The sequence below is a fragment of the Bombyx mori genome, chromosome 13, assembly GCF_030269925.1.
Source record: "Bombyx mori chromosome 13, ASM3026992v2".
Taxonomy (NCBI): Eukaryota; Metazoa; Arthropoda; class Insecta; order Lepidoptera; family Bombycidae; genus Bombyx; species Bombyx mori.
Window position 1 is genome coordinate 12,886,551 of NC_085119.1, and position 72,089 is coordinate 12,958,639.

General features: G+C 39.0%; 1 protein-coding gene, 1 long non-coding RNA gene and 1 other non-coding gene across 3 annotated transcripts; 1 reads left to right on the forward strand and 2 right to left on the reverse strand.

Annotated features, from left to right (window-relative positions):
- Positions 1–28,166: 28,166 nt before the first annotated feature.
- LOC101741490 (tetraspanin-2A) lies at positions 28,167–50,471 on the forward strand. The gene is made up of 5 exons (XM_004927725.4): positions 28,167–28,696; positions 45,672–45,869; positions 47,345–47,521; positions 49,531–49,716; positions 50,246–50,471. The coding sequence occupies exons 1-5, from the start codon at positions 28,604–28,606 to the stop codon at positions 50,321–50,323; spliced, it is 732 nt and encodes a 243-aa protein (XP_004927782.1). The 5' UTR covers positions 28,167–28,603; the 3' UTR covers positions 50,324–50,471.
- On the reverse strand, positions 37,159–40,237 carry LOC134200006 (uncharacterized). The gene is made up of 3 exons (XR_009974742.1): positions 40,010–40,237; positions 38,713–38,850; positions 37,159–37,483 (listed from the first exon to the last, which is right to left on the reverse strand). It is a non-coding gene; the product is annotated as an uncharacterized LOC134200006 (long non-coding RNA).
- A 9,753-nt stretch (positions 50,472–60,224) lies between the features above and the next one.
- On the reverse strand, positions 60,225–60,345 carry Mir3241 (microRNA mir-3241). Its single transcript, NR_107526.1, has one exon. It is a non-coding gene; the product is annotated as a microRNA mir-3241 (primary transcript).
- Positions 60,346–72,089: the final 11,744 nt, after the last annotated feature.

A 72,089-nucleotide genomic window follows, 5' to 3' on the forward strand; every position in this document is an offset into this window, starting at 1 on the left:
TGCGATCCTTATTGCACAGCCTGGAGAAACTCACAATTCTCGGACCGATGGAGGGGAAGCGCGCTAGAGGAAGAGCGCCAGCTAGATGGGTTGACCAACTCAAGGAGGTGACTGGAGGCCAGATATGGGGAGCGGTACATATGGCGCAGAACCGGACCGAGTGGAGAAGATTGATATACAGTCACGATCCTCAGCATTGAGGGAACGACCAGAAAGAACCGTATATATATTCATATTCAAGTAGTGAAAAGCAGTTATTTCAATATTACAAACAGACACATCAATTTTATTTATATGTATAGATGAACAGGCAGCCAACACAATGACCCAAGTTTAAGCGGCATAAACATTCATACGAATTCAAATTTACGAATCGCATTCGTATAGTGTCCTAGTTTCGAACCGATACTTTGACTTAGATTTGTTTGTTTGCATTCAGTTGTCCAACTATACGCAAATCTAGAGTAAAATAAAAACTGATTATCCAGTCTCGCAACAACTGGTGACTTTCGAAAATAAACAAAAGACAATAGCCGTCGAACAATCCTTGGCTAAGGGCCGTTTTGCTCTTTTGTGATTGTTTCTCTCCGATTTCCTGTTTATCTGGAAACTGTGGCGCGCAACGAAATATGATCAGACGGGGCGTGCCCGCTCCAACCCCGTTTATTTGTCTTGTTAGTGAAAGTCTATTGGAAATACAGGCGCCTTCTCCTGGAGACATATTGTGTTAATCTCATACTTAAATATAATTTATTTTTATTTGTTGTATCACTGTGTTTGTCATACAGCAAATACACTGAAGTAACGTGTCTATCTTAAGCCGCGTACAGGCATGCGTCGCGAATGGTTCGTCCCGAATGATACATGCTCAAGCTGAGCACGCAAACCACCACGCACGGTGTTCGTCAGCAGAAAAATGGCTCCGATAAGGCGATACGTACAGATTGCAGCAGCGGCCTATATAGTGATTCGTATGACGCGAATGCTCACTGTGAGCACACACGTCCACACAGCCCGAGGCATGCGAGACAAACTATTCGCGACGCATGCCTCGCGATGCCTGTACGCGGCTTTAGGGCAACAGAAGATCAAGACTGTCTACAATCTGCCTTCGCGGCGCAGTCAATCAATTCGTTCATATTGCTCGGAAAACACCGGATAGCTTAGGGAGACTATTGGTGACAGGGCAGATCAAGGGAAAGAGACCGCGCGGACACAGCTCGCCAAGTTGATCCGATCAAATCCGTACCACACTAGAAACCCCATTCCACGAAGCCCTTCACGCGGCCAATGATCCGGATCGCTGGAAAGACATAATAGAAATAATATTCCGTTTAAACATGATGGTCACGACCCTTAGCGGTGAGGAAACGACGCGAGGAGGAGGATCATTGCATATCATTTAAAATAACAAGCCTAGTTATGATTATGAAATTAGAAAAAAGGCAAAAAAATACATTCGCAAGGAAAAAATTAACAGAATCAATTACAAATTAATCACTCAACAACATTCCCAAATACGATGCACTTCAATCACAATCCGTAACACAGTAAACCTCAACATTTACATTCGTCCCTCATTCAAATTAATCGAAACCATCAACTAGACTATTGAAAGCAAGCCGCGCTGACTACGTCACTCCGATCGCGATAAATCGATCTTTCGATTTCAATACATACAGCTATCGATAATTATTCGATGTTATTTAATTAAACCCGTTGAATAAAGAAACCATTCATTGAATTCAGGTATTGGAAAGGGAAACTAAAAGTACTCTTACAATTTAACAGTTGTGAATGGGTTCAAGGAACTTTGGGAACGTGGTCAGCACATCTCGCTATCAATCTCGTGACACGGGGACTTCATAGTCGAGAATATAGCATACCACCCCCATCTCTATATTCGAATACTTTGTAATTTAAGTTTCGTAATTTATAATAGCAAACAGTCTGTTATTTGATAGAATAATCAGTTTTGCAACCTTTGACTACTAATTTGATGTATAAAAAAAGGGTCATCACTGCAACCCTAAAAAAGAAAGACTAGATTCAATAAATGGTAACACACAATTCGAAATTCATATCAATACATATTACTGGTGGTAGGACCTCATGTGAGTCCACACGGGTAGGTACCACCACCCCGCCTATTTCTGCCGTGAAGCAGTAATGCGTTTCGGCTTGAAGGGTGGGGCAGCCGTTGTAACTATACTGAGACCTATGAACTTATATCTCAAGGTGGGTGGCGCATTTACGTTGTAAATGTCTATGGGCTCCAGTAACCACTTAACACCAGGTGGGCTGTGAGCTCGTCCACCCATCTAAGCAATAAAAAAAATCTATCAAACTGTTTATATTGAAAAAAAGAGGAATGACAAATAATTCCGTTCAATATTTGATGTCAAGCCAATTTGATCCGGACTACAGCAATACAGTGAAAAAACATCACATCGCATAAGCTGTGGAATTTATTCCCGGTATAAACATAGAGAAGCGAAACAAAGAGCTCTCTTCCCTAACAAAATGTTCAACGTATCAGGGACATCTTCATGGAAACATTGCATTCGCTTCTAACTTATTTGTTGCTTCGCTGTATAGATTTTATCTGTACTAACATCTACTTTGAAACTCGAAATATAGCCAATTTCATTACTGTCTCATTTCAAAATGTATCAGATACACGTATGTAGGTACATATCTTCAGTGTCTTTGATGTTAGTCATGCAGTTGCAAAAAAAAATTAGATCGAGGCACGCATCTGGAATAATAATCATTTTCGCAACATTCTATGATTTAGGTTATTTGACATGACGCTACGTACTGAAAATACTTATAATACATTTTGCATCTCATTATTACTAACTTCAAGAGCAATAATTGGTAGATTATAATGGAGTGGTTTTTACGAAGTATTTATTATCTGTGGTATATAAGTATGTATAATCTGTGGTTATGAAATTACTGTATCAGTATTTTTGTTCAGTTCTCGAGAAACTTAAATATAATCAAAACTACCTTTACAGTTTAATCTCGACGAACAAACACTATTATAGTCGTGACCACGAGAATTGTAGTAAGTATTTGAAACGTTGAAAATAATATAATAACAATAAAAAATCTAGATAAACCGTAAAACTAGTTTAATTTACTGTCACAACTTAGAATACAATTCAGTTTAATTATCTGTCAGCAGTATCTGTTTTCATCTTCGTAGTATCAGATGTTATAGGTATATTATGTAATCTGTATACATATGTAATCTGTTACATGGCATTTGAACAATCTGTGCATTTCTGTATCAAAGCTAAGCTCACAGAATATCCCTATTATTCCGATACGGTGCTCTCATTAAGCTTAATTATCCACATCTAAGACATCCAGAGATGTTATCCATTTAGAGACATAGCGCCCACGTCTACGGCGTCCGCTCCAATTCTCTTAATGTAACACTTTTGGGAAGACAATGGCAAATGCTGGATGTCAACTTGTTTTTTTTTTACTGTCGGTTAATTGTCTTTGGGTAATTGCTTTTCGCTATTATTTGATGTAAAACAAACTTATGTAAATTCTTTGAACAGTTCTATATAGTAATACTAGCGACCCGCCCTCGCTTCGCTTCGGAAACTGTAATTTATTATTGATTTCTCAACTATTTAATGGATGTTATTATACATATAAACCTTCCTCTTCAATCACTCTATATATTAATAAAAACCGCATCAAAATTCGTTGCGTAGTTTTAAAGACTTAAGCATACATAGGGATATAGGAGAAAGCAACTTTGTTTTATACTCTGTAGTGATTCTTAAGCACAAAAACAAACTTAGCAGAGCTGAAATAATGCTATTTAAAAAAATTATTTTGTCCTCAAACCTAACCTAAAAACCTGTTACCACAAATCCACCCGCAACGGATACAGAATCGGAAATAATTCCGAAAACACGATTCGGAGATTCTGTCCGACACTCGGCTAAAGTCAACGCTGCCTGTGGATTTGCGTTTGGGAATGGATTGAAGTCGAAGCCGTTGGTAGGTGAAGTCGTTGACTAGAAACTGAAATCCGGGCCAATGCCCGTGGATCTGTTGGCTTTTCAAGGTACGCGCTAGGGGAGTCAGCGTGATAAACAACGTTCCGATTATTCAGTGTTCCAGATATGTCCTCTTCCTGTTGGCATGACAGCGAAATGAAGTCTGGCTCGTATTTTCAGCTGCGAAAGTCGAGATTTGAGGTTTATTATGTTTTTTTTTCCGTGTTTGTATTTCGGTATAACCGTTTTTTTAGTGTTTTCTTTCGAGTTGTAGACATAATTAAAATTACTTTTACAGTTTGATGTCCTGCATAATAATCTATTTTACTAAAATTCTGACGTTTTGAATACTTTACAGTTTTCGTGGTCACAAACGACACGGCTTTAATTACAATTCACCTTAAACATTTTAAAAGTAATATCATTTATCGCTATTATACGCTTTTACATAATCTTAATATATTTAAAACACGTGTCACGTTGTTTGTCCGCGATGGACTCCTAAACTACTTAACCGGTTTTAAATTAAATTTGCACACCGTGTGCAGTTTGATCCAACTTGAAAGACAGGATGGTTTTTATTTCGATTAATGGTCGCAATATTTATTAATTAACAATAAAATGGTTTCTTAAGTTGATTTTTGTTATTCATTGTAATTTTCAAGTCTAAAACAGATCGCGCCTCAAACCAATTTTTACAGCCAGTTGCAATACTGTCTGACATTAATATCTCATAGATGGTGCTGTATTAAAAATACCAACGTTTCACATAAGCTACAACTTAATGGCATAAACACTACGTGTTGCTGAGGCTAAAGTATAAGTGAAATTAATTTCATAGTAAACGCAGTAAATACAGTGAGATCCAATTGTTCTTACTTTGTAAATTTTTGGTATTAGAATAGCCGGCCGCGTGTTATTTAGAAATAAAAACCTTAGCCACAGCAACGTGTGGCCGGGTCTGCTAGTAAACATAGGTATAAGAATTAGATTTTTTAAATATTGAATTCCGCCCAAGAACTCGAATTCCGAGCATACCTGTGAATGGCATTACTCCTCCAATTAATATTTTATAGTAATAACTTTGACATTGTTATGGTGGGGTTATAATTAATTAAAATCGTAATCTAACTCGGCGAATAGCTCCGGAACTGTTCCTATTACGCCGAGCGAGTTACAATCAAATTCAATTCTATTTGTGCCGAAGTGAATTGAGTTATTAACTTGCACTGTTTCATTACACGTTAACTACAAGCTTAATGGTTTCTTAGAGTTATATAAGATTTTCGTCATACAAATTAATAAATCTAACAGTAATATGATTAAGAATGGATGGAGAAAATAAATTTCGTATTAATAAAAGGCAATGTAAGAAGCTTTTATTTTTATTTTGGTAGCTTACGTGGCTTCATTACTCGTAGTAATAAGCCAAGGCGTCATATAAATTATATTTGAATAAGTTTTGTAATTTTACGACAGTTATGACCATGCACATTAAAATACATCTCAATTAGGTATTTATCAAAAAATAAATCGGTTAAGAAAGAAAAAAATCAAAAATAAAGAAACTGAGCAATTCCTTAAAATTATTTACGTAAATGAAGAAATATACAGATAATGCAATGGACCGAAGAGATGGTGAATAAATAAACGACTCGCAAAATAAAGCACTATAAACTATTCAAAACGATTTCAACTACAAACGTGTCTGTTACGGTCTACGAGACTGTTACTTCACTGTTTCATTGGATAATAGACTCTATATCTTCAACATTTTAAGGTTAGGGTCCCGTGGGTTCGTTCTGCAATCCGCAATCAGGTGAGCGACAAGGGTCTAGGCCCGCATCTCAGCAATTCCGTACTTGTTGTTGACTGATTTCGTTGAACGTAGCCAAAACACGGCAAATTTTACTTACACGTATTATTTTCTTTGGTCCTTCATTTATTATATTTTTTGAGTAACAGTTGTACTATGATAGCGAGATGCTTGCTTGATTTTTCATCTACCCGAGATAGATGATCGCATTTATTCTTAACTTAAAAAATACTTCGCTGTTATGTCACCAATGTTGTCATGGTAAGATAGGAATGACTGCCCACTGAGTTTCTCGCCGGATCTTCTCAGTGGGTCGCGTTTCCGGTCCGGTGGTAGATTCTGCGAAGCACTGCTCTTGCTAGGGTCAGTGTTAGCAACTCTCCGGTTGAGCCCCGCGAGCTCACCTACAAACGTTAGGGCGAAGCTGAAATAGCCTCTCAAGGCTATCAGCATAGAAAGAAAAAAAAAAAAAGGAATGACAGCCTTCAATTAGAATAATACTCGTACATACACAGTTGTATAGTTGGGTTCAACTGTGAATAATTTAGCGTTTTTATTTGGTAGAGTACAGTTTTTCTGTTTGGTGCGCAGCCAGACATTCAAAGAATTACAAACACAAACAATAATCCCATATAATGGACAGTTTTATTAATTAAAGTGGTATCCTCCATGTCATTCAGAACGAACACAATAATCATTAAATTTAGGCAACAAAAACACAGGGAAACGTTTTGTAATACGAGTATTTACGAGTCATCGTATCTAACTAGTCTGGTCATAAATACTGTTACATAAAAACTTTTCTTTTTTTTTCAACTTTTTAATTATTTTAAATTTGGAACATGTTTATGGATATTTATGGATATTTTAAAAAAATCTTTTGATTTTGCGCCATTTCATATATTTTTTCATGTTCATTATAAAATTACAATATGGAATGGAATTTTCAAGAAAATATGATTGCAGTGATCGCCTAGCACAAAGTGGGTATGGAACCGTCGGTCATATTCCAGACACTTCAAAAGCTTGATATCAGCCAGATATAACAACAGATACAACAGAACAGATACGACAACACCTCGTCTGTCGAAGACCAGAAGAAATCGGGGCGGCCGCGTGCCTTTAGAACTGCGAAGGCTGTTAATACTATTAAAACCAGAATTCGTCGAAACCCCATTAGCATGCAAATAAACTTATCGCGAGAAATGAAGATTCCCGCTAGGACTCTATCGCGTAATATAATACAAGACGTGAAGCTCGGTGCTTATCGTCAATATACAGGACATGCCCTAAATCAATCTTTACAATTAAAGAGATTGGATCGATCAACACGCCTTGTGTCGCGATACGCAAGTGAAAGGCACAGAAATAACCACAGAATGTTAAAGTGTACGCTCACAGTTCTAAAGAAGCTGCTCAAGTGGTTGGAAAGGTACAACGTGATCATCATCCTTCGTAAGGGATGGTTTGATGGGGCGTGTCTTATCAAGGAGTCACAAAACTACATTTTTGTGAAAAAGGAGTGAAAACTTCAGCCAAAGTGTATCAAGATAGAGTCTTAGATCATGTCGTGAAACCTCTCAGCACATTTATAAATATACTGTGGACTTTCCAGCAGAACTCTGCCACTGGTCACAAGGCACGAGCTATCTAAGCCTGACTTCAAATTATCGTTCCGGACTGTATAAGAGCTGAAGACTGGCCCTCATGTAACCCAGACCTCAACCCTTTAGACTTTAAATTATGGTCAGATTTAAAAGACATGGCCAAAGACTGACTATAATAAATATGTAGGTATACATTTTAATAATATTACATAACTTAATATAAAAGAATACATTTTTATTTGTAACAGAACTTATGACTCGACTACGTGAAGCAAACATTTTTTACCCCTTTTTTTACGAAAATTGCGCGGACGGAGGAGTATGAAATTATAGTTTATATAGAGAAAGCTGCAGTAATACTAATATTGTTTTAAATTGTGCATAAAAATACTTTAAAAAACAACATTACACACACTATTGTATTTGACACACACACGCATATATTCCTCCCTTGTTTATTGTTAAAGTCTGTGGTCAAATTGAATTTTTTTTTCTTTTTTTTTTTTCCTACCTAAGCTGAGAGCCTTGAGAGGCTATATCAGCGTAACCCTAACTTTTGTAGGTGAGCTCACGGGGCTCAAACCTGATGACGTTGCTAACACGAACCCTAGCAAGAGCCGTGCTTCGCAGAATCTACCACCGGATCGGAAACGCGACCCACTGAGAAGATCCGGCGAGAAACTCAGTGGGCTGTGTCTGAGAGTTAATTTACTCGTCGAGCCCTTCGTCGCAAGCGACAGGTTCGACGAGAACGGTGACTGGTGCTTGAAGTACCTAAAAGCACCGTTAGTGGATCGGGAGGATCCGAGATGACGTGTTTTGGGCGACGTCGACTGCTTTCCATTCTGTCCGCAGGATCGGGGATGACAAATTGAGAATAGATTAATATTGTTTGTCTTATATCTAGTGTAGCCTATAGTTTAATCTAGTATAATCTATAGTGTAGCCTTGGCGATATTTGCTATTATAGAGGTCTATGATAGTCTTTGACAATAGACCCTTAATTAATTTACGCGTAGGTATTTAAATTGGGTGCCTCTCATTCACTTATTGCACACTTCAATTCGGACCTGATTGATTAGTGCAATAGACGGGACAGTTAAAAAAACTTAATTTTATTAGCAAACACGACACGATCCTATAACTACGGATTCATTTTTTTGAGGTAAGAGGGTTACTGCGGTCAACACTACAACCTGACGGCGCAGCTCATCTGAAGGACGCGGGGCCGACGGATTCTTCCAGGCGAATCGAATGTTCTGGCAATCGAATGTTCTTTTTTTATTGCCGTTGTAGGCAGACGAGCATACGGCCCATCTGATGGTGAGTGGTTACCGTCGCCCATGGACTTCAGCAATGCCAGGGGCAAAGCCAAGCCGCTGCAGCCCGTCAGGCGGCCCAGACGGTGTTACTGGTGTCCCGGAATACCCCGATTCTGATATGAACCATAATTTCTTTAAACCTGGCTAAGTTGAGTACTGAAGCTTCTAATAACTTATTTACGAGAATAGTCACTAAAGATTACATTAATCTCAAAATATGTCCGAGTATGTCTCATGATACGGGTCATTTCGCCATGAGCAAATATCCTTTACGAAAGCAGCTCCTACGAACGAAGAGACCGATAGTTGATACAGTAAAACCGTCGTCGCCACATTATTTGTTTTCTCATTGTTATTGTCGAGAGTTACTTTCGTATGCTGCTAGTCAAGATCCGCCGAAGGGCGTATTGATAAACGAGCGCTTAGGCCTCACGACACGCATACAAATATATTGCCGGGAATATTTCATGTTTAACGTCGCTCGCTCGATCTGCGCTTCGCGTGAGCTGAGCTGATTTTCGAATATTTTTTTCACGGCTTGTAAAGATTCCTGTCGTGTTGGGTCTATTCTCAAACATTTTTTTTAATTTATCAATGTTAATATTACGTTTTTTTTTTCCCTACCGTTTCCTCCCATGGGGGTGGGGGTGAAATCGACGGGGAACTTCTGGAAAGCTAACACTCATGCGTTGCTGCTTACTTGACTCTGGGACGCGATACGATTGAGTGAGGATATATTATAACCAGATTATTTATCGTGACGCATAAAGTCAAATTATTCTCGATGTCAACTTGTGTTTTATTTGATTGTGAAAATTACAGTGCAGTGTCGAGGAATGTGTGTTGTATTTAATGGGAGGGTTTCTTATGGGATGGAAGGATATTTGATGGCTAGGAGACCTTTTGAGCTTTACCAAGACGAGTGATAGTCACGGGCTCAGCTAGAAAGGAGTTGGGATTACTAACATCTGTCCGAAGCCTCCGCAGGAGATTTGACTGCTCAAGTGTCTGACCGCTGATAAGATCAGACTCAGGAAAATCCATTCTTGAATTGTAATTTAAGAATAAGAGGTTTTCGTGTTAGTAGCATTAAAGCGTTTTCTTGATTGAGGCCTACTGCCGCAATATCCGGTATAACAGTGCTCACATCCAACAGTCTCCTACGACTTTGGGGAGAAATGACAAAGGTAAAAAAAGCTTCCACGAGTGTTTTTACATATACAGCGACGGGTCAAAGGTTGTGGTTCGGAACTGGTCTATTTGCAAACATATTTCAAAAATGTCTTTTGCGCGATTCATGTTCGGTCGATCGGCCGTCAAAATGCCTAGATATACCAAAACTTTAATTCAAGCACTTGTAATATAGAATTTACTAATAACTATAACATGCAGTAACTTTCGGTCAATTTAGGGCTTTATTTACAAAATATGTATTTCCGTTGTGCATCAAGCTGTAATTCAAAGTTGTAATTTGCGTTCAAAAAGATTTATATCGGCGGTATCACGTAAACATATTGAATGTTTATGTTTACCCCCCGAATGCTCGAGTACCAGGTTTATTCGTGTTTTAAAATTATGAATAAATAGGTCGTGAATGTAGTTTTAATTACTTTTATGTAGTTTAATTTACGGTAGGCAGCAGCTTGGCTTTGCCCCTGGCTTTGTTGAAGTCCATGAGCGACGGTAACCACTCACCATCAGATGGGCCGCATGCTCGTCTGCCTACAAGGGCAATAAAAAAAGAATGTAATACAATATTTAAAATATAAATAAGATTAAACAATAGTTTTGATTGAATTATGAAATCTAGAATCTCCACTATATAGATTGTCGGCCCGTGTTCCATAGTTATGTATTTTCGCAATACACATTACTCATTCTCAAGGCCTAGAAAATACTAATACAACTATTGACGAAACAATATCTTTTTTTTCAATATATGGCGATGAAAAATTTGCATGCATCAATATTTGACGATATTTGGCGATACATTGACACACACGCGTTAGTTGACGAAGTGGACTCTATAGGCTACGGTAATAAGAATCATAAACACGCTTATATTTCTCAAAAGCACCGACGGTGTTTGATTCGCAGAAAATTTCATTATAAACGTCACAACTTACGAATTCAAAAGAAAATTTCAAACTATTTAAAACTTTTGTACAAGCTCACTATCCCGGCAGTGGTGTCAGTAAAATTATTTTTAAATGCAGCAGGCACTGAAATTTTAAGCATTAAGCTACCTGTAGCTTAATGCATAAAAAACATAATAATATAATACTAGTAATACCAGGGTATTATCTCATATTATTATTATGTTTGAATTGAAAAAAAAAGGACACCCATATTTTTTTAAACTTAGACAACATAGACATTTCATTTTCAGAATTTCATTGAAAATTTTTCCGAGACACGTAATAAAAGAAACAGACATAGAAAAAAATATTAGAAATATAATTTGTTTACATTATTAATATACATTTAAAAATTTGTTACGATCATTTTTCTAGCATATTTCTAATGAAAGGATCACAGCCAAATCGTACAGTTATACGGGACACTAAAAATATCCAAACAGATGAAGCATACGCTCTTCTTGATGTAAAGTAATTAGCTCGAGGTAGACAAAGGTTCACGAGTAGGTACCCCTGGACTGTTAATATCCAATATCATTGCAAACCACAGCTCATCATCAGGTGGCTTGTTATTTGGAATCAAGTCAGAAAAAAAATCTTACAATCCAAGTCCATTTGCATTTAGCTTTTTAAAATTTCAAAGTAAACCCCATTTTACTACATCATTCCTGTAAAGCAATTAAGAAGACATTATTTTGTAGAGTTCTGGACACATTCACAAGACATTTGAGTCGACTATTATCAAAGCCGGCAATCTGACTTTTGGACAATGATTGGTAAATCAGAAAAACGAATTATTGACTTTGTATTCCATCGGCAGTCACAAAACTCTTCGGAACGACATCTTAGATAAATAACAGGTTAACTATTAACCTTTATTTAAGGAAGTTTTTGAACCGTATTCTTTGAAGGAGACGATTATATTCATCAATCTGTATTGACATATCAATAATTTTTTTTTGTCCAAATGCACAGATTGCCACCTTTGATAATAGACGACTCATTTCGCTCATTATATATCTGTAGTGGCGTTCAGCACGCAACAAGATACGCTCTATAAACTTGCACCACTAAAATCGCGAGAAATGATTTCGGCGATGGCTCGACTCCTTTGAGAGTTATGGTGGCTCGATAATGTTATTCGATTTAGAGCGCTGTAAAATATTTTACGAGACGGGTACGTCACTACGTATCTTCCTTCAAGTACAGGGTTAGTGTATTGCAGATTACTAACAAATTCAGAATCCGAAATTTAAACTTTATTCCATTTTTATTTTACTATAAAACTATTCATACGCACCCAGAGTTCTGTTTTTAATTAAACTAGGGGTCCCCCTACAATTAATTGAAATTATAAGTTTGTACACTGTCATGGTTTTATCGTAAAAAACTATTAAACTTCTATAATCACAGATTTCGCCAAGATTTCTACACTTTAGAAAAATATTAATAAAGACAAGTGGTGTTGAAGACGTCTCCTCAGAATTCCATGGACCGCACACCGTACCAACATTTCGATCCTGAAAGAGCTCAACGTCAGGGAGAGACTATCGTCAACAGTCCAATTGCGAATCCTCAAGTTCTTCGGGCACATCACTCGTAATGAGGACTCCATTGAGCGGTTGATGGTGCAAGAGAAAGTCGAGGGCAAAAGATCTCGCGGACGAACTCCAACACGATGGACCGACCTCATAGAATCTGTGACTCACTCCAACATACTTGTTTGCTCTCGAAACATCAGCAACAAACTTAAGTAACTTGAACGTAAAATACAAGATTGATGTAAATTCTAGACAACATGTCTCCACAAATCGAGTCGATGATTAATCATGTCAAACAGGTCTTGTTGTTTGATCCGTCTTTTGTTAATGCTAAATGCTCGCGTTGTCGAAACAAGTGGGTATGTTCCACTTTGACACGGCTTTGTACCAGTTGTATGTACGTCACAGACGAGAAATTCGGTCCAAGTTTCAACCCAATAACGAGGGTCCCACCCTTTAAATAACGTATAACTGCTTCGTCCAGACCTTGAACGGAAAACTGATACTAATTCCCCGTAAACCAGCAGTATTAGTATTATTGACATTATATTTTCGACTTCATCGTGATATCTATACTCTTCGGTCCCACTTGAGGTCATTGAGTTAGTCAACTCATTCAACCAAGGACTTAAAAGATAATCCGCAACACAATTTCCGTAACAACTACCTGGGCTTACATCCTCCCATGGACGTTACAACCGTTCCAACTAATATTGTCACGAAGCAATCATATGCTTCGATACTAAAGGATGGCAGTTATTAGGATAGTTTAAAGAAAAAGAGACTTGCTCAGGGCTAACTTCGCTATTTAATTACCTTTTAGTGTCTATAAAGGTAGATAGAAGAAGAGAGAGAGAGAGAGGTAGAGAGAGAGTAAGTATTCTTTATTGTACACCAAAAATAAATAAACAATGCGATACATTAAATACAAAAAAAGTACAATTGGCGGTCTTATCGCTAAGAGCGATCTCTTCCAGACAATCATCAGGTGGACATGAATCATTTGGAAACGAATTACGCGCGGTGTACCAATCCAGTGAAATAATATATACACACCTATAATATATTATATATATTTATAAATATACATACAAATACACAATGTAATGTAATAATAATTATTAAAAAAAATTGCTTCCTAACACATAAATAAGAATAAGCAATTTACATATAAAACATACTTAAAATACCTAGATAAATGAAACTGAAATATGGGAGCTGTTTGCATATAGACAACATAGCAATAATTGGTCTGTCAATAGCTACAGTTCGTGAATGATGTCGGGCCTTTTGAACACTCATGAATCATTCATTTTTTATTGTACCGAAAATAATCAATCGTGGGCGTAGTCTAGTCGTGGATCCTGGTTACACAAAAAAAAATCGGTAATGGCAGTGCGAATAACTAATACGGCTGTGAGGGGCAATATCACTGTGAATACAGCTTTATTTACGACTAGCGACCCGCCCTCGCTTCGCTTCGGAAACATTAAAACACACATGAAACCAAAAAAAATAAATAAAAAAATTATTAAAAAAAGTAGCCTATGTTCATCAGGGACAATGTCGGCTTCTAATGGAAAAAGAATTTTTCAAATCGGTCCAGTAGTTTCGGAGCCTATTCGAAACAAACAAACAAACAAACAAATCTTTCCTCTTTATAATATTAGTATAGATAAGCAGCGGCTTGGTGATGCTCCTGGCAGTGATGATATCCATAAACGAAGATGACTACTCCTCATCAGATGGAACATAATAATATGTTCATCTGCCTATAATTGGATTATTTTGTTTTTGTTTAATGCCTCTAATAAGTATTGATATACACACACCTCCACACCTCCGTCACAAAGTTTGGAATTCTCAAGTCCTGAAGTATTCTGTCCGAAATAATTTGAAGTAATATTTAGTAATAAGAAATAAACACAATGAATAACCTAAAATTTTGTTAGAACTAAACAAAATCAGCATAATATAAACATGTTCCTTTTTCCACAGCTACCGTTTCAATCAAACGTATAATACATTTGAAATCAGCAAAACGAATGAAAACACTATTTACGAACAATGGCGCGAATTTACTCCTTTTGGCGTCAATACTCGCAATCCCGCTCGAAAACAAGGGTTATTCAAAATTATATCTGCGTGTTTAACGTTGATAATATAGGCAATCAGGAGTTTCGGTGTCTCTACGAATCGTGCAGCTTTTGGCAAAGAGCTACAGAGCGCGTGATCGGAATCGTCGAACGATATGATAACGCCTGTCGAATCAAATTTGAATATGAATGGAATATTAATGAAAAACCTACTCCCGGCTTTAGAATGAAGTAGTTCGTGATTTGTTTTGGTGACGCGAAACGTCTCCCGGATAATAGATAACGCGAGAGCCCGACAACAGATCGTATTGCCGAGCGCAAAAGAATGTATCCTGAAAATTGCTTTTGCTATTGTGTAAAATATGTTTGATAATGTCGAAATATGAAATGTTATACTATATTTTTTCAACTAAAACAAGTTTATGTAACAGTAAATCAATAGATAGCCTCACATTTATTGTCAAATTAAATCTATGTCGATCATGAAATTTTATTGATGAAATTCATATACACTAACTAAAATTCTAATGATAGACCCAAAATTCATAATAAATGCATATGCGTTTTTCATTATAATGACATTGAAATGTATTCGTAAATTAGTCAATCAATCATCTTTAATTGATCAATTCAAAAATCAATACCAAGAATTTAAATTGGGGATTTATTAAAAATTATAAATTTAATATTCAGAAAACACAATAGATTTTTTTATGGGACAATTGTCGTGTATACTTTAACCTCTCTTGCCGTTTATTGTGAAAACCTAGAATCGATAGTTATACGCATTAAAATTCATAGACAAATAGATATTAAAAATACAGACAAAGAACCAATTACGGTATTCACCACACGAATGTTCATCCGATGTGGGAATTGAAGACGCGGATCTTCAGTCCTGCAGCTATAGGAGACTAGCGGCCCGCTCCGGTTCTGCTCGAGTCTTTAACAAAAATTTCAACGATATTTGACATTGTTTTTTTTTTAAATTTTTTTTTTTTTTTTATTCCTTAGATGTGTGGACGAGCTCACAGCCCACCTGGTGTTAAGTGGTTACTGGAACCCATGGACATCTACACCGTAAATGCGCCACCCACCTTGAGATATAAGTTCTAAGATCTCAGCATAGTTACAACGGCTGCCCCACCCTTCAAACCGAAACGCATTACTGCTTCACGGCAGAAATAGGCAGGGCGGTGGTACCTACCCGCGCGGACTCACAAAAGGTCCTACCACCAGTACACTACACTTATTGCGGAATAACTATAATAGTTAGACATATGTTGTCGCGACACTTTTTATAAATAATAATGTGTTCTACAAAGTCGTAGTACATTGTATTATTCTATCATCAATAGTTTTCGCAGGGCACGCGATTTAAAGAATATTTTAGGTGATTTTTTTACACCTTGGGTTTCATTGTTAGAGTTTTAGTAAGGATCCCTAATTAAAAAAAAAAGAAAGAGCTTAAGTCACTCGGGATTAGTATAGCTTCCAAACAGTGAAAGAATTTTTCAAATCGGTTCAGTAGTTTCGGAGCCTATTCAATACAAACAAACAAACAAATCTTTCCTCTTTATAATATTAGTATACATTCTGATAGTTACTGCGCCATGGAGTCAACAAAGCCAGTACAGTATCCTACAAATTTTAACTGCCAACCAGAATATTTTAACTACAAAAATTATTGAGGACCGTAAAAATTTTGTTATATAAACAGTACAGTACAAAAATTGTAAACAGATCCTTAAGTGTGTATAGCTTTCATTCGAGCTTTTTGCAAGCTTCCACGACCTCTATTAAACGACTGTACAAGCTCTCAAAAACTACTTATTAAATTTTTTGCCTCTCCTATTTATCTTTTAGAGCGCCTTCTTATCTTGCTGCCTGTTTTAGAGCTACAAAATAAGTGGCAACGAAAAAAAAAACGGTACAAAATAAAATACTTTGTAATTAACCACAGTCAGCGCTGAGTTTCAGGAGCAAAATAAATTTTCAAAAGTAAATGAGCGGACATTGAGCAATTGCTGTACTTTATGCTAAGTTCCGTTTTAATTACTACTGAGCACTTAGTTCCTTACTGTTACTAAGAAGAGTGTAAGATTTCTTTAACTTTCGAAATATTCAACTTTCTCATTTCTCATTCGCTTACAAACTTGCATTTGCTAAGTACACAAGTTCAAAAAATCCTTTCTTTTCTACTACCATAACTTTGTGGTAGCTACTTTTTACTTGCGTCTAAAATAGTTAAGTCACTTTTGTAAGACGTGAACCGGTTTTTATTACCTTCTACTACAGATCAGAATGTAAATCGAATAGCATGTTTTGTTCGATTAACATCGATGCAGTCATTCAATACCTCAGCACTAATTAATTATTGCGTAATAATAATCTCTCCGGTTTTCGGTACTTAAAGTCACTCAGTGAGCTAGAAGAAGGTCATGCTTGGAGATTCTCTGAAGGGTCGAATCCGGAACGAGGTGATCCAACAGAGAACCAAAGCATAGCACAGCGGCTGGCCATAATAATCAGAGAAACGATAACGGTTGGGATAAACGTGTTATGAGTGGAGACAACGAATTGGCAAACGTAGTGCAGGAGGCCTTCAGGTTCAGTGGAGTGTCAATCTGTAGAGGGCTGCTGATAAGAACTGGATAAGGGAAACCGAGCATCGTGTTCAATGGCTTAGTGCCTTGCAATTCGAGAGGCCTATATCCAACACTGAACTTCTATCGGCTGATGATATAACATTCAGACATATTTAAACTGTAAAATATTGGAAGCATCGGAACTAAAGTAATAAGAAAATTATATATGTACGTGTATATAGGTATATATGTTTATATTATTTATGTGTGTAATTGTGTATGTATATAATCTGATATATTATGTATTACTGTTTTTTTTATTTTTTTTATTGTGTATTGTATCAATAAGTAAATTGATTAGATTGTACTCTTCTACCCACTTATGTAAAACTCCCCCTCTTTAAGAACGGTTAGCTGGTAGCTATAACTCAATTGTTGAGTTAAGCTCGCCATTTTATAACTTTTCGCAATTATTGTATTGTATTAACTGTGAGCACAATAAAGAATAAAACAAAAAAAAACGCAAGGTTCAGTTCAAATTATGACCTTTTTAATCGTTAAATTAGTGTGGATTTTCTAGAGCATGCACGAAATTCATGAGGCTGTATGTGCTTAGGGCTGAACCGTAAACCGTATTATTTCACTGAAAGCAACCACTCAGGGTACTAAGCGTTCTGATAACAAAAATAAATTATTGATGAAAACAAAGAAATATGTACCCAAAGTAACATGAATGATCGGACAGAATTCCGAATATACCGAAGACAGCACATACTGCCTTCCAAACCGGGAATTTGTTTCGTTTCCTAATGTAAAATGTATGGGGTTCGATCCGAACCACTACGGAAAACAGACAAGGGTTGTTGGGATCTTGGGACTTCCTTTAGCACCTCTCGTGTTCCTTGTAGAAAATTATTAACAAGAACCGAAGATAATTTGATGGTAAAATCTGACACGTTTCGATAAAAATCCTAACATTACTGCATTAGAAGATGTATTTATCTAAGGACGTAGTATGTACGATTTTTTTTTAAAAACATTCACGCCACGTTAACTGGTCCCGTGATAAATTCGTAAAGAACTTGCGTTACAGGTACCAGATAACGGATATAAATGTAAGATTTTTATTATACACATACATATATTTAATATACATCCATAACCCTGGAAAAGACATTTATATTTATCATACAAATATCTTCCCTTGGCGGGATTCGAACCCGCGACCCCCTTGTGTAGTGACCATGTCACTTACCACTACACCAGACGGCCGAAATTGTGCGATTTTTGTTAATATAGGCTTTTTTCATTAATATTTCCCAATTCTTCTGTGAAGCAAAACTCGCATGTGTATTGAAAAAGCTGAATAAAATGGCATATTCTCGAATTGAGGTTTAAAGGAAACCGCGGCTTACAATTTCGTTAAATTACCATTTAAAATATATATTGAATAATCCTATAGAACGAACAATTGCTGACACTCGCAATCCCCTCAAACGTGATAAAGAATATCAATTCTGTATTTCACGACCTTAAAAATTTTCATATTCAGCAGAAAAGTCTCAGTAAAGAACGAAATTCAATAAAATTTTAAGGCCTCTAAAACTCTAGGTAAGCGTGCACGGTTATTACTAGTTGTTACTGCGACAGTCGGTCAGAACGATCATAATACGTCCGATATTGACTATGGGTGCGCCAAAAATTTCCAATAAAACCTAAGTTTGATGTGACCACGGCAACAATATCACACAGCCGGTCGATTTGCGGCCAATTCTGATGCAATATACAAGTCAGATTTGGTCAATGCCCCGAGCTATGCTAGCATCCGATAAAGACAACAGACTTAGAAGTATTGCATGGCTTCGCGTGTTTTTTTTTTATTACCTTTGTAGACAGACGAGCATACGACACCAAATGATTAATTCTAGCCGACTGAGTTTCTCGCCGGATCTTCTGTGTGGGTCGCGTTTTCGATCAGGTGGTAGATTCTGCAAAGCACTGCTCTTGCTAGGGCCAGTGTTAACAACACTCCGGTTTGAACCCCGTTAGCTCACCTACACGTTAGGGTGAAGCTGAAAGTTTTGAAGTCGTCGTGGCCTTAAGGATAAGACGTCCGGTGCATTCGCATGTAGCGATGCACCGGTGTTCGAATCCCGCAGGCAGGTACCAATTTTACTAATGAAATACATACTCAACAAATGTTCACGATTGACCTTCATGGTGAAGGAATAACATCGTGTAATAAAAACCAAACCCGCAAAATTATAATTTGCGTAATCACTGGTGGTAGGATCTCTTGGGAGTAGGTAGGTAGGTAGGTAGGTACCACCACCCCGCCTATTTCCGCCGTGAAGCAGTAATGCGTTTCGGTTCGAAGGCTGGGGTAGCCTATGTGTTGTGTATGTGGGGTAACTATGTGTTGTCCATACTCTTGCGCTCATCTACCGTGGGTTTTCAGAGAGTTTTTGCTGCGCACCATACGCCTTTGGAAGGAGCTCCTCAATACGATGTTCCCCAAACACTTTTTCACGACTATTTATTGAGAATCCTCACCTGAAAAGAACGGATTGACAATGTCTGTTTATGAAATCTTGGCTATGTAATACTTGGTTATGTAAAACTAAGCCATGAAACTACATTTATAATATATAAAGTGTTGAAATTCCATTTGGAGCAAAAAAATGCTAAAACTGAACCCACACTCACAGCATGCCAAGAAAACGTAAAATGTCTTTTTACAAAAAACCCCCTTGAAATGCTACAAGGAAATTACGTTATTTTGGTATTCTGAAACATTAAGGAAGAACGAGAAATCGCTGTGTTAATGAAATAGGTTAAAGGAAAGCGGTGGGCTGGCAACGCGTACATCTGCGGTCAACCACGCGTGAAGGGTTCAACCCGCCCGACGAAAACACGATAGTACTACCACGGAATAATTAAAAGAAACGAAAATAGAATGTTCTATTACTTTTTTTCCTACCTAAGCCGATAGCCTTGAGAGGCTATGTCAGCGTAACCGGGCGAGTAGGTGAGCTCACGGGGCTCAAACTCGGAGTGTTACTGGCCCTAGCAAGAGCAGTACTTCGCAGAATCTACCACCAGATCGGAAACGCGACCTACTGAGAAGATCCGGCGAAAAACTCAGTGGGCTGTGTCTATAGGTTAATTTACTCGTCGAGGCCTTCGTCGCAAGTGACGGGTTCGGCGAGGACGGTGACCGGTGCTTGAGGTACCTAAAAGCACCGTTAATAAATCGGGAGTTTCATTACAATAGATATACAGCACTAGAGAATCGGTTGGCTCTCGGTACAATCAGCAGCAGAATTACATTTATACCTTAAGTTCTATAAATAATCCTGTTACCGCATGTATCCGAGCTTATAGAAAAATAAAGTATATGATGACGGTGGTATAGTAGTGACCCTGATTTAGGAACGGCATATTATTATCTAACTAAGCATATTGTATACCTACTTCATTACCTAAATGACGTTAAGCTTATTCGTTTTTCGTAATGCCCGCTTAGCACTTTCGGTTATGCTATCGGAAATGCACTTTTGGAACCTACGGTACAAATTATATTCAAGATTATATCGCTTCTATGAGAAACGGGCTACTTCATAGCAAGCAACCATCATAAATTAAATGAAAGGATAGGTGCAGTACTGTCAATCGTGGCCGTCACCAGTTGGCTACACTGACTTTGCTTACGCAGCAGCCAATCACTGTTTGCACCCTAAATACTTCCTCACGAATCCCTTCTCATTCACTCTGGGTGCTGTTTGACGATACTAATACTAAAAATAGAAGCAACCATATCATAAGTACTCATCCAATCAGTCGAACCACGTGAAACTTAGCCTAAAGAGCAGCTTTTAGCAACCCTTCTCCTAATTCAGTCCCTCACCTCCGTACTGATTAAGTTGTCAGTACTAAGTTAAGACTGCGGAACGGTAACCGGTAAATAGATTCCATTAAAATGGAATCGGATTCAAATTGAATTTGCTTTTGAAGATACGTTTCCATTTTCAAGAAACACTCGAGATGTAGCAGCTGACAAGGTTGACCGAGACTCTGAACAGTACACAGTCCTATTAGATTAATTTAAGCCGTAGAACTTTTGCTAAAACATTTACAAAACTGTTTCAAGCTCTTAGCCGCAAATTTGCTGCAAATTCTAGGGAGTGGACAATGACATAAACAGTTTAATAGACCACATCCCTGAAGCGACCGCCTCCAAATATTTGGTCTGAGCCGAGTTTATTACATTTGCTTTTGCCTCCACCTGCGAAATTTAACTGTCCCAGAACGTTTGGTACAAGTGAACTTGTAAATGAATTATCTTGATGTACCTAGTCTATTAAGAAGCACGAAACTTTCACAATTTATTACCAGTTTAAAGAATTAAAGACTATTTTTTACCTATACAATTAAGTAGACAGTATCATTGAAGTAACAATTTCAGAGGGCTGATGTAGTCAAGTGGGACGTCTATCTATTTAGAGCTCTTAATTGACTGCTCTTGGCATTGCTTATGTGTATGAGTAATGATATGAACTTATCCACAGGCAGACTATAGACTATATGCAAAAAAGTAATTCAATTTTCGCAAAGCTAGCTGCCTCACAAGTTAAGCAATATCGAATATATTTCAAGGAGAACTCGTAAACTCACCTGAAAACTCAAATTTAACTGCATTTTGTGATAGGAAATCAATTTGCTCGTCTGGTAATACCTAGTCGGTTCGAATTGCGACGACGACAAGAAACGGAGTGAGCTCGAGAGGGGCCTCAATATTTTTGTCGAGGTCGGAGCGACAACCCTCGCTTTGCACCAAGACGGTGCACGGTAATCAGGAAAATTATTTACTCATGTCTACGGAACGTTGAAGTGCAGGGATGGCAAATGCTTTTTAATAAAAAAATTTTTTTTTTCTTTTAAACTTTTTTTGCATCTCAAGTAGACTTCTTTGAGTTGCCCTCTGATAGGGGCTGGGTGGGTACCACCACCCTTTCTATTTCTGCCATGAAACAGCAATGCGTTTCGGTTTGAAGATTGGGACAGACGTTGTACTGTAAACCTCAGACTTAGAACTCATGTCTGAAGGTGAGTAGCGGCATTTACCTATTGATGTCAACGGGCTTCGATATCCACTTAACACAAGGTAGGCCGTGAAGTCGTCCACTCATCCTTAGATCCCACCCACCCATCGTTTACGATAAAAAAGATCTTCTCTTGTTAATTATGGTCCAGTAAGATAAGTATCTTAATAAACAAAACAATACGAGTTCGTATCTGTTCCTTTCACTAAACAAATTTAACAGTACATAATAGCTCAATTAAACACTTTTTTACTTTGTCAGATCAAATTAGCTATTCAACAATTCAACATATCAATTCATTTACCTATTTTCTCTAAATTTGATATCAATGCACATTAGCCCTACGACCGGTTAAAAAAAAGCCACAACTGCTCGTATGAGATTAATTAATTCAAATCAATCAAACTGTTCTGACTGATATCGCTGATGTTCAAATATTTCAGACAGTACCAATTTTTCTATGGAAACACTTTGCACGTGTCAACAACTTCTATGATTAAGAATAACATCGTGTAATAACAATCAATTTACAGAAAGTTTATACGTGGCTACTAGTTACTGAGCAAATTGTAGGCCTGTAGGCCTACACGGATGGCTGTACCTATCCGTGCAGGCTACAGCCCTCCTCTCTGTTTATCTGCTATGAAGCAGTCATGGGGTTCCAAGGAAATGACGTTATACAATACAATTGAGATTTGGACCTCATATTACAAGGCGGGTATTGGAATTCACACTGTGATATCTATTTACTCCGGCATCTAATTACCTCCAGATGGGTCATGACGTGCATCTAAGTAATAACAAAATATATTATTATATTTATATTAATGATATTCTCTTTCCAGTGCCATACGATTATTATTATGGTCAAAATAAGAATAGAAAAAACATTGTAAAACAAATTATTTTCTAATGCCAATCATTTAAACGATTATTATTATGGTCAAAACAAGAATAGAAAAAACATTAGTACAACAAAATTTCGCTAACCTTAAAATATTACATTGTCACGTTGATAATAATTAATCATGCATTTTCAAAAACGAATCGACAGTAGTCTACTTCAAAACTAAAATAAGCCGGATAAAAAAAGACTGGCAATAAAACTCAAGAAATAGATACATATAATACTAATAATAAAAATAATAGCTGGGAACAAATCCCGCTCTGTCATCCTGCGTCAATTTAGGATTCCCTGTGTTATGGGTACCAAATACTGATAAACATACTTATGTATATTTAAATATATACATATATAGATAATATACACCAGACAAAGAGCAAACAAACCTATTCATCACACAATGTTTGCCTGATGTGGGAATCGAACGCACGACCCTCGTCGCAACAGTCAGGGCCGCTAATTACTGCACTACCAAGTCAGTTATATCAAGACTTAAACTTTTTTTTTTATTTAAATTAAATTGCAATTTTTTACTGGTGGTAGGACCTCTTCTAAGTCCGCGCGGGTAGGTACCACCACCCTGCCTATTTCTGCCGTGAATCAGTAATGCGTTTCGGTTTGAAGGGTGGGGCAGCCGAACTATACTTGAGACCTTAGAACTAATATCTCAAGGCGGGTGGCGCATTTACGTTGTGGATGTCTATGGGTTCTAGTAACCACTTAACACCAGATGAGCTGTGAGCTCTCCACGGCTGCATACACGGCTGAACGAGGCTGTTTTTAAGTGGTCACCACGTGAATACCGTCATCCAGAGCTTTAATGTTTATATTTCAATCGAGCAGTAATTACGCAAATATTCAATATAAATGCATAGCTTTTACAATGGATAGTGCAATATCAGCTGAAGCATTATTACAAACTTGACTTCCACAAATTGCTTCTATACTATATAACGGGTCGTTTATTAGTCCGTTGTGTGCCTTTCATTACCTCTAGATGTTTCGAGTTCAGTTTTCATTATATCCGGAAAATTGCTTCATTAACTTGGCTCCTAGAATTCGTTCCGAATTAAGTTTCTCCTCTATTTATATCGCAGGATGTTATAGTCGTTTTTACTACTGCCATTTAAACAGGATTTTAATTTAGTTTAATAATGGAGATCGTTTAATCTTTTCTTTTATATGTACAAATTTATTTACATTCGTGTCTTTATAATATTCCATATAAAAAATTCGAATTTATTAGTTGCTTGAAATATCTCTTAAATTTCCTTTTAGAGTCTCCAAATTAATGGCGAAGACTTCAAAAAAAATCTTTTGAAAATAATCGAATGTAGTATATTATAAATAAATAAAAAAACTGCGCCTTTATCTTTTAAGGTCTAAGGAATTGAATTAACAACTTCTATATATTTATCAACATATGTTTTTAACTTAACTCCGCAATCTTGAGAATTAAAGTCGAAGATACATAAACTATAAGAATACTTTGCGACAGAAATATGTAATACTGTACTATCTACTCGTATTCACAATATGTGCTACCACCAAAGCACAAGAGAAGATAAATAATAAGAATTAGTGGGAGGATTATGTAAAAAAATAAGAAAACTACTAAATGCTGATCGGTTTTGAGGCCAAAATTTTTTTTTTTTTATTAGTTGTCTGGACGAGCTCACAGACCACCACCTAGTGTTGCTGGAGCCCATAGACATCTGCAACGTAAATGCACCACCCACCTTGAGATATAAGTTCTAAGGTCTCAGTATAGTTACAACTACTGGCTACTGGCTGCCCCACCCTTCAAGCCAAAACGCATTACTGCTTCACGGCAGAAATAGGCAGAGTGGTGGTACCTACCCGCGCGGACTCACAAGAGGTACTACCACCAGTATAAATTATTTAATAGTCGTACAAGCTATTTTCGTATAAAAACCGAATCTTTACACAATACTTCTGGAAACATTAATCGTTAGTGCCACCTACTTTAACTCGATATCATGCACGAAACAATTTCAAAGCTCATCAGCTTAACTTTGAACAAATTATTAGGGACCCACTAAAAGCCCATAGACATAGCCCACTGAGTTTCTCGCCGGATCTTCTCGGTGGGTCGCAATTCCGATCCGGTGTTAGATTCTGCAAAGCACTGCTCTTGCTTGTTTATATTAGCAAATTATCTCAGGTTGAGCCTATGAGCTCACATACCCGTCTGGGCATATCTGGAATAGCCCCTGGAAAAGATAGGGGAGAAAAAACTTCTAAACGTAAAACTTTACATGTGTATAATCTATCAAAAGATACCCTAAAAAAAAGTAAAAATACATTTCGTTTTATCTTGGCTTATCGAGGCAGCCCTAGCAGAATTTCGCCATTAGAATGAAGAGGCTAGGGGAACGTCGCTCGGAGGACGCTTTGTAAATAGTCACCGCAGTGCCTTCTTGCAGATTAATTTCAAGTGAGAGTGCATCGCGGCTGTTGAGACCGATCCGGTAGTTGTGTTGCGTTTAAGTTATATTTTGTGTAGTGCAACTGAACTCGCGGGGGTCGCTCGGAGGGAGCGAATGCATTTGTCGTGTTCAAATGATTACGTTCAAGGGGTGTCGTTTCGTTTTCCATCGAGTGCTATTTACTAATTTCATGCTATCAGCGTAATTGAGAACTTCGTTTTAAAATTCTGATTTAAATTAGTAATTCCATAATCTTCATTTAAATAAAAGTTTCAAACCCAAATTCGATATATGTTTTTAAATTCTCATTACCGTACGCTTCATTGATTGATAAAAATAACATTAGATTACAAATGTAGTCTGAAGAGTTTGTCTAATTGTGCATTTGTATACGCTCATCTTCTAATTTCCTAAGCAAATCAAAGTGAAGCAGGCACATGAATTTCCCACCTTCGTTAAGACATTAACTCAAATCCCATTGTGGTAGCGCCTGAGCTTACTAACACGACAGCGTTGTGGCAAAAATAAGCGTTAACAACTATTCCTCTTGAATAATAATAATACGCGTAACCTTTTTATGGTCTTTCTACGCAAATGAGCGTACCTAATGATGAGTGATTATAGCAATAGTAGGGGTCCAATCAAGCCGCTGCCTACCACTGAGTATTATCCTAGTAAACCTATCTTGAAGAAGGACACGTCATTCTTCTTCTTCGTCGCTTTCTTCATTGCTGAAGGTCGTGTCCCTGAAACTTGACCGTTGCCTGTCTCGTGAGCTGTTTCCATCTCGTCCGGTCCTCAGCTGCTCGAATGGCGGTTGCGGACACGTCATAGCCCCCGAGAAAACCGTGGCCATTAGACACCGAGCTCACTACTCGTAAAAACAAATCAATTTATAGCGTAATTTCATCGTCGATGTTTTTTAAAACTTCGTTCAGAATAGAATAAATTCATAGTCAGTTACAGTTTGAAAAATCGAATGTTCGTTCGCTTCGCATCGAAACGTCCCGAAAATTATTTCCTATTAAAGATTTCGGGGCCCGCAAAAGCATTTTCCGAACACTTAAATTTATACGATTGCAAGCGAAAGATTTAGTGGGAAAGGGACGTGCGTGGCGGTTTTCTAAAACGCCGTACGTCTTCTTTATTTACGTTTACAGCTTACACCGGCCGGAACCGGTTCCGTATATAGTTTGAATCCGTTTATCGGATTTCGAACACGTTCCGGTGGAATCCCATATCGGCGGCCTTGATATATAAGCTTGTCCGGGCACCCTTATAAAATTACTGCCACGGAAAAGAATCGCAATGATTCCGAAACGAATGAGGATACAAGGAAGATATTCAAATTGAGAGCGTGCGGCCGGGTGGCTATACGAAGAGCCTTGTTAGTTATGTGCAAGAGATATGGAATCGATTGTTTATCATTGTAATTTGGGATATAATATATTGGTTAGAACGTGTATTGGAATTATTAAAGTTATTCTTAAAAATAAAATAATTGCAAAAAGTCCGATATCCACAGCATCAATATTTCAAATTGAAAATTTTACTAAATACACGTGAAGTGACAAGAAAGGCCTTAATGCGCAAATTCGTGAGGAATCTTTTTTTTTATTAAAATATTCGAGTTGATGCTGAAATACATTAAGAGCCGTTGTAAATACAAAGTAAGTCCGTCTAAAGTGACTTGACTTATAATCGATTAGTAGTCGACGGTGTAACGATAGAGATATTTTGTTTACCATACTTAATCCCTGGTAGCCCATAGGGTTTTTCCAGCTAATCTCGGTCTAGTAAGTGAGCTCACGGTCTCAACCTAAGAGAATTTGATAATACTGGCCCCAGCAAGAGTAGTGCTTCGCTGAATCTATCACCGGGTCGGAATCACGATCCACTGAGAAGATCCGAGGAGAAACTCAGTGGATGGTATTCTATGGTGGAGATGCTTGTTGTACATTGCTGTCAAAGATAGACGATTAACCTTTTTTTTTAAATAAACTACGTAATTAGATAGACTACGCAATAGACTACGCAATTTGAACGCATTGTTGGTGCAGGGGTTAGTGAATACTGAACTGCAGAATACAGCGTGGTTTGAGATGGATTCCGACTAGATATTAGTCTAAATCTATGTGTGTCCCGTGTTCGGTATTTACAAGCCGCTTTTTTTAATCATTTATTGCTTAGATGGGTGAACGAGCTCACGGCCCATCCGGAATCAAGTTGTTAGTGCAACGCATAGACATCTACAACGTAAATGCGCCACCCACCTTGAGATATAAGTTCCAAGGTCTCAAGTATAGTTACAACGGCTGCCCCGTCCTTCAAACCCAAACGCATTACTGCTTCACGGCAGAAATAGACAGAGTGGTGGTACCCGCCCGCGCGGAATCACAAGAGGTCCTACCACCAGTAAAAGTACTACCAGTAATCACCCAAATTATAATTTTGCTGGTTTGATTTTTATTACACGATGTAACTCCAGCACCGTGGAAGTCAATCGTGAACATTTGTTAGGTACGTGTTTCATTACAAAAAATTAGTACCTGCCTGCGGGACTCGAACACCGTTACAATCGCATCGCTAGATGTGATGTACCGGACGTCTTATTCATTAAGCTACGACGACTTCAGATCTTGCTTAAAAGTCCTTATCAGTAGTGTGGTGACTTTGTGTGCTCGCTCATCACATAACCGATATCCAAATTTATAGCAAACCGCAAACATTTATTTGTTTGTATTCATCTCGAGCACATGCTTATTGTTAAGCTAATACTCAAAGTCAAAGTTTCGACAAGTATGTATTAAAAAAAATCATTAAGGTCCGCAATTAGCACACGCCAGACTAGGTGTGGCAATTCACTTAGTATCTTTTCATACGTTTTTATCTAAGCAAACACTGATAACCTAGCTAGGTGTATTGTTTATCTCCCCGATAACCAGTTGCGATTCGATCGAGACCGTGAATGGACAGGGCTCGTTACGAAATATTGTTTTGTGATTGTTAAAATGGCTGGCGGACAAGGACCCGTGGTCGGGAAACTGGAATCCCAGATTTATTGTATAAAATACACGCTGTTTTGCTTCAACGTCGTTCTCTGGGTGAGTACTAATAGATTACATTACTACTAGATTACAGATGTAGTTTTTAAAATTGTTCAACCCTGAACATGTTTAGATGATAACGTACCACTTGGGAGAATAGTTTAAAATGATGTCCCAATTTTGTATAAGTGGTTAATTTGTATTTCAGTTTCGTTTTTCATTGATTTAAATTCACTTAAGTTATAGAAATATAAATTTATAGTGTTCTTAAAAAACTTATTACAGTGAGATATGTTCTAGAAAGTTTCTCTTCTCTCACTTAATATTTGGCTCGGGGATAGGAGAATGTCGTGCTTTGCATCGCACATACATATTCAAATACAAAAAAGACTAGTTACTTTGTTAATAATAACAAAAGGGAACATTTTCATTCTCACGTTTACAGTACACAGCTTGTACCCGTTTGCCCGAATGTCGTCCATTGTAAGTTTTACAAATTGTAAGTGGACTTTTCAGTTTGATTCCCTGAACATGTTTACTTCGAATAAAGTTGGATTGAGACCGACGCTATAATGCGTACTGTGGTGTAAATTCTACATTGAATGAGCGCTGCACGTGCTTCCGTTCGAAACTAGTTCCTAAGCTGATTACAATTGTAGTTTCAATACAAGTAGCTAAAGAAATTTCGAGAAAAATAGAGTAGACACGAAAGCTCTTCAATTGATGTTCCAGTTTGTTTTTTTGTTATTACAAATATAAGGAAAACGAAAAGGATGTGAACAATGAGACACAAAAGTAACGAAATATATAGTAATATATAATATTGTCTATATATTATATAGTTAAAATAGTGAAAGATCCAGTTCGTTTATTAGATATTTTAAGGGTGTAGACAGATAACGAACTCCCGATCCACCTAGTGGTATTAAGTCGTTCCGGAACCTTATAAGCAGCTCAGCGAGAATGATGCCACCCATCTGCTCGATTTCCATTAATTTTGGACGAACTCAAAACATTACTGATAAAAAAAGACTACAGTTCATTCTGCGTTTAAGAATAAATTTTAATCAAAATATATTATTATCTTATAATACCGAACTAATTAGGTTAACTGTACAATAATGGACCGAACATTCACTTCTAATATAAAAAAAAATACTTAGCTCCATTTCATCTCATTACTAAGTAGACATTAAAGAATTAAACAAAAATTTGTTCAATGAAATTTCGTCAAATCAATATGAATTTGATATAACACATGAATTAGCCTAAAAAGGGCCTAGCGTAAATAACGCGTTATCAGCTTACACTAACTGATAAGACTGTCCTGTTTTCCAAGTACGCGTACAGTCATACATTGAATCATGCATCAAAATAATTTCTTCATTCTTTAAGAGATACTTCCGTTAGCTATTCCGTTCCTGAACATTCAAAATTAACAAAAGGATTATACTAGGAAATTATAATGCATAAATAAAATAAAAATGGATCAAAAAATGGGAATAAGTATGTATGTACATGCTCTAAGTATACTTTTGTATGGCAGTAACAACAAAATCCACTCGACGTGTCTGTACAATCTCAAATAAGCGTGCTCCGATTAATAACATCACTTATCACCACAATTCATGTTCTAGATTCGTCGCATACGTTTTTGTAGTTACAAGAACAAGTTCGGTATAAGGAATGTATATTATGATGAATTTTTGATAAGTAAAAATCTCAGCAGACAAACTTTTCTGGGATGTACCTTGTTAAGCAACTTATGGTGTTACATATTCTTTTAACATACCCCCGTACCTAAAAAATATTAAGAATTCTTCGTCATATTACTTTTATCACACACGCGGCATAGATACAACAGACACGGTGTAATATGTTGAACATGTTGACTTTTATTCATGACTATTTGATGTAAATTCTCCAAGATAATGACAGCTTACAAATTACATTGACCCACCATCGTATCCATCACTAGAGTACTTTCGTCGTTTCTATTTTTATGAAGAAGCATTGCAACGCGTTCCGGGACCAACAGTTCCAATGTAGGAAGGATACATTTTGTAGTAACTAAAGGTGACAGAGACAATACTAGATGCGCCGTGAGCACGTCTTCCGAATAAACTATGTCTTTTAAATAGATATTTTTTTGTGTCAATTCATACATACAACAGTTTCCGATGCCCTTTTTCATATGAAATCGTCTGTTTCTTTCTTCAGTTCTTTATTTCTGATTCTTACTTGCGTGACACTTGACTCAAACTTTTCCTACATAATTGTAGCGCAACGTTGTAATGGACGAATGGGGTCAAGGTAATTGTGATAAAACAAGAAACGAGATATGATGTTTAATTTTAACAAAATTTAAATTTGACAAATTTATTTTACTTTTATTATAATTTTTTTTTATTGCTTAGATGGGTGGACGCTCACAGCCCACCTGGTGTTAAGTGGTTACTGGAGCCCATAGACATCTACGACGTAATGCGCCACCCACCTTGAGATGTAAGTTCTAAGGTCTCAAGTATAGTTACAACGGCTGCCCCACCCTTCAGACCGAAACGCAATACTACTTCACGGCAGAAATAGGCAGGGTGGTGGTAGCTACCCGCGCGGACTCACAAGAGATCCTACCACCCTTTTTGGTAATTTACTACGTGTTAGTATACTGAAAATACATTATGTTTTTTAGTTAATCATCTCGCGCTGGTAATTAAAATGATAATTTTGCATTTCTGTCATTCTTTGTTTTTATCTTGTTGCCTTTTATCGATTTAATAGCATGTTTGAATTTTGAATCATGAGTAATTCTCAATCTAATAATAAAAATTAAAATCGAAAACCTGTTTTAGTAATGATCCCTACAGGGGAGGAAAATGTGTTTCTGGAATCGCTATCCCGAAGCACTTTTGTTATGAATTTGGGTAACATTAGGATTTTCTCTTTTTGATACTTTTTTTTTATTGCTTAGTTGGGTGGACGAGCTCACAGCCCACCTGGTGTTAAGTTGTTACTGGAGCCCATAGACATCTACAACGTAAATGCGTCACCCACCTTGAGATATAGGTTCTGGTTCAGGTAAAACGTAAAAAGAGACACATAATAAAGTGATATCAAATTCATATTAATTTCACGAAATGTTACCTCACAATTTTTTTGTCCATTTTGTTACTATTTATATAATAATGAGCTGAAATGGAGCCAAACATATTTTTTTAATAATTACTTAGCTTGCGAGTAAATGAAATATCTGTTCCGTAATGTTCCTGTTCTTATCTATACAATTCGAAATATACTAGTCTAATCCTGGTATAACACGCTTAATTAACAAAAGCAAGCTATTGAGAGGGAGCGCGCGGGACCTGAATTTGGTGTAAAGGGATTTAGCCGACACATTAATCAGTGACTCAGTTTACTTCGAACATGTTCCAAAACCAACTTGTGTACTAAATAAATTGTCTCACTATCCGGGAGATGGCCTCCAGTAATTAAATATTGAAACGCCTTAACCACACTTGGCAAATATGCAGTACAAACTCCAGATTAACATAAAACTAATAATAGTAATCAAGTGCGGTATAAGGTGTCCAAGACTTTAAGCTTCGTCAGTCGACTTGAGCGACGTAAATTATCTAACAACTAAAGTTAGTGGCAAGTTACAGACATTAGGCACACGTGGCGGCGGCAGTAAATCGCGGAGTCGCAAGTTAGCAGCCCGCAAGTGCTGGCCAACGATGGTTATTAAGTTATGTTTATTAATTAGATAGGTCCATTGAGAGTTTGGGGATAAGATAAACATAATTAAAACCACTTTTTGACTTGAATATTATGTAACGGATGTTAAATATCGACGAATTAGAAGTCGTCGTAGCCTAAAGGATAAGAGGCCCGGTGCATATGTGTTGAGCGATGCACTGGTGTTCGAATCTCAGGCGGGTACCAATTTTTCCAATGAAATACGTACTCAACAATTAATATTCACGATTAACTTCCACGGTGAAGGAATAACATCGTGTAATAAAAATCAAACCCGCAAAATTATAATTTGCGTAATTACTGGTGGTAGGTGCTCTTGTGAGCCCGCACGGGTAGGTACCACCGCCCTGCCTATTTCAGCCGTGAAGCAGTAATGCGTTTCAGCTTGAAGGGTGGGGCAGCCGTTGTAACTATACTTGAGACCTTAGAACTTATACCTCAAGGTGGGTGGCGCATTTACGTTGTAGATGTCTATGGACTCCAGTAACCACTTAACACCAGGTGGGCTGTGAGGTCGTCCACCCATTTAAGCAATAAAAAACAAAACAAAAGGAATAACACCTCAGCCGCCCGTATCCAAGAAAGGAAAGAAAAAAACGCCAATAAAAACGCAGTATTAAACCAAAAAAGTGGTTTAAATTAAGTCTACGTCTCGCGAAAATCGAAAAAAATACTAGAAGTTAAACAATTAGACAATCAAAGAGTAGAACGTAACTAGTGATGGGATATACGGATAGGTACAACCATGCTGACTATAACTGCTCAGAAGCAGACGTACATTAAAATTTAGAGCATGGAACAGCTGTCAAATAATACAAGTGCTATTTCAACCTCATGCTTCCGCTGTTGAATGGCTTTGAAGCCAGTTAAGACCGATTCGAGGTTGTTTTTTAACGGCTATTGAGCCCGAAAATTTTTTCATTGGCATGTTTATATGTATTATTAATGGCTTAACATATCATATAAATCCTCTGGTCTAAGCCATAGAGGTCTTTAGGCTATGATCTAAAATGGACAAATAAAATAATAATAAAGTTGTTTGCCTTGGGCAAACTACACAACTTAAGGGCACTGAAGTATCTTATCGAAATCTGCGAAACACTAATATTATTCGACTTAGTGTAAACGTAATTAAAGGTGAACGAACTATCGATTCATCAAATATTTATTATATATTTTTTCTGCTATGCTTTCCTCCTATCTTATATATAGGTAACTAAGACCATTGAAAGCTCTTGGTAATGCGATTTAAGAAAACCACGTCTCTAACATTTGATCTTGCAAATACTTCTCTGCGTAAGTCTTAAAATCGAGCAACTGGGTTATGGAGAGTATTGCACTCTCCGACCCACGCTGGACACAGTGTGGGATCCCGGTGGAATGAGTTGGCAAACCCGTCAGAGCGGCTTCGAAAAGCCTACTAGCCGAAAAGCCTAGTGAAATGAAGGAAACACATGTACAACGAGCCGAGCTCTTCATGTCGCAGCCGGTACATTGACCGAATTTTGTCTTCAGCAAGTTTGGAATCTGGGTTGTTGAGTATCAGTAACTTTAAGTCGCTCTGACTCCAACATATTATCATGCTCGGCACCCCTAGCACCTGATCATAAGCCCAGAGATTTTCTCTCGCCCCAAAAAGTAACTAAATTTCGTAAACAAGACTTTTCGAACGTTTCTGTAAATTGGAGTGGCTGTGACTGCGCCAAATACGTTGAACGCTCCATCGAGTGTCGTTGAAACCGCACCTGACTTCTCCAGAACACTCGTTAAGGTGTTCCAGCGCAAATGAGAAATAATTGCCGAAGTTACGCGAGCTCTGTACCGATAATTGACTTTTGGATTTGAGCCAAGAATGATGTGGCGCGACTGTCATCGATTCGAACAGAAATTTCATGAAAATGTGGTTGTTTTTGTAATGTTTTATTGGAGAAATTCATAGAATTACCGATTCGAAGTCTAATAATAATCAAAATGTGTTTGTTAATAACAAAACAAGTCAGGCTGAATGTGAATCTTGTGATGTGGCTAGGTTCATTAAAATAATGGATTGATCGGTGGTCCCTTTTGAATTTTCTTATAAGCGAACCACTGAATTCTCTCATTAATCGAATTTCGTATTCAAATACAATTCAGCGTAGAACATTTTTAATTCAAACATTTATTAATTTTAATTATACACTTATGTATCTATGGTACAGTTTTAAGTATTGGTTTTCATTGATGCTTCACATATGAGTAGAAACAGAGTGTAATGAAAGTAATGAATGAATGAATAAATGAAGAGAAGTCACGATCCAACAGCAGACACAAAAGATACCTACAGTCAAAGTGTCACAGCTTATTAAAAAGTAACCTAAAAATATATTTGATAGAAGCTAGTGCCCGCAGCGTACGTACTTATCGGATATCGTTTTTCACGCAATCCATTCATTTTTTCTTCGGTCTTCCCCTAAAGCCTTCCACATTCATATTTAAAACTCTCTTACCAACCTCATTGTCATTTCGTCTCATCACATGTCCTGGACTTAAGTATTGGGTGCCCAGTACATCTAGTATCTTAAGCATTATGGCTGGGACACTTAAATAAACACAATATTAAGTCTACCTGTTGTATATATTAGATTGCAAATAGCTCAATGCATCGCTCCTAGGTCTTACATTACGGTTCAGCTTAATAACTACGTTTTTAGATAGCTTTTTATTCCGATTATGATGCTAAGTTCCATATTTACTTAACAGTTTTCGTAAAATACAGTAGATTGGGAGAAATAGGGACTAGAGGTAGAATAAGGACAAATCTGGGATGTCACATTACTTTTGTTAAGTTGTTAAATTTAACTTTGTTGAACTGAAAATGACTTTGATATTGTATTTAAGAATATTAAATAGTTTAATTTAGTCATCAAATCTTTGTAACTCATTAAAGATATTAAAAAGTTAATTACCTAAAGTTAGGTACCTACCTAACAACTACATAGTGCCAACCCTACCGAAAAACTCTATTGTCCCCTTAAGCGACCCGATTCACCCCAACGCCTGGGTAAACAGGGACAAGTCAGTTTTTGTAATTTTTTATGATTATTTTTTGAATAAACTAACCTTATGCATTATAAATGAAAATTTGAACTACCGGAACCATTCATTACTATAATTACAAAAAACAAAACCGATAAATATCAATGTCGAACTTAAAAAGTGTCCCGATTCCCCCCATTTTACGATAAAAAAAAATCACAATTTAACTCAAGCTAAAATTGCCTGTTAATACGTATAATTCTTATTAAGGAAGCTCAATCATCATATTCACGGCCATTAAGGCTCCAGTGGTGTGTGAAAATACTTTCGGCTCGTAAACGTAAGAAGTTTTGTAATGAAACAAAGTTCATCTAAAACGGACACTTGTTTATAGGCTCAATCAGGGATCTACTTCCATTTAAGTTACTGAGACTTTTCTTAAGCGTGCCGATAATTTAAACACGTCTAAATAAATATATTTATGGATTTTTACTTTTGTGTTTTAGCAATGAGTTAGCGTTATCTGGGCGTTATAGCAACGGACTGTGATGGCCAATGTGCATTTTTGAGTAGGCAAACCAGCTTTTGTTTCCTACCTGAGCTGATAACCTTGAAAGGCTATTTCAGCGTAAACTTAACTAGTAGGTGGGCTCGCGGGGCTCAAACCTGACGACGTTGCAAACACGAACCCTAGCAAGAGCCGTGCTTCGCAGAATCTACCACTGGATCGCAATCGCGACTCACTGAGAAGATCCGGCGAGAAACTCAGTGGGTGTTGTGGGCTGTGTCTGTGGGCTAATTTACTCGTCGAGCCCTTTATCACAAGCGATGGGTTCGACGAGAATGGGTAGGTATCTGCCTATTTTTACCACAGTCATGGGCTCCAATTAGAATCCAATTAGAACACTCATTATACTATACAGCTGACGCCCTAATGCTCCATTGTGGTTGTCGGTATTCGCATTGGGTTATCTATGCGCTCCACTAGACCTAAGTCGGGCCGAGAATTCATACACCAATCTACGTAAGAATAAAATATAATCTGTTCTATCTTATGCCGTTTTGTCCATTTTTTGTGAATAGAATAATTGAATGCTTCCAGAGAGTTATGCGAGCATTTGAATTCATTGAACATTTGTTATATATTTTTCATCATGTAATTTTATAAAATGACTAGCCGTACTCGCACGCTTCGCTGGGCATTTAAAATTAACATTATTATTTATTGTCATTATTATTAGGGAGTCCAACACTCATACAAATATTAGCCTATCCATTAAGTACATGGATTTTCTACATGGATACCAAGTTTCAAGTCAATCGGATGCATGGTTCAGTAGTTATAACGGAACATCCACAAAAACCACTGTAGATTTATATATCTTATACCTTTAAACGAGCAATTATTGTATATTAATATATATATCATCTGAATCTCGGAAACGGCTCCAATGATTTTCATAAAATTTAGTATACAGGGGATTTCGGGGGCGATAAATCGATCTAGCTGCGATTTATTTTCAGAAAATGTTGTTTTATTCGTGTTTTCAATAATCAACTCTTCCCGACATCTATTGGCGAATAATAATACTATTTTTCTTAATTGAGGGCAACTAACCGCTTTAAAGACACAACAAGATGGCGGTCGTCATCTATTAACTTTAAGTTTTATTCGAGATATAAAGAAAATAATTATTCGGGTATACATTTTTTACTATGATTTTTTTATAAATATAAAATAAAACTACTTTACAAAGTTATCAACTTAATTTTATTTACAATGATTTATAAAAAATATATAATAATAATATACAAAGAAACAGCTATTTATATGAATAATAATAATAACCGTCATCACGTAGACTATAAATTAGACACTGTATAGCCATCACACGAAGACTATAACATAAATAATAAAAATCTTACGTTACGGACGTTTTTAACCGGTTAGGGTACCCCTCCGCATCGTCCCATAAGGAAATTCGTTCCAAGAATCCGTAAAATTCACGAATTCCTAAACCTCTAGTGGTACAACGTATTGTAAGAGCTTGCAACGCCATATACCCGATGTGCCTGTAAATTTCAAAACATAAAATTTTGGAGCTGAATTATGGACTGAGAGTGAAAAGTATAAGCAGCTCTTTAAATAACCATAAATTAAATTATGAAATGAACTCAACTCCGCGTGAAGACTTCGTGAAACTTTCATTTTGTTTCTGGAACTTTTCAAACTCGCTCGACCCGCGTAAAATGTTAGAAACGTTCCCTCCCTGTTGCACTTTCATTTTACTAATTGCACGCTTCGTTTACTTTCAAACGCGAAAATTTTTCTTGATTTTTAACTGTAGGTACCAATGAATACTCATGATGCTTGTGATACGTGCGTCAATTATTAAACTGATTGGTTTTGACGGCCGTCTGGTGTGGTGGTAAGTGACATGGTCACTACATAAGGGGGTCGCGGGTTCGAATCCCGCTAAGGGAAGATATTTGTATGATAAATATAAATGTCTTTTCCAGGGCTATGGATGTATATTAAATATATGTATGTGTATAATAAAAATCTTACATTTATTTCCGTTATCTGGTACCTGTAACACAAGTTCTTTACGAACTTATCACGGGACCAGTTAACGTGGCTTGATTGTTAGTAAATATTAATTTATTTATTTATTTATTTTATGGATTTCGCATATAAGATCTGTCATTATTTACAATGTTATTTGATTATTCGAAATGTACGAAGTAAAATAAACTTTAAAGTGTAAAGGTCGTCGTGGCCTAAAGGATAAGACGTCCGGTGCATTCGTGTTGAGCGATGCACCGGTGTTCGAATCCCGCAGGCGGGTACGAATTTTTCTAATGAAATACGTACTCAATAAATGTTCACGATTGACTTCCACGGTGAAGGAATAGCATCGTGTAATAAAAGTGAAACCAGCAAAATTATAATTTGCGTAATTACTGGTGGTAGGACCACTTGTGAGTCCACACCGGTAGGTACCATCACCCTTGAGATATGAGTTCTAAGGTCTGAGTATAGTTACAACGGCTGCCCACCCTTCAAACCGAAACGCATTACTGCTTCACGGCTCAAATAGGCAGGGTGGTGGTATCTACCCGTGCGGACTCACAAGAGGTCCTACCACTAGTAAAAATAATAGGTCCTGTAAGAATGTTATGTTTAGATAACACATACTAACGATTTTAATCTACAAAAACTTTAAAACCCTAACTGTTGTATAAAATAACGATGTCAAAAGTGATTCCAACTCACAACGGGATAAAAATTAACTACGAACCAAAGAAAAAAAGGAGAAGAAATATACTGTCTGAGGCGTTCATCTTAACTGTGCGCTGACTCCGGTCTCATTCCATTTGCAAAATTTATTTTTCCACAATCTTCCGAGTAAACGATGCGGCCAAGTCGCGGGGCGTACCTATAAAGAAGTCACCTTTGCATTAATGTAAGCAAAATTGAAATTACAATTTACGAATTCCCTTTCGGTAGGTATTCGTTTTCATTTCCATAAATATTCAGTTCGTATACATTTTAGTCGTAAAAGAAACGAAAAAAAAAAATATGTTTTTGCATTTACGACTTTATTGTATCGTAAATACATTACAATGTTTATTTGAAACATTGTCTAGATTATTTTCTATACGCAATTAACATAAACAGAGTATCGTTTTTGTAATATTCAATTTGAAATAATTGTTATCTTTTTGAAGTGAATTAAATTCATGACACGTTCCGAACGGCCATAGGGAACTTTTAAGCCGAGTAGGTACGTATATGTGTTTTATGAAATAGACATAAAATATCGAAACGAGATAATTCGTCAAAGCGAGACATCAAGATAATGGACTTGATTGCTGTTCTATGCTCGGAATTCGATTGGCGGTCGTATTCAATGTATTCTTTGAGAGACAGAGAGAGAGAGAGAATATACGTTATTGCAAATCATTAAACTTTTTTTTTAAAACAGTCACCAAGCAGTATTATACCAAGAGGTACAAATAAGCGATCTTATCACACTCTCTAGCGATCTCTCAGACAACCGTTTTATTTACAAAAATTCTGAAAAGACAAAGATACAGTAGATATGTTGCGGTGTAATATTATTAAAAATACATTATTAAAGAAAATATGTACCTACATACAATAAATAGACATATCCCGTTTTTAAACTACATATGTGTGTATCTTAGTATCCGGTGAGCAGCTACTCTTGAGTTGTTAGGTCTCCCTTAGTAGCTGTTAGCAAATCCCACCCCTCCAGGCTGAGCCCTTGCTCGCCCACCTGTCCTTGTGAAACTGGAAAGGCCTCCGGGCCACCAGTAAACTATCAAACACAAAAAAAAGTAACCGGTGTCTGTGTGTTAAATGTTCGATTCTCGCTTAAGGCCATCGAACGTGGAATCTTTATGTATTGAATTCGTAACGTTTTTTTAATAGCTCGCCGGAACCGCACGCCGCCCCGCGACCCGATTGATCCGCTTAACGCGACACGTCGAAAACGTTAAGACAATTGTTCAAGAGCTAAAACACGGCGACGGATTCGCTCGGCCGGAATTGCGTGGATAGATAAAACTCACCATATAAGATATTCAAATCCCTTAAGTGCACGTTGCGGCTGAATTGCGAGAAAAAGTCCCATTTTGAAACGTTGTAAAACTCTTTATTATTCCAGCTTTGCAGGTGTCTCCGAGGAGATACAACGCGGAGCGGTCTGACGTCTGTTAACTCGGAAAACGGGACATGCCGACCGAAATAATAGGGCTTTTTCATCGCTCAAGGAAAAAAATGAGTCGGTTTGTCGTTGCCATGGAGACGAATTGTCTGTTTAGATTCAGCGAATGAGAAACATTTTTGTCATTGAAACCGAGCTAGATTGCCATCGTTTTTGTGTTTATTAAGAAACCGGCTTAACACACCGGCTAATTATTTTAACGCCAAACTAATGAGATCGGTTAAATGATTAGAGGTTACTTGTGAGTTCCTCTGTACATTACATCAATAATATATTTAGTGAGGAAACAATTTCAGATTTAACCGTAAACTTTGTAAACCTTTGAAACTGCTAATTTATGTAGCAATAAAATTATTTTAGGTTTCAATTAAATTACACAATAAATATTAATCTTGGGTCTTCCCTGCTCGGCTATTTTTTTTTATTGCTTAGATGAGTGGACGAGCTCACAGCCCACCTGGTGTTAAGTGGTTACTGGAGCCCGTAGACAACTACAACGTAAATGCGCCACCCATCTTGAGATATAAGTTCTAAGGTCTCAAGTACAATTACAACGGCTGCCCCACCCTTCAAACCGAAACGCATTACTGCTTCACGGCAGAAATAGGCAGGGTGGTGGTACCTACCCTTGCGGACTCACATGAGGTCCTACCACCAGTAAACTATGCGTTCAAACAATCTGAAGATACTTCGTAAGACTATACGCTCTCTAATTCTTATTCTCAATTTGAAGCGCATTATCCGTAAAGCAAACAGAGTAATGTCACGATCTTGCCAACCCAAGCGGGTCTTAAGATTGGCGCATCACATTTAACGATCTCCATAAATTTTAACGTCTAGGAAATTACGAAAAATAATTGATAAACGTTGCTACTGCGAAGCGTAGAAACGCTAACGTACCTTTGATTATGATTGAGATACGAGATGTGTGGAGATAAAAGCATTCCGTAGTATATTTTGTATCGAAATTTCGAACGTCGGATTAAATTAGGTTATTCGGTATGGGAAAATGCGAATGCGAAGGGTTTAAATTATTAACATCGCTTCTATTTAACCGGCTTAAAAAATATTCTATATTCGAACATTTTATGTATTTTTTAAGATATGTTCATCGATTTCATCATCCTTTATCTGTGGTGACGCCATTATAGTTTAAAGAAGTCTATGTTTCCCATACAATCAGCGATGGTCACAGTTTCTCCCCGGATCTTCCCAGTGGGTCGCGATTCCAATCCGGTGGTAGATTCTGCGAAGCACTACACAGGTTAGGGCTAGTATTAGCAATTTTCTCAGGTTAAGCCCGTGAGCTCACACGCCAGTCCAAGAGTACCTGGAATCAGGCTACTAGTGATGAGGTAGAAAAAAAACAGCACATTGTGACCGGGTTTCACTAGTTAAGTATTTTATGAATGACGAAATTATTGTTTTTTTGTCTCCTTTTTCAAACGTGACAGCTTTAATAATCTATTCATTAAATTTCTCAGACCCGCATCAAGTCTGAATGTTATCGAATTCAAAAACACGCGTCAATATTATTCTAACCTAAATCTCATAAATTATTCATTCCGATACCAAACGACTGTTATTTTATAGTCGGAATATAAAATATTTTGCGAATAACGAACTTAAGCCATTAAAAAGCACATAATACAATTTCGACGACAATAACACGGATCGCAGGCGTCCGAATGTCGGATCGGTGTAGCATTTGAATTTATTGGGTAGCTTTGTTTCGTTTAAATCTATGCTGTTTTTTTTGCTCACCTTTTAAGGATGCTAAATAAAGTTTTTGGAACGAAGTTCCTTAACGCGCCTTGTGAAAGGGGGCTAGACGGAAAAAATTCTTACGAAAAGTTGTCACGACACTTTTTAGATCCGTCATTCTGACCAATCAACGTGTAGGCGCTTATCGCGTCACATTGCTCGTATCCGATTGGTCCGCGTAATGAGTACAGTTTCTCGAGATAGCGTTTCAACAATAGTAATTTAGTTCATAGTATTGTTTTTTTTATTCTTCATAATGCCGTAATTTATTATTATAACTTAAAAAAAAAATTACAATTCCTTCACTAATTAATCGAAAGGAACTTCGTTCCATCCGGGTGTCCCTTGACACCTCTGAAGTTTTTTTTTTAAGCTATGGCCTTGGTCCGATAATAAATACGGGCTCAGTAGATACAATATCTATTCGAAAAAATTGTTATTATGCACCTGGGTTAGCTGTATATTATGACAGAGTACTAATCTCGCATATCTCTGTCAACATTTATGCAATAAAGAGTTTTCTAATTTGATGTTATCGCGAATACGATCACTATGTGGCTTCTCGTGAGACGTTAGCTTGCTTTCGAAAACAATGCATTTTATTATAATAACATATGGCTAACATCAATGAACTGGAAAGGAACTTAGAGCATACAATTCACTGGTCGAAGGGTAGCCTTGTGAGCGCGCACGAGTAAGCACTACCAGGTGCCTATATTTACCGTGAAGCAGCAACTCGTTTCGGTTTGAAGAGTGGGTAGCGTTATACTATAACACTCAGACTTAGAACTCATGTGTCAAAGTGGGTTGCGGAATTCACGTTTATGATCAATGGGCGCCGGTAACCACTTAAGACCAAATGGGCCGTAAACTCGTCCATCCATCTAAAACAAAAGACAAGCAGAATTTTAACTAGCTACCAAAATTGCACTAATCGCAAAATATGTAAGAATGTGATTAAATATAAATCAGTATATTAAGATGTTCAAGAGATTCATCAATGACAAGTTAAAGATATAAATCGCAGCTATCATAGCAGCAGTACACGATATTTAATTCTACACAACAATAAAACAGAACTCATATACGTTAAACGAGTAAGGAATCTACACAGACTATTTACTTTAAAACAGGATATTGCGTTTGGCAAGCCAGCTTAGAACATTGCAATAGCTTAGCTCCAAAACGCAACAAGCCTGAAATTCAGTTAGATGGAGATAAATTTAAAAATTGTTTTATTTAATTTTATATTTTCGTATTTTTTTATATTGCATACATAATATTTTCTAACTTATTGTTATTGAAAAAGAAAACCTAGAAGACTTTACAAAAAAATCTTCCTGTTTTGGATCTCATCCCAAGACCAGGACATTCCAAAATAATACAGCATTTATTTAAAACAGTGACACAAAAATGGGTCATCATTTAACTTCCCAATTATCTGATCAGAACAACATTTTAGCTTGACTTCAGAACTAAAGTGTTGAAACATGATTAATCTAGATATACAGAATGATAGTGACAAACTTATTGCCAGTTTTTTGTCTAAATGTCGGTCTAATTTCGGTGTGTGACAGTAACAAAGCTTCGTCATCCAATTTCATGAAAACTTTGTAATAAGCAAAATTATATTATCTTTTGGAATTTTTCAATAACGTGATTCTTAAGCGTATGCGGCCATAATTTAGGAGAACCACGCTACAAAATTGTTTTCATTTCACATTACCAATTTTTACGTTAGTCGTTTTTTTTTAATGGGAAAAAAGGATTGAACCAGCCAGTTGCTAATTTTAATTAAAGTAATAATAAATAAGGTAAAAATACGTATTTTATTTTTCTCTCGATACTCGTTGGAGGGCAGACCTAACGCCAAACAAAAGTAATCCGTATTACATGATTTCTACGGGCAGACGTACTGTCGACTTCACGGCTCATTTCGCGAGTGCCTAATGGATTACAAGAGACGGCTTTCCTGTCTTGACATACTTTCTATAATTCCCGACATTAGAGGCATTAAGTCGCATATTCATGACGATTCCATGATTGGACATATTAAATTGTCATTGTCAGTAGGTACTATACACATATATCACTTATTCAAACAATTTCAGGAATATTCGTTTCAAAGTCTGTATCCAAACAGTGTTCTCAAAAAAAGTCCGGTTTATGTTTCAAATTAAAACCTTAAAAGCAGAACAAATCGGAAATTATTACTATTTATGATAAAAGATCCGAATAATCAAGTTAATTATTTCATAGTCTACAAGTTTATAAGCAAAGGCAAGTAGAACAAGTTAACTCAAATATATGTCTCTCAGTGAACCAATAAGTATTACTAGTTAAAGTCCCATAGTAATAAGGTGGCTTTATCTGTTCGAAAACAAAACCATATACGTTTCCACATCTAACTCTCGCTTGCCAAACTGCTACTGATCCTCGTATCCCCAATATAAGTACCTAAATCTATATTATTTACGGGAAAACTTGCTCCACGCAGAACCGTTGCCAAGTCATTTACCGTGCGCATCACATCAGGAGCCGAAAATCACTGTTAGCATTGTCTGGATCAACAAGACAAAGCTAAAGGATCTCCTATTTACAAATGTATGTCTAGTAAACATCTCGAGACAATAGCCCCGGTTTTATCTTTAGCTATTTGGAACACAAAAACAAAGCCATTATAAGAAATCCCGTGATCACTGAACTCATTCGCTTGCTGAATAAAAGTTGACGGCGTATTCGCGGCATTAATGAGATTATAAAACTTTTAGACGGATACCTTCATGGCCTGTTTGTGATTCAATACTGTTTTATCTGTAGCCAATTCACCAAATATACGATGAACCAGAAAGTTGAAGATCCCAGTTTCTGATTTTACAATTAAACTAATCCATTAACCGAGTGCTGTGAGTTTCCAAATCGCGGTGAACTATCGGAAATGACATACCTGGTGTTTGATCATAATATGAAAACAAGCGTTCAATCTAGATATGCACATACGAAGTCTTCGCGGCCTAAAAGACATGGCACCTCGTGTACTATCGAGCGATGCGACCGATGTTCAAATCACGCACCATGACACCAATTTTTCGAATAAAAAACCTTATTGACACATGGCCGAGAATTAGTTCTGCGATAAAACAATAACATAATGTAATGTAATTTGAAGTCGTCGTGGCCTAAAGGATAAGACGTCCGGAGCATTCATATCTAGCGATGCACCGGGTTCGAATCCCGCCGTCGGGTACCAAATTTTTTAACAAAATACCTACGATGTTCACGATTGACTTCCACGGTGAAGGAATAACATCGTGCAATAAAAATCAAACCCGCAAAATTATAATTTGCGTAATTAGGTACTGGTGGTAGGACCTCGCGTGAGTCCGCGCGGGTAGGTACCACCTCCCCGCCTATTTCTGCCGTGAAGCAGTAATGGGTTTCGGTTTGAAGGGTGGGACAGCCGTTGTAACTATACAGAGACCTTAGAACTCATATCTCAAAGTGGGTGGTGGCACTTCCGTTGGAGATGTCCATGGGCTCCAGTAACCACTTAACACCAGGTGGGCTGTGAGCTCGTCTACCTGTCTAAGCAATAACAAAAACTAATAAAAATCGAACCCGCAAAATTTTTAATTTATGTAATTGGTATACAGTTGAGATATGTCAAGTCTGGAGGTGAACGGTGGTATCGTACCTAGTAGGCTACGAGTTAAATAATAAATATCTACAATTGTTCTTTCCAGTTGTTTGGCGTATCGGTATTCGCACTATGTCTCTGGATTTGCTTCGAGCCCGGCTTCAATGAATGGATGAGGATCCTAGAACTACAGAAGTACTTCATCGGTATCTACATTATGCTCATTGCCTCTTTGGGCATCATGGTGGTCGCGTTCCTCGGATGCGGGTCGGCACTGATGGAAAACGTAACACTTTTATACGGTGTAAGTACTGAGTTTATGAATTACTAGCGGCCCGCTCCGGCTCCGCTCGGGTCTTTAACAAAAATTTCAACTATATTAGACGTTGGTTTATTTTTTAAAATAAAAGAACACTTCTTGCGGCACAACTATAATAGTTAGAGATATGTTGTCGCGACACTTTTTGTAAATAATAATGTGTTGTACAAAGAAGTAGTACATTATTTTATTCTATCGTCAATAATTTTTGCAGGGCACGCGATTTAAAGAATATTTTAGGTAATTTTTTTACACCTTGGGTTACATTATTAGAGTTTTACTAAGGAATTCTAATTTTTTTCAAAAAAGATTATAGCCTATGTCACTCGGGAATAGAGTAGCTTCCATTTCAAATCGGTTCAGTAGTTTCGGAGCCTATTCAATACAAACAAACAAACAAATCTTTCCTCTTTGTAATATTAGTATAGAAGTATAGACTAGCGACCCGCCCTCGCCATGTTTCGAGAACTGTAATCCATTATTGAACTTATTGAATTTTCTAAAATTTGATATTATCAAATCTGGTCCTGACAATAAGAAACACTATAAAAAAGAACGTAATAAACAAAAAATCTAATCTATCCTCTTCTTATATTCATGGTTCACTATTTTGGCGATAATGGTCTACACATAAAAGATATAATATGCTGTCACGGGCTTTTTTGTATGATTATTTAAGATAAACATTTCCATTTTACAATATACACGTGTAACTCCAACGTGTTTTGCGGTTCACGCCAAAATAAGGCAGATTTTTCCGTTCTTACTTTACACTTTTTGTTATATTTTGGGTAATTCACATTATATTTTTATAAATTATAGCCTATGTGTTATTTTGATGTGTAAGCTATATTATTGTAAAGTTTCATCAAATTCCATACAGTAGTTTTTGCGTGAAAGTGTACAAACATACATCCATATATTCTTACAAACTTTTACGTTTATAATAATAGTAAAGTAGGATTATATGTTTAATATTACTACACTGATATCAACGATATGATGAAATATTATGCATTTAAGAGATTCTTTTCTCAAACTTTATTTTTATTTTAAATAAAAAGCACGAGATTAAACCATAAAACTAGATGCAATTATATCTACGACTCGCGTATCCGAAGAAAATACTATATTTGAAAAGTATTTTACTTTGCTTGCTTGATTGTATTAACTTTAGTAAATTTTTTAGTAGCAGCAATATAAGAATATATAGCTTAGAAAGATTTGTTCGAGTTACATATTTTGAAATTGTTTTTTTTTCTTTATTATTTATTGTACACACGGTTAATACAATAAAATTATTGAGAAAACTTATAAAATGGCGAGCTTAACTCAACAATTGAGTTATCTACCAGCTAACCGTTCTTAAAGAGGGAGAGCTTTACATAAGTAGATAGAAGAGTACAATCTAATCAATTATTATTATTCTAATCAATCTAATTGTTTTATTATTTTCACAGTACATTGGGTCACAGTTAGCTTTGTTTGTGTTTGGGCTGATCGGGGCATGCGTGGTGCTTGACTTTTCGACCTATGACTCCAGTATTCAACCCCTCATCAGAAATGTAATTGTGCGGCTGATAAATAACCCTCAACATGACGGCAGCAGGGAGATTCTCAGAATGGTCCAAGAAGGGGTAAGACCAAAATATATTACGATTCTTTAGTTAGATTAAGAGATTCTGCACTCTTAAGGGACATATTTTATAATATTTGTACGCATTAGGGTAGGATTTTTTTTTATTACCCTTGTAGGCAGACGAGCATACGGCCCAAATGATGGTGAGTGGTTACCGTCGCCCATGGACTTCAGCAATTCCATGTGTGTGGGCACGGGCAAATATCACTATCCTGTTTATGTATGTGAGTAATTATGTGCTCTAGATTGAAAAGTACTTTATATAAAATATAATTTCGTGTTTGGGTCTCAAACTGGATGGTTGCACTCAAGTTGTGATAATTGTGAGCTGAAAATACCAAGAATCAGGACCGTCGGCTAATCCAGTCCTCATTGCCAAAAACTTATATATTTTTTTACTGTATTAAGTGGTTACTGGACCCCATAGACATTTCCAACCGTAAATGCGCCACCCAGCTTGAAATATAAGTTCTAAGGTCTCAGTATAGTTACAACGGCTGCCCCACCCATCAAACCGAAACGCATTACTGCTTCACGGCAGAAATAGGCAGGGTGGGGGTGCCTACCCGCGCGGACACACAAGAGGTCTTACCACCAGTAAAAACAATTTATTAAAAACCGTTTATTTTAAACAAACATTTATAAAATAAAAAATGAAGAATTCATTGAATCTCGAAGGCATGTAAACTGTGAAATGGAACTACCAAAGTACAGCTCCGCACCCGCCTTTTCGACGGTGATGAACGATACGTTTCTCTTTTTTTTATTTTCTTTCGTGACAACTGCGACCACCAAATGCGTCACCTAACGAAGCAAACACGGAAACGCATTGTGAGAACGGACAGTTGGCGCTGTAATTTTATTCAGCTGAGTAACTGGCTCAGTATTAGCCAACAGATATAATAATTTTTTTTATTGCTTAGGTGGGTGGACGAGCTCACAGCCCACCTGGTGTTGAGTGGTTACTGGAGCCCATAGACATCTACAACGTAAATGCGCCACCCACCTTGAGATGTAAGCTCTAAGGTCTCAGTATAGTTACAACGGCTGCCCCACCCTTCAAGCGAAAGTGATAAAAAAGTGATAAAGTTGAAATAAGAAGATAATGTGTTTATTAGCTTTCGATGTGACATGATTCAATCCCTTCGTAGCTACAATTCAGACCGGCGCACTGGCGCTAATCAAATGTGCTTGTGCGCTACGCTTCAAGCACCGGATACAGCCCCAATCATAAACTCTCTCTGCTCTGAAACTAGATTTGATTGTGAAACGGCGCCCGCGCTAAATGGGGCTCGAGTAGGCATAATGTTTGCAAATATCTGCACACTGCACTAATATCTAATTAGATTCCAAAGTACCTAGAGGCTTAATTATGCGGCTTGTAGTTTCCAAAAATTATTTCCCCTTAATTCATCAACGCGGGCAGCGGCGTTCACTAAGTGAAGCATATGAGCTCCGCCATTTACCTAGTACTAGCTGAAGCATGATCTAGACTTTCTGAAAATAGTGTTATGTACTTCTTAACTGCTAATCTTGAGAATATTTCGCATTGAAGTGTAATTAAAAAAGATGTGTGCTGTCGTGGGAAACCGGATTAGAGCGAAGTTCCTTATTATAAAAATATTAATTTAAAGTTCTATTCGAGGTATAAATAAAATAAAACTGGAGGTTTCGCAACAACCCACGGTCATTCGGTAACGTGCGAACTTATTGTGGTACACTTCATTCACGGTTGTTTGCATAAGAGTTAGTGTATTGCGTAAACGAACGCTCTGAGATCGTGGTCAATGAATGATAAAAAAATGTTATTTTTTGTACGTTATTACAAAGTTAAGTCGTACACTGTGTGCATTACTAATAAAAATCTAACGTTACGGACGTTTTTTCTCAGTTAGGGTATTCCTCCGCATCGTCCCATAAGGAACTTCGTTCCAAAATTATTATGAAAATACTCTTTGCTCTAATGTGCCTACTTCTTAAATTTACTATTTGTAATGTGATACTCAGATCGGTTGCTGCGGTGCAGACGGGCCCATGGACTACATCAATCTGAACAAGCCCCTACCGTCCGAATGCCGTGATTCAGTAACCGGCAACGCATATTTCCACGGCTGCGTCGATGAAATGACTTGGTACTTAGAAGGAAAGACCGGTTGGCTAGCTGGCATTGTGTTGGCATCTTGCATGGTTTCTGTAAGTACATTGAAAGAATTATAATAAAATTTGAATATTCTTCTATTTCCTCTATGAATAGTGATACTAGTGCAAATATTTATAAACAATTCGATCTATGGCTAGCAATACTATATATTAATGCAATATTTAAAGTCTCGGTCTTTGGGTTATTGTCATCATTAATCATTAACTAGTTGCACTTTACAAGCTTGTCGGTTTTATTTGAGTACAACTCCATCTTGAAAATATTCGTGACAACATGCTTGTGAGAAATGATGTGAATGAATTTTTAGCCTAACCTAACCTAACCTAACCTAACTACTACATAGGGTATTTAATTTTATTACTCTATGCGAATAAACCGGACCTCTTACACGTTAGACCAGGAACGCTTCTTGAAACTAAAAATGCAATCTCCACAACTAGTATAACTTAATAAAATTACCGGTTAGCATTTTCAATTCTATAATACATATCCAACTACCAATTCCGAAAATTATTAGAAAACAGCATACAAATAATGCAAATGTATTTTATTTCTTCACAGATAATTAACGCAGTCATGTCTTTAGTCCTTATCCAAGCTGTGAAGAAAGAAGAAGATGAAGCTATAGTATACAAATGAAACTAGGTTTAAGTTTTACATTAATTTAAAGTTTAGCCATATTCTTTTTTCAACTATTTTCTTATTCTACCACCGTATTTTTAAAATAAGTAAAATTACTATTGTCTTGTAATCTTTTGTTTTAATAAAGTATTTTTACGTATATTAATTGAAAGTTTGATTTAACTTTGAGATAAAGCTCCACGTTGTCCGGATTAAAGAAAATCTTCAGCTCTAGACTGAATATCAGTATAATTTAGAACATTTAAAAAAAAATCATGTATTAATAATACAGATAATTTCTAAAGGGAAGTAAGTCGACAAGGGATTATTGTTTAACTATTTATTAACAAATGTGAATGAAACAATATAACTACTTTTAAAGTGAAACTTTAATTACATCGTCTCAAACTTCTTCGTCTGTGTGTTGCATGTCGCGAGACGGTCGGCCGCGAAGTAGGGATAACGTGAAAGGCGCTCGTCAGAGCAGCCAAGGCCAATATGGCGGCGCCTATAGTTCGCAGCAGCTGACCGTGTAGTGTATAGACTATTACTCATTTGTGCCAGTGCTCCACGCTATTTTGTTTGTGTGTTTAATGTAAATGTTAATTAGTTAAATGAGTTAAATGTCTATAATGTGAAAAAAAGTTTCACTTTTACCGTGTTTTCATAAAATCACACAATCCTTTTTTTCCTACCTAATCGCTGGCAACCTAAAAGCTACGCGCAGTTTGATAGATGAGCTCACGGGCCTCATTCTAGGAGTACTTGCTAATACTAGCCCTAGCAATAGCAGTGCTTCGATGGATCTACCACCACTACTACCTTTGGAACTTAAATATTAATTTCATGTTTATTCTGTTTAATAACGTAACAGAGAACAGAAGATAAAAATAGATTTTAATTTTTATTCAAATAGCATACATAATATAATATTGTAAGCCCGGAACATGTTTTATGTTGATTGCGTTACAACAAAACACACATATTTATTAGCCTACAAAACGGGCATCAACAAAAACCGTTCGTCCACCAGTTTCAGCCAAATTACAGACATTTCATTGTTTCCCCCCCGACAAACACATTTACTGTTGATTGTGGCCACGGTAAATACTGTGATGACGTTGTACAAACAAACGGACAGATGTACAATAACTTTTTTAGTCCTCACCTTTTATATAGAAATCAGGAAAAGGAATTGCCGTTAATGGATCTGGCGGGGGACTTAAAATATTTCCTTTCATATTATACTTACTTTATTCCGTAAACATAAAGGTTCTTTGTTTGATCCGTTTCTAAATCATTATTCTGGTATTAAATAAATAAATAAATAATCCCTTAATTTCGTTGTTGCGTTCATTATTAAAATTCTAATGTTTAAAAAACGTATAACTTTTGAACAGTTACGATCTTCGAATAAATAACAGAGCAGCAGTTTTTTTTTATTTATCTTAGGATTTAATATGGCAGTAGTTTTTCCCGCTAATGATCTATTTCCTAATACATCGTCGAGCTGCCATGGCTATTATTTATCTTCCGCCCTTAGTAGCATCCTTTGCTAAGCAGACAAGTAGAGGTTACTGGTGCGTATAACTCCGCCCCTAATTTTTTTTTACGTTAGGGGAAACAAATTTACGAATATCTGGCCGATGAGGGATCAGAGTAATGTCAAACTACGAGACAACTACCGACTCTGTTTATTTTCAGGCAGAGATCTGAATGTCATACGAGATACGGGCACCTCGGTTCTAGGGAGTGGGCTGGGTATGTGGGACTTAAAGGTCTGCAGATATTGATATCGGACCGCGGGCCCAAAGTCTTTTAAGACTATACACAATAAACGACTCCCCTTACACTCTCTCACCCGACGAGCAATCTCCGCCCGAGATCAGAATCCAAGCAGTAAGAGGTTCACGCAGTTAGCACTAAGTTTTACTCGTGGCTCCAACAGGATGCCCGATGGGTCATCGAGATGATCGTCGACGACCAACGACGCCGGTATTCGTGGTACAGCAGCCTGCCTGGTCAGAACGCTTACTGGTGGCTTGGTCTTCCGCAGGACGTCTGGAAGACAACGACCTATCCCCTTGGTGCAAGCGCCATCGTAATGGTAACACATGACACAGCCTTAGCCCTTTCATTCTGCCACCTCCCTCTCTGTGAGATGGTGGGACACACAGAAGTCAAGCAATGCCTTCTAGGACTCTGCATATGCGCTGGCGAGCCACCATGGCCGGCAGCGATAAATCCGGTCATATTTGCGCGACGGTAATACCCCTCTCCCAACTCTTGAGGGATGGCATTAAATCCCAAACAATCCTCTCCCCAACATTAAAGTTGTTGTGTATTTGAGAGGATTGAGGGCGAGGACTCGAGTGCAGAGGTACGGATCACACTGTCCGATCAACTTTTGTAGTTTTTATTAGTAAGTTAGATAGTAGTTTAGTTGTAGTTATGGAAAAAACCAGTTGGGAGATGCGTGACCGAAGAGAAGAGAAAAATGAAGACCTACAAAAAAGATAGAAGAGAGAAGCAATACAAAGAACACGGATACTCTGTGCTGCGGCCCAGGAGCCCAGGCATTGAAAAACTCATGTTCCTTACATGAATTCAACCTATCAAAGAAGAAAGAACCAGCAAACACATTATTACAGCAAGAGCAAAAGGTTCTGCCCTGAGGCCAATTCTATGCCACTGTAAGGAGACACGAGGACCCCACAGGCCAATAGACAGTGGAGTGTGAACCCTCATCACTGTAGTCTGACCTCTTGAATATTGTAAAGGGGAAATGAGCTACTACAGATAAACAAGCCTGTTTTTTACTTTGCTAAGCATGAGCGATCACCCTGATGATGACGATAGTGATGTCACACCTTTTAAACCTGTAGTTACCTTATTAGTACTATTCGGTATTTATTCAAACGTACATATGTAAGTATGTCAATCTCTAGTTTCCATAGTACAGGGAACCCTAGTTTAGAGCTAGATGATATGTGCTTTGTTCCCGATTACAATTTATTTATTTAGTACTTCATAATGATTCTTGAACTTGTTGTTCGCGGGATGAATGTTACAACCACTCGCGGGCTACGTAACTCCATAGAATATGTCAATAGGCATACATTGTAAAGCCCGCTGAGTTTCTCGCCGATCTTCTCAGTGGGTCGCGTTTCCGATCCAGTGGTAGATTTGGGGAAGCACTGCTCTTGCTAGGGCTAGTGTTAGCAACGTCCTCAGGATAGAGCTCAGTGAGCTCACCTACTAGTTAACACTAGTCGTAGAATAGGTGGAATTAAAAAGTAGAAAAAAAATACATTCAACACATCAACACATCACACAAAATACATCAACATAAACTTCGTTCTTCTACTCATATCCACTTTAGCAACTCACAACACATTTACCATAAACACAGTTTCCCATAGCCCCCTTCACAAAGACAGTCGTTCAGATTCTATTGTAAAAATCTGAACCCGTATGAATATGCACGACTTATTTCAGATGCTTTTTTTTTTTTTTTTTTTTTTTTTTTATGATTGAAAGTTTACTGGTAGCCCGAAGGCCTTTCCAGTTTCACCAGGACAGGTGGGCGAGCAAAGGCTCAGCCAAGAGGGGTGGGATTTGCTAACAACTGCCCGAGCGCCTCCGAAGGAGACCTAACAACTCAAGAGCAATTGTTTCGCGAATGAATCTACTACCGGATCGGAATCGCGACCCGCTGAGAAGATCCGGCGAGAAACTCAGCGGGCTGATGCATGGGTTAGGTTGCACGTCGACCTCTTTGTCGAGTTCGACGAGTACGGTTACCGGGGTCCCTAAGCCTGCCCCTAGTATTAGAGCTGAAGGCATCTAATGCAAAGGTTATTGGATCTGATGGATCCGTAAGGACGTGTCTAGGGCGTCGACGGTGACTGGCTCCTGCATGATCAGGATTCGGGGAGTAGTCAGCGGCGGCAACGATAAGGCGATTATCATGACGCATAGCCTTATCGAAGTATCGTTCCGACGCTGACTTCATGTATTTCCGAATTGATTCGAGGCCCAGGTCGTCGTGTAGGTCAACGTTCCTCACGAACCACGGAGCCCCGACAGCTAACCTGCAAAAGCGGGATTGTAGGGATTGGAGGGTGTCTATGTGTGTGCGGGCCGCGTGAGCGAACACCACACTCGCGTAAGTCATGACGGGCCTTATGCAAGTTTTGTAAAGTGTCACCTTGTTCCGAAGGGACATTTTACTCCGCTTACAGATCATGGGGTAGAGTCTACCGAGAATGAACGCGGCACGGTCACGGACTGATTTTATATGCGGGCGGAATGTCATCGATGCATCCAGGGTAACGCCCAGGTACTTGACCTTCCTGGCCCAGGGTATGGATTGACTAAAGAGAGTAATCGGGGGTGTGAGATTCCTCCTCCTAATACGGGAGGAAATCCGTGTGGAGCTTCCCCTCTGAAATAGCACCGCAGTACTTTTCGCTGGGTTGATGTCTATGCGCCATTTTCGGAACCACTGTCCTAGGGCTAGGGCTGCGCTCTGAAGCTTCTTTGCGATTAGGGACTTGTTTCTACTGGAATAGTAAACAGTCGTGTCGTCGGCGAATAAAGCTAAATGGGTCGGCGGCGACCGGGGAATATCGTTAACGAATAAGCTAAATAGGAGGGGTGAGAGGACAGAGCCTTGCGGGACTCCAGCTGTGAGAGGTCGTGGGGAGGAGCGGGACCCCTCGACTCGATATCGAAAAGAGCGGTTCGACAAGAAGTCCCGTATGATGAGCACGAGACTATCCGGCACACCCATGTTGAATAGTTTGAAAATCAAACCGTTGTGCCAGACTTTGTCGAACGCTTTTGCGACGTCGAAGAAGAGAGCTCCCGTGTATAACGGTTTTGGTCGATTAAGCCCCACAAGAATGTGCTCCGTGAGGCGGTGCACCTGTTGAACGCATGAGTGATTTGTACGGAATCCGAATTGTTCATCGATGAGAATGCCCTTGGATGAGACGAAGTCTCTGAGGCGTTTGTAGAGCAGACGCTCATACAGTTTGCCTAGAGACATGAGGAGGCTGATCGGGCGGTAGCTCGTCGGATGATTTTTTGGTTTACCGGGTTTATGTATGCCGATAACGTCCGCTTCTTTCCACACAGCGGGAAAGATACAGTTCGCCATAGCGGCATTGAAAATAGATGCCAACATCACAATGAGTTGGACGGGTAGAAGTTTAATAACGCGGTTGGATATACCGTCGGAACCGGGAGCCTTGCGAGGACGTAGGTCTTTGATCAAGTCTTTAACTTCCATCGGGGTGACTGGTGGTAACGCATCCGAGGGTGGCAAGGAGGCTCTGCGTTCTACCTCACTGTCTACTAATTCTACATGAACAGGGTCCACGGATTGAGTGCTGGGCGTGCACTGGGTTTGCAATGTATCGGCTAGCAGCTCTGCTTTTTCGTCATCATCGAACGCCGCGAGTCGGCCTGAGGGGCCTACGAGGGGGGGCATGGTTACTACCGTATCCGATTTGAGAGTACGAGCTAAGCGGTAGTAAGACCTTTGGGAGGGCGCGAGTCCTTCTAAGAAATCAGACCATCTGGCATCTCGGACTTTGGCGATGCGAGACTTTACGTCGCGTTGTAGGGCACGCATTCGAATACGATTTTCCGCGGTAGGATACCTGTCGTAGGCGCGTATCGAGGCGTTCTTAGCTCTAAGGAGTTCCCTAATATCGTCGGACAATTTGAAGCGGTGAAGGAAGTCCTCCGCTACAACTTGTTTCGATGACCTATCTAATGTCGAGGTGATGTGTGACGTTAAGATGTCTATGGCTTCAGCGGTATCCTGAGGAGACGGGATAGAGTCCGGGTTAAACGGGAGCGATGGTGGATCAGATTCAGCCAGGCTGATGCCCAGCGTGTGCCAATCCACCACAGTCCTCGTAACGGGAACGGAATCGGGAGCGCGACCGAGCTTCATAACGACGGGACGGTGGTCTGAATCTAACTCTGAAACTACTTCGATCGAGTGTAAGCGCAGAGTTACGTTTTTTAATAACGCTATGTCGAGTATATCCGGGCGATGCGCGATATTTAGCGGGTAGTGAGTCGGTGTTAGCGGAGCGACGATATCGAAGGCGAGATCATCGACTAACGCGTCAAGCCGCCTGCCATTCGGGGTTGTGGTGTGTGAGTTCCACCTGATGTGTTTACAATTTAGGTCGCCCGCCAGAATGACAGAGCTCCCCATACCGAGCAGCGCCTCGATATCACTGCTTAGAACGATCTTATCCGGTGGAAGATAAACGGACGCGATAACGATCGGCGCGTGTCCCGTCAGTGAGATTCGGCACACTGATGCTTCGATATTAGCGAGCGCGGGAGGATCGAGCGGGACGCAATGCAGGGCTCTTCTATAGTAAATGACGGTACCACCACCACGGGCAGAGAGCCTGTCGTTCCTGACCATGTTATAGTTCGCGATTTTAGGGTCACGGCGCGCGGGCTTAAGTAGGGTCTCCTGCACTAAAAAGATATCAATTTGATGGTCACGCAAAAAGTCAGAAACCTGATCACGTTGATTTGCGAGACCGTAAGCGTTAAAAAATCCTATCGTCACGGATAGGGGCTTTATTCTACTTATATACGCCATTGATTACCGGCGGAGTGAGGGGAGGACGTACGTATTTAATGACGCGTATACGTCGGCGTATTCCTGCACAACGGCGATAAAGTGTTGTGCAGTGGAGGCAGCGCGAATGGCGTCGCCCAAAGCGTTAACGCGCTCAAAGTTGATCGACTGAAAGAAGTCGATCGCTAAAGCGAGATTTTCGGACGCGGTCGGAGGGCAAGTCGCGGGAGAGGGACGAGTCGCGGGGGCAGGACGAATCGCGGAGGAGGGAGTTGTACCCGTGTTCGTGTACGGCAGCGGTTTCGCCCAGGCCGAGACACTGGGCACCGCCGCCGTAACGAACGCTGGCTTAGCCTGCGACGCAGAGGGTGCCGAGGCTTTGATGTCTGGGCCGGAAGCTCGGAGGCGGTTTTGGCGGGCGACGCGGCGATTTATTTTCGGAGCTCGGGGGCATCCGCGGTAATTTGCGGGGTGACCCTGTGTTCGACACAGGACGCAGCTAGGCGGTTCCGTCGCGGTTTTTTGATCGCGAGTGCATAGGGCCGTGGCGTGATCGCCTAAACATTTGACGCATCGGGGGCGCGCGTGACAGTTACGGGAAGAGTGCCCATACAATTGACAGTTATGGCACTGGCTAGGAGTGCCTTTTTTATGGGGGGCTTCGACAGCGATACCAGAGAGCCTACAGACGGTCTGTGTGTTAAAGATTTTCTTACCCTCGGGGGTAGGCTGGAGAGCGACTAGAACCATATTATATGGCTCCCTACCGCGACCGGTGTGCATACGGTGCACAGAATTCACTGGTAGGCCTTGTTCTAACAGGTCGGCTTTTACGAGCTCTACATCTAACTCTTTAGGGATTCCGCGTATTACAACGCGGAGTTCGCGCTCCTCCTGAAGCGTATAAGTGTGGAAGCTTATACGCTCCTTACGGAGGTAAGAGGTGAGGGCCCTATGGTCATCAGATGAATGCACCTTTATTTGGATGCCGTTCGCGAGGTTACGGGCATTCGTGAAATTGATATTTTTGGCCTTAAGGGCCAGGGAAACTCGATCCCAAGCTGCCTTCTCTTGAAGGATTACCGGAGGAGGGGACTGGGTTTTATTTTGTGCCACCGGACGCGGCGACGGACTGGCACGGGCTGGAGGCGCAACGGGAGTCTGGGGGCGGGGGCGCGACGCGTTCGCGGCTTTGCTTATTTTAGCGGCCGCGGGAGCTCGAGACTCCGCGGCACGCTTCTTACCCTTTTGTACCAGGGTAAATCCATCCGTCGATGAGGCGGGGGCGAGGTCGACCTCCATCTCCGAGTCAGAGTCGGAGGACGAGGAGGCGGACGCCGGTGACCTACGAGCAGGTGTTTTGGAGGGCGCGACGGAGGCCGCGGATGATCGCACAGCTGGAACGGTGGCCACGGCGGACGACGCAGCAGTTTTACTCGCCAGTATAGGCGACGCGGGAACGGCAGGCACGACGGAGGTTGCGGTGCTCGATGTAGAAGCTTTGCACGCAGGTACAGGCGACGCAGGAGCAGCGAGCACGGCGGAGTCTTCGAGAGAGCTCGCAGTGTGATTGGCCTTGAAAGCCAGAAACTCTGAGGCGAGCTGTGGATGACGAAGTCGGAGGAATTCCGCGAACACAGCGTCCATGATCGCTGAGTGCCCAGGTGGGGCGGCCCCGGGTCTTGAAGACACTCGCCTTGCGGCGAGGCCCCAACTTCTCGGACCTGAGTGGTTCTATTGAACACAGGTGGCGATGCGGCACGATTACTACAGGACAAAGAAAAAACACAACAAAACGGAAATAACAAAAAGAAACAAAACAATTAAACACTTCCAGGAAAGCAGTTTGTCGGCAGATGTACCACGAACACAGAAATAACGAAAGGAAACAAAACAAATAAAAACTTCCAGGAAAAAACACTTGGTCGGCAGATGTACCACGAACACACTCCGCGCGAACAATGGCCGGGCTAACAAAAGCCGGGCGAACAAAGGCCGGGCGATCGAGTGGTCGATGGGCACGTCCGCACGTGACGGGTGCCTCTATCGGAATCATTTCAGATGCTTCCTCCACACAAATGTTTGTATAGAAATAACATGGACGTAATATATAAATATACACACACACACACACACAAACATATATAGGACTACGACGCTAATTAAATCAAACCACATTTGCAATATTCAATATCGATAGATATGTTTTTTTATAAATACATTTTTTTTTTAATATTGATTCGTTGAAATCTGTTTTTATAGTTTTTTTCGTATGTATCCATCCATTGAAATGCGCTTACAAGATCTATCCAGCAGGCTGTTATTTGTCGTTTTTGAGTTCGGGCATCTTTCAAACTTTCTCCTATTATGGTTTTGTTTTTTTGGACATCCAGAAATACCGGAAAAGAACCCTTTCTGCATATTCTGCCTTAAATACCTATTGCAAATCATAAATTGTGTGACATTCATTTGTAATGTGGAAAAAAATATTTATAAAATTATATTAGTTAATGTTATCGGTCGAGCGTCTTTGGAGTGAATTAATTCATCCTTTTTTGGGATAAAAAGTAAAATCGCTTTCTCGAAAGCCACAGGTATTTGCTTTCTTGTTCTACCCGAATGTGTGTAAGGGATGCTTATGAACCGACCGACATTTTTCATACACTATATATGGGATGGCATTAGAGTGAACTGAATGCTCTATTTTTAATTTTGCTTTCAATGTCCTTGATAGGAGGATTACATTGAAATTCAAAAAGAGGGTCCTTGTGTCTCTGGGTGTTGGGATCTCCATATGATTTCTCAGACTTAGGCAATTCATATGGCTTTTATAGTGGTCGTAAACCTTCATTGGTCAAGAATGTGCTGTTACATAAAAATGATACAATGAAAACTATAGTAAAAGTACTTTAGTATTTATAATATCTTCGAAAATACTCCTATCTTGTTTGCAGTAATATAATAATACCCCAACGCTAATTCCTACTAGTTTCATTTTCCCCTAAACCAGTACTCTAAAAACAGAATCTTCTTAGACCGAACAAAAAAGATTAGTTTTAGTTTTAGAAAAAAGATTACTTCATAAAAGGATTATTTTTTTCGATGTAAGAAGATTCTATTTTTATTTCTAAGAGCTTATGTTCAGTTAAATTTACATCTAAAAAGCAAAACATTTTCATAAATCACATGAAAGAAACCTTACAAGACTTTAGCAAAGAATAGTCAGATTTACCAACGATTACACGTTCAGTTCTCTATCATAATAATAAAGTCCAAATTAACATGAACTCTCCTAAGGATGTACCTTTCATTGCAGAACAAATTATCTTTCAATGTAGTCTGGAGCTCAAGATATTATTGGCAATTTTATTATGAGGCAAGACTGCTTTGGTAAAGATCCTTTATATTCTATGCGGTAGTGCAATTAGTAATGTCTTCTGATTTTTGGTATATTATCTATTGAACACTATTGTTGAATAATCGATATACATATATATATTTATATGTTTGCTTACAGAATCAAAATTTAACTAATAATCAAATTAAATTTGAAAAATAGATTAGAAACATTGACTCAATTAAAATCAATGGCAGGCTTCTAATACTCTGTAATTTCCATTTTAATATAAATCGCACATTAAATAAAATCATCGACATCGTATTGCGTAAAAATCGTTAATGCAAACTATATTCGTAATATGAAATTTACTGCAAATAATGTAGACTAGAGGTCCCGCAGTAGTCGACTATAATTAATTGTAATTGTAAGTTTGTACACTATTATGATTGTATTTTATACTTCTATAATCACTAACTTCGCCAAGACTACACTATAAAAAAATATTAACAAAGATAAACGATATTTAATCTATTCTCAATTTGACAACAGACGTCAAGAACAAAAGTTTGACATTAAATAGTATGCATGCGTGTGTGCGTCAAATACATGGTATGTAGTGTGTGTAATGTTTTCTTTATTGATTTAATGTATCTTTTATGCATTATTTTAAAAAAATATTAGCATTGTGCACTTCTTCTCTATATTCTATATAAGTGTGGAAAATTTCATACTCCTCCGTAAGCGCAATTTTCTTAAAAAGGGATACAAAGTTTTTGCTTCACGTCTTAATATATAGATAACTATATTCCATTAGTTGATACATTACGTTCATTAACACATTACATTAGCGGGAACGCGGAAAAACCTTACCGACGAACTAATAGAAATTGAAGGGAGCATTTCTGCACACATCCGGACAAGGGCTAATATCCGGCAAGGAATGTTTATAGTAAACAAACATCGTCTTAGAACAAATAGACGACTCGGTTCGGTCAAACTTCTAATTGTTTGCTACCCACGAACTTTGTTACGAATGATGTTGACTCTTCGTAATCTGTTGAATTATCAATACCTAAGTGTTTATTTTTTTGTTATTTTATTGTTTTTTTTTATTGCTTAGATGGGTGGACGAGCTCACAGCCCACCTGGTGTTAAGTGGTTACTGGAGCCTATAGACATCTACAACTTCAATTCGCCACCCACCTTGAGATATAAGTTCTAAGGTCTCAAGTATAGTTACAACGGCTGCCCCACCCTTCAAACCCAAAACGCATTACTGCTTCACGGCAGAAATAGACAGGGTGGTGGTACCTACGCGCGCGGACTCACAAAAGGTCCTACCATCAGTAATTACGCAAATAATAATTTTGCGGGTTTGATATTCATTACACGATGGTATTTCTTTACCGTGGAAGTCAATGGTGAACATTTGTTGAGTACGTATTTCATTAGAAAAATTGGTACCCGCCTGAGATTCGAACACCAGTGCATCGCTCAACTCGAATACACCGGACGTCTTATCCTTCAGGCCACGACGACTATTGTATAAATATTGTGGTTGACAACGCACAAGGGCAAAGATTCACATGCTTTTGTGCGAGTCCAGTTATATATTACAATATGAAATTTTCGACAACAGCACACAGACTGCGCAGGTTTTTCTTTGTCAATTATTTTTTCATATTCAATATTTATTCTTAAAATAAATAATAGTTTAAAAAAAACTAACAAAATACGCTTTTATAGAAAATCCAACTAAAAAATAGAAAATAAATTTTAATAAATTTGAATTAAAAATAGTGTAAGAAAAAATGTTTTTATTGTAAATAAAACCGTGGGGTACTTTTTAGGATATTACAAAATATCCCTTCTCTCTTATCTACTCATATCTGTCCATAAAATATTTATAACTACTGATACCATGCACCTGCATCCACATGCATATTTTCTATTTTTTAGTTCAATTTCAATATTTTTTAAATATTGATTTGTCATCAGTCCTTAATAAGTAAGATACCAAATTTCGAGTTAATCCGACGTTTTGAAGGGGGTTAAAATCATGTTCAAAGATTCCGTTAGAAACATACATACGTCTGAAGCTAATTAAAGCGTATTAATTAGTTAAAACTACGTTGTACTTCAAACTTTAAATTTTCATTAAACAACAAACGCTTGCATGTATACAAAACCTTTTTTCTCTACCTATTTGCAGATAGCCTAAGAAGCAATTCTAGCTACTCACAGATCGGTAGGTGAGCTTACGGGCTCAATCTGAGAGAATTTCTAACACTAACCATAACAAGAGCAGTTGTTCGCTGAATCTTCCGTCGAATCTCAATCGTGAGTCACTGAGAAGATCCGACGAGAAACCCAGTGGGCTGTGTCGTACTCGACGATACCTCACCATTATTTAACATAAGTTTATAATAATTGAATAAAAATTCTGAAGAGCTTTCGTTGGAAATCATTCGTGAAAATCGAAGCCTGCAAGCAATTATAGACTTTATTCGATAAAAAAAGTAGGTAGGTAAAACGAAAGTTGTTCGAAAAGTTTTTGAATACATTTGAAACTTAAACTCTCGAACCGCAAATTGATCCGAGGATTTTATTCCGACTAATCGGATTCTTATTAAGAATGATTTTTATATCGAGCACGGTAGAATATTTAAATAGTTCATTTAAAAAAAAAAAAGGAAAATTAACATCCATTAAAATTAAGAGACACTCCAGAGACATTTTAATATACCGTTAGAAACTATAAGGGAACTTCGTATCTGGAAAAATAAAGTTAACTTCTTTCTAGTTTTCAATCCAATCATAGTCACATCTCTTGTTACTCGTTTATTTTAAAGATTCAAATAAATGTTGTCTTTAAATTTCGATGGGCTTTTTAGATTTCCAATTACCAAATTTCGTTACCGACAAATAAACCGTTTTCTAAAAATAGATTCATTATAAATATATAACAATAAATATTATTGAAATCTAAATGAAAAGCATTACTAAAAATCCTTCCAATCTTGAAGGTTTGATAGCGTACTTCAATTTTGGCTCTACAATTTACTGCCTCCCTCCCGTGGAACTGAATTGAGTATATAAAACCGAATGCCCCATCCAATTAGCTGAGAACCGATGCTCAGCCCACAGCGCGGTAGCAATATCCGGTATTCAATGATCTAAAGCTTGCGTAGTGGTCCACTATGTAAATACTAGGGACTGATTGGCGTGCTCCATCAGATCACCCTCCTGTGCGGAACCCTTTCAATGGAATGGTAATTATTCTTCTGACCGAGAGCTTAGAATCAATAGAAACGTTTCTAATGATTCCCTAGAATATTTTTGATGTTCTATTTAGAGATTCGTTCGATGACTTCGAGGAACTAAATCAATTGTTCAGTATAGCTTTCTTGTTAACATCGAAACCTAAAATTTGCAATTTATTATTTTGCGTGTTTTTTATTGCTTCCATTGGTGTTCGAACCCATAGCCCTCTTGATATAAGTGCTTACCAAACATCTATAACGTAAATGCCAACACCCATCTTAAGACATGAATTCTAAATTTAAAGTTTTATAGTAAAACGGCTTCATGGCAGAAATAGGCAGGACGCGGGTGCGGGCTCACAAGACTTCCTACCACCAGCAGAAAGTATTATATTACTATATATACAAAATATTACAAATTTATTATATATAATGATAATGTGTTAAGTAGGTTAAGACTTTTTTTTAACATTAAAAAGCATCGTTTTCTATCTCTGAATCAGTGAAGGGATTTTGGTGTTTTTTTTGTTTTCTTAAGATGATCTCACTGCGGTTATTCAGCAATCAATCCTTCCACATACAACATGACCCATGAAACAATTCCTGTCCTCGGTGTGACCTCGGCTATAATTTATTTGTTCAAATGAGGTTTCAGAACTCTCCTTTACTGGCAGCAATCTGGCTACGTCTCAACATTTTAAGGCATAAGTATATCTCTAATTACTAAGTTCAAAGTTTTAGAATAAACTAAACATTCTATCTTACTAAAAGCAGAACAATCACATCTCTTATTCAAAATGTAACACACTGTCAACTTAAATTACAAATATATTAGACAAGATTCCCCAAGGAATGTATTCGTGGTCGGGAAGTGGAGATCAATTAGCTCAATCGAGTAAGGCGTAGAATTACGTGTTGCCAAACCTTGCTAGAGTGGCTTTATGTATGCACAGGTTTTTCCCTTATTTTGCTGCATGACTTTTATGGGCCCTCGTGAATTATTAGTGAGACTGCGACTTACTCTAATAGTATGAAACTAGTCGACGGCTTCCGCCACCGCATTATACATTGAAGCTACTATGACAAAAATTTGTCATAAACAGCTACGGCAAGTTTCATCATAACGAATTGTTTAGTAACGCATAGGGCATATGAAAAAAATATAAGTAATGTGTTAAAAAAGTTATATAAAAAATGTGTTAAAAACCAAGTTATTGCTCTGCAAAGAGTTATTTATTATTATTATTTTATTAACTTATTTCTACACTTACAATTATTATAATTACTTTCGAACCTGCAAAGAGAAACAACATTGAAAGCTCTTCCTTCTGCTATTTTTCTTCTGCTATTTAGACCTTTTTTTCAAATCCGCAACCTTTTTTAATTTTTTAAGAAAGCACGTCATCTTTTTGTATGTCCAAGCCAGAGGGCAATTCCAGTTATAGAATGAACATAGCTTCCACCATAGATAATACTATTATGATAGTCGAAGCTAATGCGCGGGAAATTTAAATGTAATGAAGGACCAAGAGAACTTCATTTACATATATTTTCTTAGTCTTTGTTTACTGGTGGACGTCTTGTGAGTCCGCACGGGTAGGTATCACCGCCTTGCCTATTTCTACCATGAAGCAATAATACGTTTCGGTAGGGTGGGTTAGGTTAGGTTAGGTTACGTTGTACTGTTAAAACTGAGACCTTAGAACTCTTGTCATAAGGCGGGTGGCAGTATTTACGTTGTAGACGTCTATGGACTCCGACAATCACTTAACAGGTGGGCCGTGAGCTCGTCCACCCGTCTAAGCAATAAAAAAGTCTAGTTGAAGCCCTAAAATTTACGAGTCTCTTCAAATCTGCTTATAAATACCGATGGTTAGTAACAAATTAGCAAAATACTAGTATTGTGAATGAATACTGTGTAGCATAATGTTACAAGGCGTCATACACGGCTCAGGGAGTGTTCTTTCTATTGTTTTCAGTGTGACGCCATCAGTGCTAACATTATTACATTATTGCTTTATGGTGAAACGGAAAAGACCAAATGACCAACCCAATTTATATGGTAGTGTAATTATCTACATCAGCTGATGAACGCATTGGAAAGCTCAGTCTTGTCATAAGTTTTAACTGTCTGTCTGTCTTGCATGACACAAAACGATATTTTCGTAGCTTTTCTGGGCAGACTAGCATACGGCCCATCTGATAGTGAGTGGTTACCGTAACTCGGGAACGCAGCAATACCAGAAGCACAGGCAGCTTTTGCCTACCGGTAAATAGAAAGATTTTTTTTAAAATGAAAAAACAATAAAATAAAAAAAAAAATATTTGTAGAAAACGATATATCGTTTAGTACGTTGTTATCTTTATTTAAACTTGAAATGTAGAAAATTCAAATTTCTATCTAGTAAAAGCATCTGTTTTGCAACATTTCAAATGTCCGAGCTTTCGTCGACTGCGATTGAAACTTTGAACTTTCAGCCACTCGACTCCCATTAAAATTATTATAATAAATTTGTACCCGAACTTAGAAATTATGGCTTTTACAATTATTATTTTAATGTATATTTTTAATTTCACGTTGAAATAGATTAAAAATAAACAAAACAACGCCAAAATAAACAACTACATTACAATACTTTATTCACTATTGATATTCTCAATCACAGCAGTAATGTTATGTTTCTATTAAAAAAAACAGTAAATTCATATTATTTACTACTTACATATGATTACATACAAAATCCATACTTTTTTCAGATCAACATTACCCGGTATATTTTGGAAATAATTTATTGCCCAAACTTGAGCTCACGGCCCACCTGGTTTTAAGTGTTTATCGGAGCACATAGACATCACAACGTGAATGTCGTAACCCATCTTGAGACTTGAGGTCTGTGTCTCAATTGTATAGCGATTACGCAAATTACAATTTTTGTGAGTTTAATTTTTTTTATTATACGATGATATTCCTTCAAGGTGGAAGTTATTCGTGAACATAATGTAAGTAAACGTTTTCCATCGCTCCATGATTTTAAATACCGGCGTAGTCACATCGCTTGAACCAAGTGCAGCCGTGACGCGATCATCTAAAATCTCACTTTTATTTATTTATTTTTTATTGCTTACATGGGTCGACAAGTTCACAGCCCACCTGGTATTAAGTGGTTACTGGAGCCCATAGACATCTATAATGTAAATGCGCCATCCACCTTGAGATATAAGTTCTAAGGTCTCAGTATAGTTACAACGGCTACCCCACCCTTCAAACCGAAACGCATTAATGCTTCACGGGAGAAATAGGCAGGGTGGTGGTACCTACCCGTGCGGACTCACAAGAGGTCCTACCACCAGTGATTTCGCAAATTATATTTTTTGCGGGTTTGATTTTGCGGGTCACTCGAATTACCTCTTAATAAAACAGACTGGTACATTGTTTATTGCTTTTTTATCTATTGATTGCGTAGATGAGTAAACAAGCTTACGTCTTACCTAATGTTAAACATATTTTAGGTTTTGAGAACTAGTTGGCAATATTCAGAGAACGCTTCCGTACATTTTCCGGTGAATCCCTTAGTTACCTTTTACTGTATGTTCCTACGGCTGGTATTAAGTATGTTAGGCTGACAGCACACAGCCTCCCTATAAACAACCTATAAAATAAAAATCCACATCAAAATATTACGTCACATGCGAAGGAATTTACTGGTGGTAGGACCTCTTGTGAGTCCGCACGGGTAGGTACCATCACCCTGCCTATTTCTGCCATGAAGCAGTAACGCGTTTCGGTTTGAAGGGCGCGGCAGCCGTTGTAACTATACTGAGACCTTAGAACTTATATCTCAAGGCGGGTGACCGCGTGGAGCGCTTCGTGATTTGTCGGCGCCGCTCGGAGCCGCTTCGGCAAGCCAATCGCAGCACACTTATTTTTTCGTTTCGTTTCATTTCGTTTCATCGAGTTTGAAATCACAACGATACTAAAGAAGTTTCACTTCAAAGAAGGAAAAAGATGCCCTTAACTTAAACGAAAAGTACGCAAAAAAGACTATCTAAAGACATCGAATAGAAAACATTTCAAACAATAGAATATAAAGAGCTATACAGATAGAAAACTAACAGTGACGATATTGAGCTAACATTAGAAGAAATTGTTATTTATCGTATACATTAACCTCGTGGAAGTGCGACGGAACCAATAGAACTTCATTAGTTTGAAAGGCGCTGGATATAAATCTCAATTGAAGTGAAACGCTCCAATAAAACATTAGTTCGGATCAAACCGCGGATTTCCACGACGATTTTTCGTTTTATTCAAACTATTTTTAGCGGGTGTATGGGACGTGCTTGGAATTGGAATAAAAGATAACAGAATGATATAAGCGTTTTTCTTAATCTCGTATGTTCTCCATGTAGTATATTATCGGTACATGAACAGAGTTGACGAGTAAGACTTCCAGGTCGGGTAATCAAAATGAAAACAAACTCCTAGCATATTCCACCACATCTAGCCTCTTCTTCTTCTTATCAGCCCACAGACGTCCACTGCTGGACATATGCCCCCCCAAGCCTCGCCACAACGACCGGTCCGGCGCTGCCTCCATCCAGCGGATCCCCGCGAACCTCAATAGATCGTCGGTCCATCTTGTGGGAAGCCTACCCACGCTGAGTCTTCCGGTACGCCGTCGCCACTCAAGATCTTTCTGGCCTATTATTATTATTATAACATCTAGCCTCAATGAAAGTAAATTAATTTTTACTCCATAGCATATGTTCACAGTTATAATAAACCCTTAATTCAATCGGCTTTTAACTCTTTTATCAATATTTAATACTGCTTTACGAAATGCTCGATGAATAGAAAATCATCCCAAATACGCTCTTGTCAATAATTCAAATACATAGGTAGAGTTTTCATCTAGTAAATAGTTCGATATAATTTGAATGTCTTCGTAAATGGGAAATTTATATTTTTTTTGTTATTGTAGGCAGACAAGTATACCCCCCTGGGGCCTGGAGGCGGAGGCGCTCGCTGCGGATTACGCGTGGCGATGCGATCTTCGCTCCAGGGGGGAGCCGCGTCCTGGCGCGGCGGAAGTTCGAGCGCGGAAGCTTCAATCTCGGCGTGCCGTGCTCGAGGCGTGGTCTCGCCGCCTGGCGGACCCCGCCTACGGGCGACGGACCGTCGAGGCGATCCGCCCGGTCCTCTCGGACTGGGTGAATCGCGACCGAGGACGTCTCACCTTCCGAGCGACACAGGTGCTCACGGGACACGGCTGTTTCGGTCGCTACCTGCACCTTGTCGCCCGGAGGGAGCCGACGCCGAAGTGCCACCACTGCAGTGGCTGCAACGAGGACACGGCGGAGCACACGCTCGCGTACTGCCCCGCTTTCGCGGAGCAGCGCCGCGTCCTCGTTGCAAAAATAGGACCGGACTTGTCGCTTCCGACCGTCGTGGCTACGATGCTCGGCAGCGACGAGTCCTGGCAGGCGATGCTCGACTTCTGCGAGTCCACCATCTCGCGGAAGGAGGCGGCGGAACGGGAGAGGGAGAGCTCTTCTTCCCTCTCGGCGCCGTGCCGCCGCCGTCGGGCCGGGGGTCGGAGGAGGGCGTTTGTCCAGCTCCAGCCCCTATGAGGAGGCAGTCTCCTCCCGGTGATGGTCACGGGGCGACCTAAGGGGGTTGAGGCTGCGCCGCACGCTACCGTCACTCTAGCGCGCTGGCACCAGGAGGACGGGACGGTGCGTCGGCGGCTGCGGACTGCGATGCGGTCCGCATTTTCGTCGTCGCTGTCGTCGCTGAACATACTGTTGAAGAGCAACCCGGTCGGCGGTGTATCGCGTTCCGACCCGGCAGGCTGGTTCTGGCCCAGCGGGGTATCCCGGAACACCAGCGGCACCGCCCGGGCGGCCTGGTACGGCGGAGACCGACGTCGTTGGTCGTCGACTATCGCCTCGACGACCCGTCGGTCGGGCGTCCTCGGGGTGGCGCCGCGTGTCTGGTTGTAGTGTTGACCGCGGGAACCCCCCTACTCTGAACGGGTTCTGACCCCGGACGGAGATCGGACGTCGGGTGTAAGAGTGCAGGGGAGTCGTTTAGTGGGTGGGCCCTAAAATCCTTGGGCCCGCGATCTGCTCTCAACACCTGCAGATCGTTGAGTCTCACATACCCCGCGCGCCCCCTAGGCGCGGGGACCTCGTAGGAGGTTCGGCCCCCGGCCCGAAAAAAAAAAAAAAAAAGGCAGACAAGTATACGGCCTACCAGATGGTGAGCAGCCATTATCACTCACTAACGTTAAAGGCGTAGCCAAGCCGCTTACTGCCAAGGACTCTTCTAAATCTTGATTTCAAGAAGAACATATCAGAACTCAGGAAACAATGTGGTAAGCTATGGTACATGGCAGAAAAGAACTGTAGATGAACGTGGTAAGAATTCTAAGACCATCAGAAGGTACAATGATACTCCTTGGAATTGGATAGCAATGAAAAAGGACTTCTTCTTCGCAGTAAGCATGTGCAGTTGTCTGAAGTTGAATTTGAAGTATATTCCACTAATCTCATCGCTGCAGAAAACTCTTCATACACAAGTTTTAATCGCCTTTCCTGCAATACCAACCAGTTTCACACAGTTCAAGTTAACAGGTTGTTCTTGAATAATTATACAGGTATTTATGAATGGATAACTTATCCTTAGTGTAAATATTACACAACCATTTTTTTTTCAGGCCGTGGGCCGAACCTCCTACGAGGTCCCCGCGCCTAGGGGGCGCGCGGGGTATGTGAGACTCAACGATTTGCAGGTGTTGCGAGCAGATCGCGGGCCCAAGGATTTTAGGGCCCACTCACTAAACGACTCCCCTGCACTCTTACACCCGACGTCCGATCTCCGTCCGGGGTCAGAACCCGGTCAGAGTAGGGGGGTTCCCGCGGTCAACACTACAACCAGACACGCGGCAACACCCCGAGGCGCCACCCCGAGGACGCCCGACCGACGGGTCGACCAACCAACGACGTCGGTCTCCGCGGTACGGCGGCCCTACCAGGCCGCCCAAGCGATGCCGCTGGTGTTCCGGGATACCCCGCTGGGCCAGAACCAGCCTGCCGGGTCGGAACGCGATACACCGCCGACCGGGTTGCTCTTCAACAGTATGTTCGGCGACGACAGCGACGACGAAAATGCGGACCGCATCGCAGTCCGCAGCCGCTGACACGTCGTCCCGTCCTCCTGGTGCCAGCGCGCTAGAGTGACGGTAGCGTGTGGCGCAGCCTCAATCCCCTTAGGTCGCCTCGTGACCATCACCGAGAGGAGACTGCCTCCTCATAGGGGCCGGAGCTGGACAAACGCCCTCCTCCGACCCCCGGCTCGGCGGCGGCGGCACGGCGCCGAGAGGGAAGAAGAGCTCATCCTCTCCCGTTCAGCCGCCTCCTTCTGCGAGGTGGTGGACTCGCAGAAGTCGAGCATCGCCTGCCAGGACTCGTCGCTGCCGAGCATCGTAGCCCCGACGGTCGAAAGCGACAAGTCCGGTCCTTTATTTGCAACGAGGACGCGGCGCTCCTCCGCAAAAGCGGGGCAGTACGAGAGCGTGTGCTCCGCCGTGTCCTCGTTGCAGCTACTGCAGTGGTGGCACTTCGGCGTCGGCTCCCTCCGGGCGACAAGGTGCAGGTAGCGACCGAAACAGCCGTGTCCCGTGAGCACCTGCGTCGCTCGGAAGGTGAGACGTCCTCACCCGATTCACCCAGTCCGAGAGGACCGGGCGGATCGCCTCGACGGTCCGTCGCCCGTAGGCACAACCTATTACTCTGCCTTAACCGAAATTCATGCCTAAAGCTAAGCAAGAATCTAAAATAGAATACGAGAATATATTTCTATAGTTTAGTTTTCAAAAGTGAAGTTTAAATGAAATCTATTCCTGAACAACCATTTGCCTTTAAGTCGTACGAACAATAAATTGTCGTGACACGATTGTCGCAAGTTCGGGAACTAAGTTAGTTCATGAGACAGTGTGGTTCTGACTTCGAATTAAATTTGTAAATTGCGTCCCCTCCGGGTACAGAACAATGATCCTCTCTTTAATTTAGTAGCTAAAGTTTTAGTACGATTAAAATTTAATTTTTTTTTTTTCGTTGGAGCTTACAGAATAGACCACGGGACATTTGATATTAAATTCTTCTAAAGCTCATAGTTACTATGTATAATGCTAATATGGCTGCCTGTGTTAAAACATACAATTTAAGTCTCAATCGACTGGACAGAATAGAAGATAAAATATTTAAGACAACTCCTTCAAAATTCTATCTAAAATTAGATACTGAAGTTATAAAGCAATTGAACCAAAGATCTATTCAGGACTACAATAAAATTTATGGACTATCGATATGAAACTAGATCCAATGGTAGAGCATACTGTTAGCACGGTTATATGTCATACTTTGCAATTGAAATTTCGACCTCGTATCTCAGGGTGGGTGAAGGTATGCACGTTGTAATAATGTCTATAGAAGTCGATAACCAGTTGAGACCAGGTAGACCACAGACTCGTAAACTCAAGACTTATTAAGGGATCTCAC

Coding starts and splice junctions, on each gene's coding strand:
- LOC101741490 (XM_004927725.4), top strand. CDS start 28,604: ATGGCTGGCGGACAAGGACCCGTGGTCGGGAAACTGGAATCCCAGATT. Junction 28,697..45,671: donor GCTTCAACGTCGTTCTCTGG/GTGAGTACTAAT, acceptor TGTTCTTTCCAG/TTGTTTGGCGTATCGGTATT. Junction 45,870..47,344: donor ACGTAACACTTTTATACGGT/GTAAGTACTGAG, acceptor TTATTTTCACAG/TACATTGGGTCACAGTTAGC.